This window comes from Lithobates pipiens, unplaced genomic scaffold, assembly GCF_037356315.1.
Source record: "Lithobates pipiens isolate NorthernLeopardFrog02 unplaced genomic scaffold, aLitPip1_a1.2 Scaffold_8, whole genome shotgun sequence".
Classification (NCBI taxonomy): domain Eukaryota; kingdom Metazoa; phylum Chordata; class Amphibia; order Anura; family Ranidae; genus Lithobates; species Lithobates pipiens.
This window is the reverse complement of record NW_027507903.1, coordinates 660,656,814-660,728,902: the sequence shown is the minus strand read 5'-3', so window position 1 is coordinate 660,728,902 and position 72,089 is coordinate 660,656,814. Positions and strand designations below refer to the sequence as shown.

General features: G+C 47.9%; 2 protein-coding genes across 2 annotated transcripts in view; one reads left to right on the top strand and one right to left on the bottom strand.

Moving 5' to 3' along the window:
- The window catches only part of LOC143961815 (E3 ubiquitin-protein ligase TRIM21-like), an 18,656-nt gene extending 7,782 nt beyond the window's left edge, over window positions 1-10,874 (bottom strand). The window contains exon 1 of the mRNA XM_077471147.1: window positions 10,741-10,874. The gene's annotated coding sequence lies outside the window, so the exon portion shown is untranslated. The remainder of the gene's footprint in view (window positions 1-10,740) is intronic.
- Window positions 10,875-38,448: 27,574 nt separating this feature from the next.
- LOC143961817 (E3 ubiquitin/ISG15 ligase TRIM25-like) lies at window positions 38,449-66,503 on the top strand. The gene is made up of 2 exons (XM_077471149.1): window positions 38,449-38,491; window positions 64,942-66,503. The coding sequence occupies exon 2, from the start codon at window positions 65,025-65,027 to the stop codon at window positions 66,132-66,134; it is 1,110 nt and encodes a 369-aa protein (XP_077327275.1). The 5' UTR covers window positions 38,449-38,491; window positions 64,942-65,024; the 3' UTR covers window positions 66,135-66,503.
- The last annotated feature ends 5,586 nt before the right edge of the window (window positions 66,504-72,089 follow it).

The following is a 72,089-nucleotide window of genomic DNA, read 5'->3' as shown; positions in this document are numbered from 1 at the left end:
AATTGGGCCTTAGGTGTTGGTGGTACCAGAACACTGTAAGCCCTCACAGTTACCCTAGCTGAGCGCAGGCCCTGCTGTGAAATACTATATCAAAAATTGTAATTACATGCCCCTGTTAAACAGGGGCAGACAAATTGGGCCTTGGGTGGTGGTGCCACAACACTGTAACCCCTCACAGATACTCTTGTCGGGTGCAGGAAAGGGCCCTGCTGTGAAATATTAGAGCAAAAATTGTAATTAAACAGGGGCAGAAAAATTGGTCCTTGGGTGGTGGTCGTGGTGCCACAACACTGTGACGCCTCACAGTTACTCCTGTTTGGTGCAGGAACAGGCCCTGCATTTAAATATTGTATCAAAAATTGTAATTACATGCACCTGTTAAACAGGGGCAGAAAAATTGGTCCTTGGGTGGCGGTGAAGTTGCCCTAAACCAAAAATATTGTTGGAAGCTAGCATCATCAAGATTAAGGAGGAATAGGATAGCCAGCATAGGCAGTCTTCAAGGGATCCCACATCCATAGAAAATTCAATCAGTTACATCAGCATCAGGTCCTTCATAGCGACTGATCCAAGGCTGATTCATTTTTATGAATGTGAGCCTATCGACAGAGTCTGTGGACAGGCGCACTCTATGATCCGTTACAAACCCTCCAGCGTTCAGAAAGAATGCTGGATGCAGGACAGTCCAGTAGCTCAATTGCATATTGAGAAAGTTCTGGCCAGTGGTCCATCCTCAAGACCCAGTAACCCAGTGGATGCTCTGTTGGAAAGGTCTCCAAATCTGCTCTTGCCCCTAGATATTCCAGCACAATGTAATGCAGACACTGGCGATGGTTGCTTGAACTGATCAGACGGTGACGCTGAGGACTGAAAAATTGTTTAAAGGCATTGGTCAGTCAGCCACCTTCTCCACCGCTCTTCCTATGACTGAACGAAGCCTCAGCAACACATTGTCCAGCACCAGGAAATTGTAACCTCCCAGGGTCTGGAAATGCATTGTACAAACCTTTCTTCAAGGCCTCCTGAAGATGTTTCATCCTCTGCTCCCTCTGCGAAGGCAGGATGTGTTCTGCAACCTTACCCTTGTGACATGGATCAAGAAGGGTTGCCAGCCAGTAATGATCCCTCTCCTTGATACCAAAAATCCTAGGGTCTTTTCACAGGCTTTGCAGAATAAAGGAGGCCATGCAGCATAAGAGGCATTCGATTCTGAGTCCTCTAGGTCACTAAGGATCACATGATCCATAACTACCTCCTCCCAGCCACGTACAACTCCTTGGGTTTCTGGGGACTGAAAACCATCCCTTGAAGACTGCTGCTGAGTGTTATCCTCTACATCCATGCTGACACAATCCTCCTCCTCTTCTTCCTGTGTGTTTGGCAGGCCCACAGGAATGCTATCTGGATAAAAGGGGCCTTGAGCGGTAAGGAAGTCCTCCTCTTCCTCCCACTGTTCTGCTTCAAGTGCCCTGTCCATTATTCCATGAAGCATATACTCCAACAGGAAGACTAGAGGTACAGTGTCACTGATACATGTATTGTCGCTGCTCACCATCCTTGTGACCTCCTCAAATGGTGCCAGGATAATGCATGCATCCTTGATCAGTAGGCACTGGCATGAAAGAAGCCAAGCTCCCCTGACCCTGTCCTGGTGCCATACTCACACAGGTATTCATTGATGGCCCTCTGCTGGGTGTGCAGCCACTACGCCATTGCCAATGTTGAGTTCCACCTGGTGGGCATGTCACAAATGAGGGGGTTGGTGGGCAGGTTACATTCCCTTTGAATGTCAGCCAGCCAAGCACTGGCATTGTATGACCGGCGGAATGACCACAGAGTTTTGTGGCCTGCCTCAGGAGATCCTGTAAGCCTGGGTACCCGCTCAAGAACCGCTACACCACCAAAATCAGGACGTGTGCCAAACATGGAACATAGGTCAAGTGTCCCTGCCGGAGGGCAGAGAGAAGGTTGGTGCCATTGTCACATACAACCATTCCTGGCTGAAGCTGGCGTGGCATCAGCCACTTCTGATCCTGCCCCTGCAGAGCTGACATAATCTCTGCCCCAGTGTGGCTCCTGTCCCCTAAGCAGACCAACTCAAGCACCGCATTGGCATCTTTTTGCCTGGGTATTTGCATAGCCCCTTGAACACCTATGGAGCACCATTGGTTCAGAGGACAAATCTGCAGAAGAGACCATAGAGCAAAAAGAAGAGGATGGGGTGAAGGAGAGAGGTGTGGCAGAATCACCACTAGCATTTTGGAGGCATGGTGGCGGAACAAGCTCCAACAATACTGACCCCCTGTCCGCATCCTTCCCAGCTGCCAGCAGAGTTACCCAGTAAGCCATGAAGGAAAGGTAACGTCCTTGCCCATGCCTGCTGGACCGTGAGTCAGTGATAATATGCACCTTACTGCTGACTTCCCTGTCCAACAAAGCCAGAGCATTGCCTTCCATATGCCAGTAGAGAGCCGGAATGGCCTTCCGTGAAAAGAAATGGCATTTTGGAACCTGTCACTGAGGTACAGAACACTCCACAAATTCACGAAAGGGGGCAGAATCTACCAGCTGAAAAGGCAGCAGTTGCAGTGCTAGCAATTTGGTCAAGCTAGCATTTAGACCCTAAGCATGTGGATGGCTGGGACCGAATTTCTTTTTATGGTTCAGCAGCTGGAGTGGGGAAATTTGCTTGCTAAAATCAGATGGTGATGTACTGCTAGCAGATTGGCTGCAAGTACTTGTAACACCTATTGCTATACCTTCATTCCTTTCAGTGCAGGTTTTTGAGAGGAATGGAGGTATAGTAGGGTTGGAGATCCCAGAAGAGAAGGATGGAGAAGTCCACCTTTTTCTCTGATGTGGGTCTTTCAAGTGCTGTTGCCAATGGACTGCATGGCAGGTTGTCATATGTCTGGTCAAGCATGTGGTGCCTAAGCTGTTCTGGCCACGCTTGATCCGTTTTAGACAGTTTGCAAATGGCAATGGTGCGATCTACTGCACACATGTCAAAAAAAGGCCCAAACCAAGGAACTTTTCAAAATCAGCAGGGAGTAAGCAGCACCATGCACCTGCAGAGCTCTGCTGTGTGAGGCAATAGGGTAGCTGCCCTTAAGCTGCCCCCTAGAAGACATTATGCTTTGTTGAAATTTTGCCTCCTCTTCCTCTCTCCTCTCAGGCACCCAAGTAGAGTCAGTGACCTCATCATCCCCTCATCACTGGAGCAAACTTGGTAGTATGCTGCAGCTGAGGGGACACGACTGCCAGTTTCTTGTCCTTCTTGGTCCTCCCTCTCTCTAGGCTCACGTTACTCCCTTCCTCAACCTGGGAACCAACATTGGAGCCTTCAAATCTGGGGTCGAATAATTCTGGGGACTCCTCCGTGCATGATGGTGGGGTTACAGAAGGAGTGACTGTGGACAAGGAGCTTGTGGAATAGGCAAATGCGTTGGAAGGCAAACTACTCTGAGCCTGGGTGATAGAGCATGAGGACGGCTTTCTTCCACCAACTTTTCCGCATGTTCTGGCTCAATAACACGGCCAGCAGCAGGAAAAAAGGGCAAGCGTGCTCCACGGCCACCTGCAGAGGATGCACCATATCCACAACCACCACTATTGACTGTAGACACAGAGGCTGCTTTCCCTCTTTTAGTGGCCTGTGAGCATCTGCCTCTCCTTGTTGGCCTGATGTATATTTTGTTTTGAAACACCACTCTACACTGTATTAGATACTGTGTACACCACCAGAAGTGTAGTAGAAACAGTACACTACAGAATGCACTGTAGATATAGGCTACACTGGATGCAGAGTGCATATAAATATATATATATATATATTGACAAGATTGTGTATGTGTGTTACATAGTTAGTCAGGTTGAAAAAAGACACAAGTCCATCCAGTTCAACCACAAAAAAAAAAAAAATAATAATAATAATAATAATATCATACAATCCCATATACCCAATTCTTTACCCACAGTTGATCCAGAGGAAGGCAAAAACCCCAGCAGAGTATGATCCAATTTGCTAAATCAGGGGAAAAAAAATCCTTCCTGATGCCCCAAGAGGCAATCGGATTTTCCCCGGATCAACTTTACCTATAAATGTCAGTACCCAGTTATATTATGTACACTTAGGAAATAATCCAGGCCTTTCTCAGCAGTAGAGCTGAGACCTGATGAGGGGGAGGAGACTCGATCGGGAGCGTGTCCACACCTAGACGCACGGTGTGGATCGGCTCCCCCGTCTGGCTGTGATGCAGCCGCAACGCCTGGCCTGATAGTGGCTGCAGCGTCCTCGCTGCAGCCTCCCCTCACTCTTCCTATGCTGTCCATCCCTACGCTGTCCATCCCCGCAGAGCCCTCTCACAGAGCTCCTCACCTCCGCTGCCGTTGCCTCCTGGATGTCACGTGGGGGCTCCGTGCTGCCGGGGAAACAACCTAACGGAACGGGGACGAGTGGAGCCGAGCCCTGTGTTCTGTGTGCGGTCGCGACGAGGGGGGTCGGCGGCTCGAGTAATATCCTGAGTGAGTTCGCCGTTCCTCGGATCCCAGGAGAAGAATAGTGGCTCCAGGCGCCCTCCGGTGGTGAAAGACGGGAACTGCATAATCCGGACTTTAGCCCAGGAGACACAGAGCGCTCAGACAGAGATGTGAAAGCCTCATGAGGAGGTATTAAGCTGTAACAGAAAATAGAGGAAGACCTCCAGAGAGGGATACTCCAGAGAGAGAGAGAGAGAGCGCGAAGAAACGGTATGTTGACCATATTATAAGTTATGGAAAATGCTGGAATATCCTATTGATATATTGATAAACGGTCGCTAGAAGTCCTTCTAAGTTTTTGTAAGGAGAAAAAAAATGCAGAGGCTAAAGCTGCTGATAATCTACTGTTAATATCTCGCAGCGACCGAACGGAAAATAATAAAAACGCCATTTGTTCTATACCAATATAAGAAATAAGAGAGACTCTGAGCATTTAAAGTGACTTTAAATTGGTGTTACCCAATAGACATTTTTTTTTTTTCTCTTCCTCTGTTCTCACTGGACTTTCTCTGCTTGTACCTGTAACAATGCGTTAAATACGGGAACGCTTGCAAATGAGACTAACGTAAAGAATAAGATGGCTTGTAAGGTTGGAAAAGTCTAACGAATACCGCTATTCAAGGTCTGGTACTTGTTTGCCTAGTCTTTCTAGAAGGACCCTGTGTATTGACTTTTAGAATAAAGTGAAGTATAGAAATATACACAAACAAGCCACAGTAGAGTCAATCAACAAGAAGTTGGTACACGCCTTTTTCTATTGTTGCGTAAAAGTGTCCCCTGACAAACGGGAAAAGAGTTTGGGGCTGAAATTAGATGCAAAAAACATAAACAGAACCTATAATAGAAAAGGAAAATAAAAATAATAGAGATTTTACAGTGATATAATAGTGACATTTTATTTCTTGGACTGAGTAAAGACACTTGGACAATGAAGGGAAAGACATCTAAGACAGGAGCAATCCCTAAATCACCCCGGCGGAGCCTGGTCGCTAGTCCCGGCTCTATGAATAAATTTGTTACCCAAACGGGGGAACAGAGAAACAACAATTAGAGAGGCAACTGCAAACAATAAGTTCCCAAGCAGAAAACAAAGACAAAAAGGAAAAGGAAAAGAAGGATAAAGAAAAAAGAAGGCAACAAGTCCAAAATAATTCTTTACAGAATCAAGAGCCCACGCCGGAGGGTGAGACAGACCAATCAGTAGAACCAGACTATGAAATAGAAGCTACACAGACTCACTTGACTCAGCTTGAAAACCCCTTATCTTTGCCTACAAAAAAAGAAATAACCTCTATGTTTGCAGCTTTGGAAAACTCTATGAAAAAGGAAATGGATAGAGTACACAAGAATCTTGCCCATATACTGGAACGGGTTGAAGAAATGGAAAAAAAAAGTGGAAAAAGAGGCAAACACAATAAAGAAACTAGAAGCTGAAGTAGTCTCCCTAAAAAAAGTCCAACAAGAGCAAGCACATAAAATAGAGGACCAAGAAAATAGGGATAGAAGAAAAAATTTAAGACTACGAGGTGTCATGGAAACTTCGCAGCAAGAAGATTTAATAGAAATAATAAAAAAGATATGTAACCCACTGATGAACGAAGACATAACAAATCCAATAAATATCGAAAGGGTTCATCGTTTAAGGAAACCCAAGGAATTGCCGCGGGACATCCCACGGGATATAATAGTGCGTTTCCAACACGTAGAAGACAAATATCAAGTTTGGAGAAATATAAGAGTAAAAGCACCAATCGTATACGAAGGAAAAGATATACAGATATTTCAGGACCTATCCCCAGATACCTTGAGGAGAAGAAGAGTATTAAAACCGCTACTAGCAGCTTTGACTGAGAACGGGGCACAATATAACTGGGGGTTCCCTGCTTGCCTTTTAGGCAGAAAGAACGGATGGATTGGGAGACTGAGATATATTGAAGATATAACAGAATTTTGTAAAAAACTTGATATTCCAGTCCCAAGGGTTTGGGTGTAGGGTGGGGGCGGGAGGGGGGGAGACAGCCGGGGGAAGAGGTGCCCCCTCTCTCCTGCAATGAGAGAGGGGTGGGGGTGCCCCCCCTCTCCTGTCATGGGAGGGGGAGGGGGATAAGCGATAGCGGCTGGTAGGCTAGATTGTGTATTTTTCTTCTTTTTTTTTAAATCCCCCTGGGTTCTCTCCCCTCTCATCCTCCCTCTCTCTCTCCCTCCTCCCCGTAAAGGGGGGGGGGGGCGGGGAGGGGGGGGTAGTGGGGGGGGGGTGTCGAGATCCCCCGGGCATGTCGGGTAATTGTCTCGCAAGTAATAGGCGAGATGGATGGTGACACGGCCGAACAGAACTCTACCCTAGGATATAGGGACAGAAGGAACAAGGAGGTTCTGGAAGGGGTCAAAATTACATCAAATGATGGGGCAGGGAGGGGGGAGAGAAAGTAGGGAGGGAGGGAAATTGTGTTGGCCTGAATCCAGTAAGGGAAATAGGAAAGAATATAGATGTGTCGGATGGCAGAGCTTAAGATAGTAACATATAATGTGAGAGGAATGAATTCTCCAAGCAAAAGGTTTAATATTTTCAAAGAGCTGGAGGGCTATTTTGCGGATATTGTTTTTTTACAGGAGACTCACCTAGCCCTGGACACCAATATCCGGATAGATACAGGAAAATATCCAACCTGGTATTATGCCGATTCCCCAATTAAGGGATCTAGGGGGGTAGCCATTGGGATTGCAAATGATGTTGGGTGGAATCTAGAAGAGATGAAGGTGGACCCGGAGGGGAGGTTCTTACTCTTAAATGGTAACATATTAAGGCAAAAATACAGTAAACATCTACTGCCCCAATAAGGGCCCAAAAAATACCTAAATGGGATATTGAACACTATAGAGAAACATAAACAAGGCCATGTGATTGTAGCAGGGGATTTGAATGTTACTATGAACCCCGAAATGGATAGTACGTCAGTGGTTCCCCCTCAAGAAATCAAACAACACAGAATATTAAAAAGAAAACTGCATACACAACAGCTTGTGGATGCATGGAGAGCAGGTAACCCGGGAGAAAAGGACTATACATATTACTCTTTGGTACACGATACATATGCAAGACTGGACTACATCATTTTAGATCACGAAACACTGGAAAATCTAGTAAAAGTTCAGATAGGTAACATAACTGTATCGGACCATGCCCCGGTGATAGCTAAAATCAGGCAGTGTGAAAAGAGCCTAGAAAGGGGACCTGGAGACTCAATGAGGCGCTGATTGAGGATGAGGAAGTTGAGAGTAATATACAAATAGAGATAGAGCAATATTTTAAAATAAATGACACCACAGAAGTCTCTAAAGCTACTATATAGGAGGCGCATAAAGCCCTAATTCGAGGGAAATTTATTGGTATAGGCTCTGGCAAAAAAAAAGAAAGCGAAGTAAGATATGATAACTTAAAAAAAGCACTTTACGAGTTAGAACAAAAGCATAAGAGACATTTAGATAAAATTATATATAAGGAGATCATTCAAATACGTACACAATTAAATGACTTGACAGAACAAAATCAAAGAAATGTGTATAAAAACGTAGCTAAAGAAAGATATCTGTGGGCGAATAAGACGGGGAAACATCTGGCAAGAATAGCACGGGAAAAAAAAAGCTTTAAATTATATCGAAAATATCAAAGACGAGTATGGGGAATTGAAATTCAGAACATCGGAGATAGCAAAGGCCTTTAAAACATACTATAAAGCTTTATACTCAATAAGAAGCACTGAGACAGGGGCACAAAAGGAGATTAGGAAAACTAAAATTCAGGAATACCTAAGGGAAACAGATTTACCTAAAATAACAGAAGAAATGGCTAAAAGTTTACAGGAACCAATTATGGTAGAAGAAATATATAAAGCAATAAATGAAACACCAAATGGAAAAAGTCCAGGCCCGGATGGCTTTACAATTAGGTACTATAAGAAATTTAAACACCAATTGGTCCCTGAACTATGTAAATATTGGAACAGTCTGGGTGAAGACGAGATCATGAGGAAAGAGTCTCTATTGGCAAATATAACACTAATACCAAAACCAGGTAAGGATAAATCCATCTGCTCCAATTACCGGCCTATAGCTTTGTTGAATACCGACACAAAGCTATATGTGAAGGTATTAGCAACAAGAATAAAAAATCTGATGCCGGAATTAATCGACAGGGACCAGGTAGGATTCATCCCGGGCAGGGAGGGACGAGACAACAGTCTGAGGACTCTGCTTCTTATAGGTAAAGATAGGGAAAATAAACCCCCAATGGTATTCATTTCTATCGACGCCGAAACTATTGGACTATAAAAAAAAAATAATAAAAAAAAAATTCTTCATAAATTTAGGCCAAAATGTATTTCTTTGTCTTTGGTAAAAAAAATAAAAAAAAATAAATAAATAAATCCCAATAAGTGTATATTAATTGGTTTATGTGAAAGTGAAAGCTCCTATAAACTATGGTATACATACTGGAATTTACTCAGCTATAGACATTATATTGAAAGTCCCTTGGACGACAAGAAGATCAAACCAGTCAGTTGTGAAGGAAATGAACCCTGAATATTCAATGGAAGGACAGATCCTGAAGCTGAAACACGAATACTTTGGCCACCTAATGTGAAGAGAGGACTCATTGGAAAAGACCCCAATACTGGGAAGAGGACGACAGAAAACAAGATGGATGGATACCGTCATCGCGACAATGAACATGAAGGTAAGCAAGCTCCAGGAGGCAGTGGAGGACAGAAAAGCCTGGCGTGGTATGGTCCATGAGGTCACGAAGAGTCAGACACAACTAAACGGATGAACAAAAACAGGGCTTTGTGAAAAACGACAGGGCTCTATAAACACAGGGCTCTGTGCTGTGATTGGACGCAGCCAATCAGCAGGTCACAGCCATTAATCATTGGCCCGTTGGACCTGCTGACAAAATTGTTCTGTGTCCAACCAAGCAAACCCCAAAGTCCCCCCCGCCAACGTACAGGTACATACTGTATTTATTGGTGTATAACACTCACTTTTTCACCATGAAAATCGGGTGCAAATAGCGTGTGCGTATTATACGCCAATACTTCAATTTTATCTGCCTCGGAGGGGACAGGGAGGGGGGGGCGGGGCGAGCGCCATCATATTACATACAGTTATAATCTCCTGTATACTTGGGGGCCTCTGTAATAGGAAGTCACGTCTCCTGGGCTGCCATTGGACCACTGTTCTGTCTAGCATAAGAGATTCTCACTGTATGTAATCTGTCGCTGCTCGTCCCGCCCCCATCCCTGTCCCCTCTAGGCTGCAGATGAGTATCGATCAGGCTGCACTGAAGGCAATGGTGAGGCTGCTGCACTGATGGCAATGGTGAGGCTGCTGCACTGATGACAATGGTTAGGCTGCTGCATTGAAGGCAATGGTGAGGCTGCTGCATTGAAGGCAATGGTGAGGCTGCTGCATTGAAGGCAATGGTGAGGCTGCTGCAATGATGGCAATGGTGAGGCTGATGCATTGAAGTTAATGGTGAGGCTGCTGCATTGAAGGCAATGGTGAGGCTGCTGCATTGAAGGCAATGATGAGGTTGCTGCATTGAAGGCAATGGGGAGGCTGCTGCATTGAAGGCAATGATGAGGCTGCTGCATTGAAGGCAATGGTGAGGCTGCGGCAATGATGGCAATGGTGAGGCTACTGCAATGCTGGCAATGGTGAGGCTTCTGCAATGAAGGCAATGGTGAGGCTGCTGCAGTGAAGGCAATGGTGAGGCTGCTGCAATGAAGGCAATGGTGAGGCTGCTGCATTGAAGGCAATGGTGAGGCTGCTGCGTTGAAGGCAATGGTGAGGCTGCTGCATTGAAGGCAATGGTGAGGCTGCTGCAATGATGGCAATGGTGAGGCTACTGCAATGATGGCAATGGTGAGGCTGCTGCAATGATGGCAATATTGAGGCTGCTGCATTGATGGCAATGGTGAGGCTGCTGCATTGATGGCATTTGTGAGGCTGCATTGATGTGGGGATGTCAATTGTCAGTAAAATCACAGCTCTGAAAATGGTGAAAAGGCCTAGTAATAAAGGGGTGTATACGGGCCGGTACAGAAGTGATTAATGTGATGTGATTGGAGGATTATTATTATTTTTTTTTTTAGGTGAGAACATGGAAAAAGTAAGTACACAATACATTATCATCCTTCATACCTGATGCCGCGTCCTCTGTGCTCGGTGACGTCCCGCTGTATAAATGTCGGTTATAATGTGTCTTTATTGTTTCGTTTCTTTTTCCAGCTCTGCCACCTGATCCCTCCCCTCCTCCTCCTGTTTTCTTTATTGTGTACCAAGCTCAGACTTGGCACGCTGGCTTTATAACATGCCCAACACGCACCAACACGTACGGTTACAATTCACTAAAACAGGACTGTTCACTTCGGAAATGTTATTAAATAAGGCGAAGCTTTCCGCCTGGACATGGATTAAACTCAGATTTACACTATATTGTCAAAAGTATGGGGACGCCTACCTTTACACACACATGAACTTTTTTTATTTTATTTTATTTTTATTTATTTTTTTCAAAATGTTTTTATTGAAGAATAACCAAAAGACATTTGAACAGGTTATCATCAGTCATTTTCCAGGCAGTACTGCATTGGAATAAATGAGACATAGGAAGGAATAACAGATATCATCTAAACAAAGCACATGATAACAACTAGCATGACAAGTATACAAGCAGGGGGCGGACTTACAACTCATGGGGCCCCCGGGCAATAGGAGATTATGGGGCCTCCGGGCAATAGAAGATTATGGGGACCCCGGGCAATAGGAGATTATGGGGCCACACAGTATACACACACACATACAGTATACACACACAGACACACAGAATACACATACACACACTGAAAAGGTAATGGAGAGGCGGGGCAACCATAATCTTGGGATTTAAAAAAAAACACAGATTTTTACATACCGTCCCTGGTTTTATTGAGGCTGGCAACCCTGATGGGGCCCCCTAGTGGCATGGGGCCCTCGGGCAGTGCCCGAGTGCCCCAATGGTCAGTCCGCCCCTGTATATAAGCCAAAACAACTGACATTGTGGGAAAATTAACAGCCTGTGTAGCACAAGAAGTCTCATTTAGTGAGACTATGGTAGTTTTCTTGTGAAAAACCAGATACTAGAGTACAGTAGCTAGACAAATTAATTAGACAAGGAAACTGGATGGAACTGCGTACTAACCACTGAAAAGAGGGAAATGGTTGATATGATGGAAGAGGTTATAACTGGGGAGACAGGGAAGGAAGGGGGGGGTTGCGGGCTGCCAGGTGAATGAAACCTGATGAGGTAGTCCCGAGGATGTGTAATGGGTAGTGAAACAACCAGAGATGATGATGGGTAGAGGGTGAGATGTAGGGTTGCTATTCCTCAGGGATCGGCTCATCAAAGGAGAAGGAGAGAGTATGTATAGCCCGTTGGTCATCCGAAGAGAGGGCTGAGGAAATGAAAGCTTGCCATCTGGGAAAAAAGCGAGATCTAGATTTGGGAACCTTGAAGTCCGTGAGGAGACGTTCTCTGAAAAGGAGGGTAAGATTTTCTTGCTTGAGGTGGGAGATGGATGGGCATTGAGGAGAAATCCAGTTCCTGAGGATAAGGCGTCTAGCGATGAGTAGGCAAATAAAGATCCAGTCTCTGGAGGGAGGATGGAAGGCCGGTCTTGTAGGGGTAGAGGCCTTGGAAGATAGAGACCAGGGTAACAGTATGGGGTCCCAATAGCCAAAAAGCAGAAGGAGGGGGTCCTTGGGCAATTTCAGTAAGGTGATCTCCAAAATGAAGGATATAACCTGGTCCCAGAATGAGGAGATGAAGGAGCATACCCAAAAACGGTGTGATAAAGAGGGTCTGGGGCCGAGTATAGAGGGCAGAGGGCTCCATCTTTGTTGGACTTGGGGGAGAGGAAAGGGATATATGCCCGATGAGCTATTTTTTGCTGAGTTTCTCTCCAGGTTTCATTTGGGGTTAGGCGGAGAACCTCCCGGAGGCCATGGAGGAGTTTTTCGACTAGGTCGGAGTCTGGGAAATCTTTATGCCAGTTGGCCACAGACGATAACAAGAGCGGTGAAGAGAAGTCCCTTAGGAGAGGTTTGTATATATCCGATATTGAGTATTGGCCCATGTGGAGCAGGCAGTCCAGGAAGCTTGGTTTGAATCTCAGAGATTCCGCTTTACATGTGCTGGAGAGAAAGCTGATGCATTGTTTATAGTAGGAAGCGTGAGAGGTAGGTAGGGAGAACAAGGATGATACGGTCGAGAAGGGTAGCGGTTTCCCAGATGAGGAATTACATAGTGTGGAAAATTTTGAGCGGCCACGTTGCTCCCATATTTCATAGGATTTGTAGTGAAGACCAGGAAGGAATGCAGGGTTTCCTTGGATGGGCAGGTGAGACGAGATGAAAGGCGGGAGCTTGAGGATTTTTCTGACCTCTCTCCAGGCCAATGCCGTGTCCTGCAGCAGAAGATTGTGTTGATGCGGGGGAGGGACAGCTTTCCATTTGCAGTGGAGGAGGGCTACTAAGGAAAAAGGGTGGGCCATGGCAGATTCTATAGCAAAGTTCGAATGACGTGATTGTTGAGTTATCCAATCTAGACTGGTGCGTAGCAGACAAGCAAGGTTATACATTCTAATATGAGGTAAACTAATACCCCCTTCACTCCTGGGAAGGTGCAGTTTCTTGAATGCTATGCGGGCCTTTTTGCCTTGCCAGAGGAATTTGGAGATTTGCGAGTTAAGGGCCGAGACATCTTTATGTTTTAGCAACAAAGGAATAGTTTGCAGAGGATACAGCAGTCTGGCAAAGCTAATCATTTTAACAAGGTGACACCTTCCCATGAGTGACAGATCCATCCAGTTTGACAACTCCTGATTAAGTTTAATGAAAAGAGGGGGGAAGTTAAGGTGGTAAAGTGAGGAGGGCAGTTTCCCTATCTTTATACCTAGGTAGGTGATGTGTGCCGGAGCCACCTGGAAGAGAGAGTGATGCGACCAAGGGGGTGAGGAGAGGGTGCCAATAGGGAGGATTTTGCTTTTAGAATAATTGATGCAGAGTCCCGAACATACCCTGAAGTCATCAAATATATTTTTTATGTGTAAAATGTCAGTAGCGGGACTTTATGTGAAAATGAGGACGTCGTCTGCGAAGAGGCACGTACGAAGTTCCAAAGATCCTATAGTGATGCCTCGTAAGGGAGCGGTCTGGGAAAGATATCTAGAGAGAGGTTCCAGGGCAATATTAAATAGTAAGGGGGACAGGGGGCCACCTTGTCTGGTACCCTTGTGGAGGCGGAATTCCTCAGAGAGGAGACCCGTTGCCACCACCCTAGCTGAGGGGGCCGTGTACATGTAATTGATGAGATGACAGAAAGGGCCCGAAAAACCCATTTTGGCGAGTGACAATGAGAGCCAGTCGAAGCTGACATTATCGAAAACTTTCTCTGCATCTAGGGTAATGATGGCATAATCTCCCTTAGGGTCCCGTTTAGCTTGTTCGAGGGCTAAGAGCACCTTACGTATGTTCAAGGTGGGTGTGCGTCCTTTTACAAAGCCGGATTGGGCAGGGTGTATGAGATCAGGGAGGATGTCCGCAAGCCTGGAGGCTGCGATTTTTGATAGGATTTTAACATTCAGGTTAAGCAAAGAAATAGGCCTGTAGGAACCTGGTTCCAGGGGGTCTTTTCCCTTCTTGGCGAGGAGCTTTATGATAGCTTGGTTACCCATGGGCAGATATGGGCCACCTGCCCAGATGCCAGAGAAAACTGAATGCAGTATGGATACCGTGATATTAAGGAGAGTTTTATAGAACTCGCCATTAACCCATCAGGGCCAGGAGCTTTGGAAGGGTGAAGGCTTCTAATGGTGCATTCTATTTCGTCGACTATGATAGGAGAGTTCAGGGAATCCAGCTGGGTGGGAGAAATGCGAGGTATAAGCACTTTGTCTAGGAAAGAGCGGGCAGCAGTTTCATCAATCGAGTCTGGGCCATAAAGGGCTGAGAAAAAAAATCCAGCATAGTCTTATTTATGTCAGGGGGGTGGAGTGAATGGTCCCTGTCAGGGAGGTGATGTGAGTTGGCTGGGAGGGGCCTTTACAAAGCCTGGAAAGAAGCTTGCCAGACTTGTTACCAAACTTATGTAGGGTGGTGTCAAAGTGTGCTTTTTTAGTGCGTTCAAGAGTAGAGGCCCAGGAGTCAAAGGAGGATTTAGCGGCAGACCATTCATCCCTATCCGCCGAGGAGGTGGAGGTGGCAATAGAGATTTGAGCTCTGTGCAGTCGGGTACTAGCTAATTTTAACTTGACCATGGCATTTCTTTTGAAAGTAGAGGCATAGGATATGATCCGACCCCTCAGGAACGCTTTGCCAGCATCCCAAAGGAGGTTCGGGTCACTTAGATGGGGGGAGTTGGCCGAGGAGAACTCCTCCCAGGAGCGCTCCATATATACCCTGAAGTCAGTATTGTCGTGGAGGAAAGAGGGGAAGCGCCAAATGTTAGGGTGAGGCGGGAGATCTAAACGATCCAACGTGAGAGTTATGGGAGCGTGATCAGATATAGCTATGTCCCCCATCCCAGATTCAGAGATCAGGGGGAGAAGATTTTCGGATCCAAAAAAGTAATCTATCCTGGTCAGGACCTTGTGGGGGTTAGAGTAAAAAGTTAATTCCCTATCTATCGGATGGGATAACCGCCAAATGTCTGTAAGGCGAAGGGATTCCATAGTGGAGGCAAAAAGGGAAGGGGCGGCTTGGAAAGGGATTAATCGAAAGGGTTTTCGGGGAGGATCTATCGACCGCTGGGTCCAGAATATTGTTAAAATCTCCTCCGATTAGATGAGGAATATGTGAGGTGTTGAGGAGCCAAGTGGATAACTGACAGTAAAAGGATTTGGAGGGACTGTTGGGGGCATAGATATTGGAGATCATAAATTCTTTAGACCCTACTTTTACTCGTGTCGATATAAACCGCCCCTGGTCGTCTGTGTGAGTGGAGATAACGGAGCAAGGGAGGTTCCTATGAATCAGGAGGAGAACACCAGCTTTGCGCCCCAACCGATTCTGAGCCCAAAACCGAGCCCACCCACAGTTTCTGCATACGATGGAAATCAGAAGCTGGGAGGTGGGTTTCTTGCAATAAGGCTATGTCAGTCTTTAACCGTTTAAGGTGGCGAAGGATCTTCATTCTCTTATGAGGAGAACGGAGACCCTTCACATTCCATGAAACTACCCTAAGAGATGGAGGGAATAAGCAGGAAGGCCATGGGTACAGTATTCCATCAATGGGATAGTGTAGAGTAGACTTAGGATCGGGACTAAAGTAAAATAGAGGCGTCTAGCCCACCGGTGGAGGACACAAGGGAAGGGGTGGGGGGGAGGGGATAGGGGGAGGAAGAGCGGAGAGGTCAGGGCAGGAAGGAGCACTAAAACAACTACATCAACGATTAGTGCAAGCTTCACTTTTTTCCGCATAAGAACACTGTGCATAGCGGCTCTCCACACAGGACCCTGTATGGAAAGGGATAGCTACGGTGCCGGAGTGTCCGAGAGCCACTGGGAGGACATAAGGGCAGACCGGGGCGGGTCTTCTAAAGGAGGATATAGCCAGAAGCGGTGCACAGTGGACTCCTGAAGAAAACAAGGCACAAGTCTAAAGTACAAAAATAGACAAAAACTGTAAGACATAACATAAATAGAGAGAACCTTGAGATAAGAAACTCTAAAGCCCCGTACACACGAGAGGACTTATGTCCGACAGACTTCCGAAGGAGTTCCGTCGGAGTTCTGCTGGAATTCCGACGGAGTTCTGACAGACTTTTCGGCTGAGCGGACTTGGCCACACACGATCACACTAAACTCCGACGGATTCGAACGTGATGACGTACGACTCGGCTCGAATAAGGAAGTTCATAGCCAGTAGCCAATAGCTGCCCTAGCGTCGGTTTTAGTCCGTCGGAGTAGCATACACACGAGCGGATTTTTCGAAGGGGACCGGGTCCGGCGGAGTTCCTTCGGAAAAATTTGAAGCATGTTCCATATTCTAAAGTCCTTCGGACTTTGGCGAGTCAAAAGTCCGTTGCAGCCCACACACGATCGGATAGTCTGACGGACTCAGTCCTTCGGACTTTGGATGTTGAAAAGTCCGCTCGTGTGTACGCGGCATTACAACATGGTAGAGGCAGTGGCCAAAAGGCCTTTTGGTTGCGTCTAGAAATACTAACTGAGTTGGAGACCGTGTGAGGTTAGTGTCCATACCCGGGGAGGCCCAGACAAGGGTAGCTCAGGCCCCATTAGTCCAAGCAGGGAGCAGAGACCAAATGTTGGCTCTGGGCTGCAGCAGGAGGGCCCCTGTTTCAGAGTAGGGCATTACAGCTGCTCTGAAAAAAAAAGAAAAAAAAAGAAAAAAAAAAGGGGGGCGTGGTCTGGACCCGGAGGAAGATGGCTGCTTGAACTCTCTCCTCTGCTACTCCGAGGTCTATACACTTCATTAGCGGGACACACACTCACCCATCATGGGGAAAACAGATAAGGATCACTCCGCCACTCGTTCGCGCTCTCCGCGGCGTCACGAAGCACAGCTGACCGGCAGCATTCCGGAGATTTTTAGGTCCCGATCGCGAGAGCCCGCTCCGACATCTCAGGCCTCCAGAGAGGTAAGCTGCAGCCCCACGAGGCACACAGGTGCTCAAACAAGTGAAACACCGCCCTCACCTAGAAGCAGCCTGAGCTTAGAAGATCTCAGAGCAGTGGCTGCTGATATTAAAAACACCTTGTCTGCAGCAATCTCTGAGCTTAGATTGGACTTGCATGCTGTGGCTGGTCGCCTTGAGGAAGTAGAGGATATTACTGACCGTCATGAAGCGGCCATTACTGCTGCACAGAGCTCTCTGAACACACAATATGTCCAAATGCAAAATATGCAAAGGCACATCGAAGATTTGGACAACAGGGGCCGTCGACACAACATCAGAATCAGAGGTCTTCCTGAAGCGATCGATTCTGAACACCTGCCCCAAGCCGTTTTAAGCATTTTCAATGACCTCCTGGGTCGCCCCCTTGATTTTCCTATAGATATGGAACGGCTTCATAGGGCTCTGCGTCCCAGAGGCAGGGACACGGACCCTCCAAGAGATGTCATCGGCTGTCTCACTAACTTCAGATTGAAGGAAGACATCATGCGACAAGCTAGGCTCAGAAGACATATTCTGTTTCAAGGGGCAGAAATCAACTTATATCAAGACCTATCTCAAATTACCTTGCAGAAGAGAAGAGCCTTACGCCCGATCTTAGACGCCCTGAGGGAGAGAAATGTCCCCTATAGGTGGAAGTTCCCCTTTTGCATACAGGCGGGTTCTGGAGGACGATTTGCGTCCATAAGACACCCCGGAGACGCTACCACATTCTGCGAAAGTCTGGGTATTCCGCCAATCGTCATCCCAGATTGGCACTACGAAACACGCTCTGATGCTCCGCAACATGAAGAAATAATGGAGATACAACACCGTGACAACCCTTCAGCGTCCAGACGTCGAATACTCTCCAATCGCGCATCGCCTGCACCAGCGAACCGACGCTCTCCGAGAGAAGGTAGTGTCCCGGCCTCCCCGGTACACAGAAAGGCTAGGAAAGACTGAAACTCGTTACCTCTTGCATTCAGCTGAGTTTACCCCAAACTTAAGGTATGTCAAGCTCTATTTTGACACACGTGCTATAACAGTATCCCCTTAAACTGGAGAAATCCTACACTCTCTACGTCTACACATTCAGAGATGGCTTCTTTATTGTTGGACACGAAATACACTTCTTCCAAAGCCTCTACCACTAAACAGGCCAGGGGAGTGCCAAATCTCTCCTTGTCTTGTCTACTTCATTAGAGTACCCTAATAATGAGACTTGGACCAGATTGAAACGGCTTTCCCCGCAGAAATGGAACTCTTACACTCGTTACTACAGGTCAAGAAGGTGCAGCCTATTGAAAGGGGGTAAAGACTATTTAGTTGGAGTACAAAGACAAACTGCTGAACCCCCCCTTTTTTTTTTTCGCACCCTACACACACAGGGAAATAACGCATCCCTTCGTAGCGGTACAAAAGAGTTCCGGAACACCGAGTATGGCCTTCAAATTTAGTCAGCCGGTTACCTCTACCAATTACATGTTCCATTTCTGAGGCTTCCTAAAGAACATATGTCTCTAGAGGTATGTCCTGTCACCCAGACACCTAGTAGGACAAAATCTATACCTATCCATTTCCCGTTCACGAGGCGGTAATATTTTCAGTTGTCCTCCCGTTTGAGTAGTCACTACACGTTGTTGGAGGATGGGGTGACAGGGTCTACCATTCAAGATGTTTTACTATTCTGTTTAATACTTCTGAATGTGGACTTTGAATTTCTTTGAATTTCTTGGTTTTTCTGGTTGTGTTCCTTCTCCTTAATAAGTAGTGATTGTTCATTATAAAAGTTATACGTATACTCCTCTTTTTCAAGACGATACTGTATTTCATATAGTTCCATTCAGTTGATAATATCTCTTTGTTCCTGATCTTAATCTTGCATCGGTATAGGGGTATCCTTTTAGAGTCCATAAAAATTTGGACCTAGGCGCTATTTTCTTTCCTGAATGCTAGCCTTACACCATATACTAAATCAAGCGCAATTTAGACATATTGAAAACCTACGACCTATAAAGTGCCTTAATATCCCCCATGTATGTATCCCCCTTTAATGATTATGTTAGTCCTCCCAAATTTTTTACTGCATGTAATGACCCTCTGAGTAGCTACGGATTGCTAATTCTACATCTAACACATATATCCTAAACCCATCTTCACTAGTCCTACCGCTCCCAACAACAGTACAGTCCTCAAAGCTGTACTGACTCCCCCCGACAGAAGAAAACTCCTTCAAGGCTGGATAGCGGGACTATCCTTGCAGTCGGACTTATCCACATTCCCCCTTAAAGCGGGATTCCACCCTAAAGTGGAACCTCCGCTGATCGGAACCCCCCCCCCTCCGGTGTCACAATTGACACCTTTCAGGGGGGAGGGGGGTGGAGATACCTGTCAAAGACAGGTATTTTCACCCACTTCCGGGCATAGACTCCCACGGGAGTCTACGCCATTTCCTGCCCTGCCGCGCTGTCTGCTGGGACACACACGGGTCCCAGTGACAGCGCGGACCATCCCCATTGCGCGGCGCGGCTCGCGCATGCGCAGTAGGGAACTGGGAAGTGAAGCCGATTCGCTTTACTTCCTGATTCCCTCACCTTGAATGGCAGCGGCAGCAGCCAAGGCCGATCGACCGCTCGGGCCTCGGCTGCTGCCGCCGCCATTCGAGGTGAGGGAATCAGGAAGTAAAGCGAATCGGCTTCACTTCCCGGTTCCCTACTGCGCATGCGCGAGTCGCTGGAACCCGGGACAGGTGAGTGTCCATTTATTAAAAGTCAGCAGCTGTAGTATTTATAGCTGCTGGCCTTTAATAAAAAAATTTTGGGCGGAATCCCTCTTTAATATCTATACCGCAAATTACTAGCCCTTTTTATACCTACCCACACCCGCCCTCCCCCATCCCCTCTCGTTTTTCTCTCTTTAAACCAGCCAGACGAAACACTCATAGATTACTTGCCACACTATAAGCATTTTGTAACACGCGACAGAATGCCTATGACAAAAACAACCTCCATAAAGAACAAGCTGAAAATAATATCTCTTAATGCAAAAGGGTTAAACATCCCAGAAAAAAGAACACAACTCCTGACATATATGAAAAAACTTAAAGCTGATGTCATCCTTCTCCAGGAGACACATTTCAAATCTGAACAAGTACCCAAATTTTCAAATAAAGCGTTCCGGACATCCTACTATGCAACAAATCCAGTCGCGAAAACCAAAGGGGTCTCTATTCTAATTTCAGAACGCATACCCTTAGACATCACTGATTCACTAATTGACGAAAATGGCCGCTACGCCTTTATCAAAGGTACCATTTGGAATAATCCTATTACGATAGCTAATATATATAGTCCGAATTCAAAGCAGGTTAGCTTTTTTCGCGAGATTGCTATGTCCCTAGCTTCTTTCAAGTCAGGCATCCTCCTGCTTGGCGGCGACTTTAACGTAGCTCTAAACCCGCTGGAGGATGCCTCATCTGGATCGTCCTCAATCCCGTTCAGAGCCCTTAAACAAATTAAAACCCAACTTCAGGATCTCCTCCTCCATGATTCCTGGCGTACACTTCACCCCAGAGACAGAGATTTCACCTTCTATTCTATACCCCACAACCGTCATTCCAGAATTGATTATCTCTTTTTAACACAAAGGGACCTGCCACTGCTATCAGATGCTACAATTGAACCGGCTTTCCTATCTGATCACAATCCAATCACCGTTACTCTGGAGACTAGACGCATCTCTCTTAACAAACAAGCTATACCTGAACACGGTCATGAAGACCATACAGGATTTCTTTGTAACAAACGATACTCCGGATACGTCACATCTGATGCAGTGGGAGGCCCACAAATGTGTGGTCAGGGGAGAGCTAATAAAACTTGCATCTCATCGCAAACGTGTACAACAGGATATCACGAATGCATTGCTAGACCGCATTCGCAAATTAGAACGCATACACAAACTCACCTTAGCCCAAGATTCCCTACAAGAACTGGAACAAGCCCGAAATCTTCTCAAAGAAGAATTAGGGAGAAAAACCAGGAAAAATGTTATCCTTTCCCAAAAATTATTTTATGAGCACAGCAATAAAAGTGGCAAACTACTGGCTAAAGCTATACAAACAAAAAAAGCAAACAACACAGTCCATTAACTCAGATCGTCTGCGACAACATCTATTACTAGTAGTGAGGAAATAGCAAGCCACTTTGCTCGATATTACGAGGACCTTTATAACCTCCCCCCTCAACTCAAACCACACAAAGACAGCAGAAACCGTGGAGATATAATTACTGATTTCCTCCAACACAATTGCCCTACTCCTATTTCCCCTGAGCAAGCTAAATTAATAGACGGCCCAATAACAGAAAGTGAATATCTCATGGCCCTTAAAAATATGAAAACAGGCAAAAGCCCCGGCCCAGACGGATTCTGTCTGACATATTACAAATCCTTCTCAAACCTTCTAACATCGCCATTCCTGAAAGCTTTTAACCTACTAGCAAAACACAATCTCTAACTCCCTATTAGACGCACACATTTGTGTTGTCCCAAAGCCGGGTAAAGACAAAGAATTGGCCTCTAGCTATCGCCCAATTTCCCTACTAAATACCGATTTGAAACTTTTCGCAAAAATTATTGCCAATAGGATACTCCCCTTAATCCCTATGCTCATATCAACAGACCAGGTGGGATTTATCCCTGGAAGAGAAGCCAGAGATAACACCCTTAAGGCTATCAATATCCATCACTGGCTCTCTTCCACTAAAACCCCGGGATTCTTACTATCTTTGGACGCGGAGAAGGCCTTTGACAGGCTAGCCTGGGACTATCTTGAAGCGGTTTTAAGAACTTTTGGCTTTGGGGAGCGCATTATAAGCCTTATTTTATCCCTATACATAAACCCCAAGGCAAGAGTCCGAGTAAATGGCACCCTGTCAGAGGCCTTCAACATTAACCACGGTACGCGTCAAGGCTGTCCCCTATCCCCCATCCTATTTATTCTTACACTTGAACCCCTCTTACGTAGACTGAGAGACAATCCCGATATACACGGAATATCCATAGCACAGAAAAGTTACAAAGTGGCTGCTTTTGCGGACGATATCCTCCTTTTTTTGTCCAACCCACTGATAATGATCCCCAACCTCTTAAAAGACTTTGCTATATTCCAATACATAGCCCACCTTAAAATTAACTTCGCTAAATCGCATGCCCTTAATATTTCACTACCAGACCCACAAGTAACCCTCAGTAAGCAAAACTTCCCATTCATCTGGAAATCAGACGCTCTGACTTACCTGGGGATCCAATTACCCGCTAATTTATCTGATATCTTCCAAAAAAATTATCTCCCATTACTAAAAACCTTCAAAGAAGATCTTACAAAATGGAACAAGGCCCACTTCTCATGGTTCGGAAGAACGGCAATAGTAAAAATGAACATCCTACCGCGCATCCTTTACCTCTTACAAACAATCCCCATCCAACTCCCTAAGCCCTTTCTAAATAACATCTCCAAAATATGTAGAGAATTCATTTGGAATCTCAAACGGCCCAGAATCAGATATACACAGCTGATTAAACCAAAAACCAAAGGAGGAATTGGATTACCAGACATACAACACTACTACTGGGCTTGTCAGTTACAACGTGTTATAGACTGGCACACGAATCAAAAATCAAAGGACTGGATAGCTTTAGAAAATGCATTCTCCGACCACCCCATAGCCGGGTTCCCTGGACCAAGTACGAACTTCTACCAGAAAACATTAAGAATCACCCAACAATAAGCGCCACACTGAAATGCTTTAAACAAACCAATCGTTTATTTCATCTCTCAAAAAACCCAGGCCCCCTCTCGCCAGTCCTCTCTAATCCACACTTCCCACCTGGAATGGATCGCCACCCGTTTACACATTCTCAACCAACTATAGGTCTAAGATTGCATCACATAGTTAGGAGAGGTCAGCTACTACCCCGGGAACAGCTAGTTGAGACGTGGCAAGCACACAAACTTAATCCTCTATCCTATTGGCAACTCAAACACTTTACTGATAGTGTCAACACTGAATCTGATCTCTCTGACGAGTTGACTGAGTTCGAAAATATGTGTCTAAGTAGTGAATCACAACGTCATATTATATCCAAAATACAGAATATGTTCTGGTGGAACGTCCACTCCGACGAAGGCAGGGCCTATGAAAACTGGGCAAGAGATCTGAATTTGGAGTTAACAAAAGACTCATGGGACATAATATACCGAAACACTCATAGAGGATCTATAAACGTCTCCACTCAAGAGACAAACTTTAAAATAATTTCACGATGGTACCGCACCCCTTAACTTTTAAGCAGATTCAACACATCCCAGTCAGACAAATGTTGGAGATGCCAAGGGGAACGGGGGACACTCCTCCATATCTGGTGGTCATGCCCATACATACAATCATTCTGGATTCCACAAGTCCACAAACTGATTTCAAAAATTACCACATATGAACTCGAATTCTCTCCTGCCCAATTCCTACTCCATCTCCATACCTCCAGTAACATACCCTACTTTAAATCATTGGCCATGATGCTTGTTAATGCTGCAAAATTGTGTATACCCCCTCTCTGGGGTTCCCCAAGAGTTCCTTCCATAAGGGATTGGTTTATGAGAGTTAACAAGATTGCAGAAATGGAAGAACTCATAGCACTCTCACACAACTCACCTCAAAAATTCACTACACTATGGGCTTGCTGGATACACTTTAAATTAACTGAAGAATACAAACGAAGATTTCACACTTGAGATTAATATCGGCCATTTACTAGACCCCCCCAAGATACAATCCAGTATTTGTAATGCGGCCACCTGCCCGACTCAGATGAATGACCGATCGGCATAATCCCTTTGACCTCTATACCTTCTATAGGTTACGATGTTGAGACATATCCTCAGTTGGGCTATTCCTTTCACTCTTTTTATAATATACACCTACTATGGAACCTGGCATTTACCCATCCCCACTCTAATTTTTCCCCTTTCTTTATACCCCTCACCTCTCCCCCCCCCCCTCTTTAAAAATGTTGGTGGTGTGCTGGACACACGCACCAGTTATAGCCTCGGATAACAACCTATGTAAAACATATTAATTACGGTTTCCTAAGCTTAGACGGACAAATTACTATACTATACCAGTTTCCTTAGGTAACTGCTTCAACAACGGTAACAACTCATAGTTTTTCATCAGTTACTCTTGGGTTGTCCAACTGACCCGCTGCTCTATCAGGTATTCAGTCACTACACAACAAAACCCACTTATCCCCCACTAGCTTTATAGTAGCCAACAGGATGATTAGTAACAAGGGTTTGATTGTTACTCCTCCCAAGGTTGTTCAAAATGTTGTAATTGCTATTATAACCAGTCATGTGTACCATATACAACTTATTCCATGGTATATGTAATGTCTTGTTATGTTCTATTCTTTATTCAATAAAAATATATATAAAAAAAAAAAAAAAAGAAAACACAAGAAAAGACCAAGTCATACGACCTGAGGTAGAGAAGTGGAAGTCCATGGGTGAACTGGAAGATTTCAGCGCAGGGTGTTGCGATTACGATGGTCAGGAGCAGAAGGCCTGAAACGTTTGGGAGAGTCCTTGCGTGGGCTACGCTGTTCCAGAGAGCGGAGGCTGGTTGCAGATTTCGAAGGCGTGTGGGGGTGCAAGTCCGGCCTAAGCGAGTGAAGATAGGATTCTGCTTCCGATGGGTCTTGGAAAGAAAGCTGGTCTCCTTTAGGCGACTTTATCCGTAAGGTTGCCGGGAAGGCCAGAGTAAACTTAATTTGCAGCTTGAACAGTTCGGAGCAAATCGGTTGGAAGGCTTTCCTCTTCTTGGAGACATCAATAGAATAATCGGCAAAAAGAAGGATTTTTACCCAATCAATGTAAAGGTCAGGGGACTGACGAAATTTCTGGAGGAGGATTGACTTGTCGGCATAGTTGAGATATTTGGCAATGATGGGTCGCGGGGATTTACGTTCAGCATTGAAGGATCCCATACGGTGAGCACGTTCTACCATAAAAGGGCCTACCAGGCCCATGGCTTCTGGAATGCGTTTTGAGCAAAATTCTGTTAAGGCAGCTGCAGGGAGCGACTCAGGGATGCCTACAAAATGCAGGTTGCTCCGTCTGGACCTATTTTCCAGGTCTTCCAATTTTTGGAGGATGTATTGGTTAGTTTTATCATGGGATTGTTCCGCGGCTTGGGCTTGGTAGAGTTCATCTTCTACCTCTGATACACGGTGTTCCAGTTCGTTTAGTCTGGTGGTGTGTTCAGTAAGTTGTGCTTTTAGCTTCTGCATGCCAGCATTAACCGCCTTCTCCACAGAGGCTGCTATCATGGGGGTAAGGAGAGCCGCCACTGCCTGTGCAATGCGGTACGTGTGTCCATCATCCCCAGAGGGGCTGTGGGAGAGACTGACCGCTGGCGGGGTCTGCTGCTGGGATAGTGAAGGAGCTGGTCCCTGGGGTGGAGCGGTGTGCGAGGAGGGGAGAGCCGGGCAGCACAGCCACTAACCTCCATGTCTGACATCTGTGCGTTCGTTGCAGCGTGCGTATAGGCCGAAGCCGGGGGCTCAATTTGCGGCCTGTCCGACGGAGCTACTGCGGCCGCGTATGAACGGGCACCTTTTTTTCCACAAAGCGGTCCATCTGTGCCCGGAGGGTGAGGAGGAGCACCCGGTGGTGATGGCCTGGGACACTCTGATGTAATGGGGTGCTGATGGGACACTCTGATGTAAGGGGCTGCAGATGGGACACTCTGATGTAAGGGGCTGCTGATGGGACACTCTGATGTAAGGGGGCTGGTAATGGGACACTATGATGTAAGGGGGTGCTGATGGGACACTCTGATGTAAGGGGCTGCAGATGGGACACTCTGATGTAATGGGGTGCTGATGGGACACTCTGATGTAAGGGGGTGCTGATGGGACACTCTGATGTAAGGGGTGCTGATGGGACACTCTGATGTAAGGGGGTGCTGATGGGACACTCTGATGTAAGCGGCGCTGATGGGACACTCTGGGCAAGACCCCCGAAGTCGGAAGAAGAGGCGGCGGCGGCAACAGAAGACCAGGCCACCGTTAGTAAAAGAGCTATATGAAGATAGCGGAGGCCCGGCAAGAAGAACCGAAGAGGGGGACAAGACCCCCGAAGAGAGGGACAAGACCCCCAAAGTCAGAAGAAGACCCCCGGATTCTGACAAGCCCCCCACCCGCAGACCCCGACAGGGTTGTTGAGAAGAGGCCCCCCACGTTGAGGGCACGCAGCCTGGTACAGCTCAGGAGGGGGCACTCGCTCATCCCCCCCTTTCCTGACCAGCCAGGCTGCGTGCTCAGATAAGGGTCTGATGTGGACTTTGAGGGGGACCCCCGCGCCGTCTTTTCGGCGTAGGGCTTCCCCTTTAAGTCCATACCAGGTGACGGGGCCAGCGAGGTGTCAATCGCGACATTGACCTCCTTTGCTAGTCCCGTCTACCTGGAGCCGCGTTCAAAATTAACAGACTTTTCTCCATGTGTGTGGGCAAGCCCGTTCATTTCAAAAGTCCAGCGGACTCCCGCCATAGTCCGGCGGTTTGTCCGCCGCAAAAGTCCGGTCGTGTGTGGGCAGGTTCTGATGGGACACTCTGATGTAAGGGGTGCTGATTGGACACTCTGATGTAAGGGGGTGCTGATGGGACACTCTGATGTAAGGGGGTGCTGATGGGACACTCTGATGTAAGGGGGTGCTGATGGGACACTCTGATGTAAGGGGGTGCTGATGGGACACTCTGATGTAAGGGGGTGCTGATGGGACACTCTGATGTAAGGAGGCTGCTGATGGGACACTCTGATGTAAGGGGGTGCTGATGGGACACTCTGATTTAAAGGGGCTGGTAATGGGACACTCTGATGTAAGGGGTGCTGATGGGACACTCTGATGTAAGGGGGCTGGTGATGGGACACTCTGATGTAAGGGGGTGCTGATGGGATGCTCAAAATGTAAGTGGGCCCGGTCTGGATGAAGTCCAGGGCCAAATTTCTGTCCCAGTCCAGCCCTGCCCGGATCCCTTCACCTGGAGAAATTATCTCTGAGTTTCCAGGACCTGCCTTTGAGCGGTGGTGTATATCAGCTCTTCAAGAATGGTCTTTTGTTCTCCAGCTCAAGGAGGATCTGCTAATGTCAGGGCTGGGCTCTAAGCAGCTCTCTTCTCTGTGCTCAGGCTGCTCAGCTGTCGGATAATTGTCAGCACTCATTGATTCCTTAGTAGCTCACCTGGTCATCATTGTCTGCTCATCAGTTCTGTCTGCAGTCAGCCCCTTCTGACTATTTGAACTGCCTTGTTCATTCCTTTCCTGCCTTCGCCTTGGTCAACATAATTGGAGTTTCTCTGCTGTGTTCCTGTGAAGGACTTAGCCCGGCTGACGTCCCTTCTGGTTCCTGATCCTGTTCTTCTACCTCTGACCACACTGATCTCTGGTTTCCTGATTACTGGCTTGTCTGACTACCCACTTTGCTTACTGATCCCTGTCTGTTTTAACTACGTTTGCTGATCTGTAAGATTTTTACCATTACATTAAAAGGTGTGATTTTTACTGCATTTTCTATCTCAGTCTGATTCATGGTTTCTGACAGCTAACTAATATCTGGGAACAATGCCTTGCAGCAATACCAAAGTTCCAGTGACAATGTATTGTATGAAACATTCATCCTTGAATATAAGAGACTATAAACCCTCTAGAACGGATGATCTTCCTTGTAATCCCTCATTAGATACTCTGGGCTCCAGTCACAAAAGCAGATTGCATGCGATAATTAGGGGTTTTCCAAATACCGGATTGCGATCCTGAAAATGTCTATTCACTATTGCTTTATGTGGTATTTACTGCATAAAAAAAACGCTCGGTACATGCCGAATAAAACAGCCTTAAAGTGAATTTATGAAAATATATCAAATAAATAGTGTTACTGCTCATAAAAAGTATACGTATCTAAAATGACCAGGAAAATTATAATTGAATAGAGAAAGAGAATAAGGAGTTAATAAGGGCTGATTAGAGTAGACTAATGCCGCGTACACACGACCGGACTTTTTGTTGGACTAGGTTCGACGGTCTTCCCGGCGGACTTTCGGCGGAGGTCCGACTGACTTTCTGAACAAGCCACACAAGACCAGACTAAGTCCGTTTAAAAAGTCCGTTCCTCTTCAACGTGATGGCGTAAGCGGGACTAAATAAGGAAGTTCAATAGCCAGTAGCCAATAGCTGCCCTGGTATGGAAAAGAAGAAAAGTAACAGCGCTCGCTGCAGGGACAACTCAATCCATACACCAGGTCCGCTCACAGGTGCCAAGGCTCAATGTGTCCCAACACACTCCAATGCAATGGTAGTTAGAAGAGCCGGCAATGCTGTAATCCTTGAAGTGTCGTTTATTGGTACATCAGAGTGACAGTAAGGCTAAGGCTATTGCCGAAACGCGTCAGGTTTATTGTTTTACTGTCACTCTGATGTACCATAAAACGACACTTCAAGAATTACAGCGTTGTCGGCTCTTCTTACTACAATAGCTGCCCTTGTGTTGTATTTGGTCCGTCGGACCAGCACACAGACAAACGGCTTTCCTGATTTTTAGTCCATCGGACTTGAGTCCGTCAGATAGATTTAAAACATTTTCTATTTCTAGGTCCGTCAGATTTTTTTTTTTTATAGCCCACACACGATCGGATTGTCCGACGGACAAAAAAATGGTTAACAATTAAACACGATAAAACACTGCAGAATAGAATACAGTAAAAAAGAGCAGAACAATAGAGAGAGAATAGAGAGATAGAGAACAATAAACTATTTTTTTTTTGTTTTCCTTTTTTTTTTCACACTTTTATTTGTAACTGTAACTGTAATGGTTCAATTCCAGGTTCGGGTCTCTCAAAATGCGATGGCATCTTGGGAGACCCTGTGAAAGTGTGCCTAGTCTGTGCAGTGCTGCACCCTACGCTAAAACTCAATTAGTGTATAGTAGTGTTCAAAACATTCACCAATGCAAAGTCCAGGATTGTCAGGACAGGAGGGACAGTAATAGCGGGTCATACTTATATCCACGCTTTCTATAGACACGGCATCTTCTTTGGGGGGCTCGTTAAGTAAGGGTACCAGGGAGGACATACAGAAAATGCCTCCCATGCAGCCGGCTTACTGCATTTGGATTGGGAAGTTGGGCCACAGCACCGTCTGGAAACAGAAGGGCTCTGATGATCTCTTCCTGGAATTTAAGGAAGGATCCAGTTCATCCTGAAGCTCTGTGTAGCACATAAGCGTTCAGCAGAGGCAATTGAAATAAATAAACAGACACTTTTTTGTACCAGCCTCTGGCCTTATGGGCAACTAGGTACGGCGCCAACAACTGGTCGTTGAGGTCCACCCCTCCCATATTAAGGTTATATTCGTGGACACAGTGGAGTTTCTCCACAACACCAGTCGCCGTAGGAATTTGGACCATCGTGTCTGCATGAAGGGAGGTAAGAACTAAAACATTCTTATCATCCCGCCACTTCACAGCGAGCAAATTATTACACTTGAAGCAGGCTCTCTCCCCAGCCTAAGATGGGAAACTACAAGCTGCTGGGGAAAGCCCCGGCGATTAGGTCGCACGGTGCTACATGCTCCAATCTGCTGATCAAACAAGTGACTAAACAGTGGCACGCTCGTGTAATAATTATCCACGTACAAGTGGTACCCCCTTCCGAATAAGGGTGACACCAAGTCCCACACAATCTTGCCAGCGCTCCCTATGTAGTCAGGGCAGTTTTTCAACTCTATGTAACTATCTCTTCCCTCGTAAACCATAAAACTATATGTATAGCCTGTGGTCCTGTCACAGAGCTTATACATTTTGAACCCCATATCTGGCACGCTTGCTGGGAAGGTACTGTTTGAATGACAAGCGGCCATAAAAATTAATCAGGGACTCATCAGCGCAGACAACTTGATGGGGAGTATACAAGGCTGCAAAACATTGCTTGAAGCAATTTATGAGGGGCCAAATTTTGTAGAGCCGGTCGTATCCAGGGTCTCCACAAGAACGACGGAGTTCATTATCATTAATGTGCATGAACAGCAAAATCTGCTCGTATCGTGCCCTGGCCATGGAAGCAGAGAACACGGGAATATGGGGAATTGGGTTAGTGGACCAATATGACCGCAACTCACTCTTTTTGGTTATGCCCATGAGACGGGATCGGCCCAGAAATGTAATTAATTTAATTCGGAAACTGTAATTGGTTTCCAATCTCTGGAAAGGGAGGACTGGAGAATAGTGGTGATGTGTTGATCAGCATACAAATTGCTTTGGTCCACAATAGATCTATAGAGATCTTCGGTGAAAAACAGCGAATAAAAATCAAGTGACGTAAAATCAACTGTTTCCACCTGAATTCCGGGTTGGCCAGTGAATGGGGGAAGTACGGGTGCTGCAGAAGTGGTGGGCTCCCAATTAGGATTGGCTAATGCAGCAGGAAGGGCACTATGGGCTCGATGGGCCTGTGTTTGTCTTCTTCTTGGTGGCTGCAGGACACTACTTGTGCTTGCCACCTCACCAGCTTGAACTGCACTTATGGGGCTCACCACGTCACCACGTGATACTGCAGTGCTGGATGTACGACCAGGGTGTACTAGGCCGCTGGTGCTTGCCAGTTCACCAGAAGGATGAGCGGCACTAGTACTTCTCTGCTCCATACGAGGGACCTGCGGTTCTTGCACCTCAGCAGCCGAAGAAGAATGGGGACGGGTACGCTTGACCTTGGCGGGGACCACAACTCCGTCGTCAGAGCTATCTGTCATGGAGCTGCTGCTGTCTACAGGATCGTATTCTGAGCCTGAATCTGACAGATGGGTGACTTCCTCTTCACTATCTGTCATGCTCAGAAACGCGTAGGCCTCTTCACTAGTGTACCTTCGCTTTGCCATTTTGGGCTCTAAATTTAGTGGTACAACTAGTGAGATTCACAGGTAAAAAAGCTCCTAGACTGTCAGCGACTGTATCAAAACGCTAACAAAAAACCTGTTACCAATCGCAGGGATCAGGCTTGACTCTGTGAACACTGCAGTTATGTGTCTTTAGTGTTTTGTAAGTGACAGTGATCAAGCGATACTGCACTTAGGTGGGCTGGGCTGAGGGGCAAAATGCAGGTGCTAGCAGGTATCTGGGCTGATCCCGCTAACAATGCGTTTTTGGGAACCCTAAACTGCTGGGGACGCTAGTATAGATCTGATCAGATAAGATATTGATCTGTTCAGATGCTATACCACTAAGGGAGTTGTATGCTGCATGCGTGGGTGTTAGCGGTACTGGCACTAACCCGACGCTGCCTGGGGTGAAGCAGACCCTATCTGACCCTAATACCTAACTGGGCGATCAGAGCAGTGACTCCTTCTCTTCTAGAGCAATGACTCCTCACTCTCTATTTATAGCAGTGACTCCTCCCCCTACCTACTCTGTTCAGGCTCTGTAGGAAGTTTTCAGTCAGAGAGAGACAGTCTGAAAGGAAGCAGATTCTGCTGTGCGCACCATCTGTAGATAACCCACAGTGCTCTGGGAAGTCCGTGTTAGAAGTATGTCTGTTAAATGTTATATTGTTACACGAATATCGTGTCTTGGGGGGAGTTTTGGGTTTCCCAAAATAAGAAAGAGTGGGGATTTAAAGAAGTAAAAAAAAAAAAAATCAGGGAGTAAACCCAGCGTGTGGGGCCTATAGTTGGATGAGGCTGGCAAGGCTGCGTAACACCACAGTGCCCTATTCAGAGGAATGGCACTGTACTGCTGGACATCCAAAGCTTAAGATCTCCTCGTCTTAACCAGTCAATCACCCTCCCTAAATGAGTGGCATGATAGTATTTAGATGCATCCGGGACTGCCACATTGCCGTGGAGTTTAGGCAATGACAACAGGCATCTGCGAAGCCTGGGTCGTTTATGAGCCCATATGAACTTAGTGAAGAGGGTGTTAACTTGACCAAAGAAGGCGGAAGGAATGTAGATAGGTAAAGTCTGGAAAACAATACAGAAACCTTGGCACGAATATGCGCATAAGGGCTCACTAAATGTTGCTATCCAAGAGAACGGATTCAAAGTGATCACAAGGTATAGGACCCCATCACGCCTCCATAAATTCTCGCCTGCCAGCCCCGATACCTGCTGGCGATGTGGGTCGGGGATGGGCACTCTGCTTCATGTGTGGTGGGATTGTGAGAACCTCCAACCTTTTTGGAGGGAGGTCCATGGTCTCATCACGCATATCACTACATTCACCTTGGATTTCTCCCCAGCCCAATTCCTCCTTCATCATACATCCTTATCTAAAAAGAACTACTACAAATCTCTGGCCATGCACATGGTCAATGCAGCGAGGCTCTGTGACCCCCAAGCACTGGTGGTCCTCATGCGCTCCAACGATCAGGGAATGGTTTGCGAGAATCTCCAAGATTAGGGATATGGAGGAGTTGATCCATATCTCGCAAGATAGAATACACAAATTCCCAACTACATGGGCTTGTTGGAATCATTTTATTACTACTGACAAATACCGTCAGTATCTCTAATTCTGCGTACACACGATCAGATTGTCCGGCGTACTTAGTCCGCCGAAACGCATTTCAGTGGACAATTCGATCGTGTGTGGGCTTCAGCTGACTTTTCCAGCGTGAAGTCCGGCGGACTAAGAAAGTATTTTTGCACTCCAATCTTCCCGTCGGACTTGGGTTTCAGCGGACAATACGTTTGTCAGTATGCTAGTCCGGCAGACTAAGAATGACCCATGCTCAGAAGCAAGTACGAAAAAGGAAGCTATTGGCTACTGGCTATTGAACTTCCTTTTTCTAGTCCCGTTGTATGTGCTGTACGTCATCGCGCTAGCAAACGCCGGACTTTCTGTGTGTCCGTGTGTGGCCAAGTCCGTTCGGTAGAAAGTCCGCCGGACTATCCGCCGGATTGTTTGCCGGACTAAGTACGCCGGACAATTCGCTCGTGTGTACACGGCATAAGAAGGTCACTCTGCGAAGTCCGCGTCAGGCTACAGGCTACCCTGGGTGGGAGGGTGGGGCATAGGAGCGGACCCATGGCTCCTTTCCCTGAACACTCTCCCCGGTTACCCCAACCCCCCCATCTTTCCTCCCTTCCTTTGTACCATCACCTCTGCTTCTTCCTCCCCTCTCCCTACTACAGAGCTTAACGTCCCCCTTGCCCCGTTCCTATCTCTAATTTCGCTCTCTTACCCTCCTCTTCTTTCTCCCCCCCCCCCCCTTTTCCTTCTCTGTCTGTCTATCTCACTTTCTTCTGGTACTGTACCTTCATCTCCCGATATTGACCAGTCGAGCCCGGACTTTTCAACTCAAGTTATGACACCGCATGCCTGGCACCAAATATGCCTTAGCCCTTGTACACACGGTCGGAGATTCCATCGGAATGTGTCTGATCGGAGCGTTTTGTCAGATATTCCGACTGTCTGTGGTCTGCATCGGACTGTTTCCATCGAAATATCCATCGGAGCAACTTTTCCAACTTGCCGGAAATATTTTCCGACAAAATGCTCCGATCGGACATACTCCGATCATGTGTAGAGATTTCCGATCGGACAAAGTGCCACGCATGCTCAGATCAAATTTCTACACCAAAGCTATTGGCTACTAGCCTGAAAGTAGTCCCGTCGTAACGAAATAACGTCATCACGTCGGATTTTCCAACAACTTTGTCCAACCGTGTGTGTACAACAGTTTCGGACAAAATCCGTTGGACAAAATCCGGCGGATTTGGTTGTCGGAATCTCCGATCGTGTGTACAAGGTCTTAGGGGGGTTACAATACACCCTGGTCTTTGTTCGGGAACGGCTCCATGTTCCCTTCTCTGCACCTGAGTTGTCAGGGATGGACATTGGCGGGAGGCGCAAAGTGAACATTTTTGCCCTTTGCCCTCCGACGCCCTCTTTGAATGTCCTAACTTGTTCCCGTTACTGTACTTTGATTTACACCCCCATGTTGTACACTTTTAAATGATGGCAGTATATTGTCCTGAATGTTGGCTGGTTTGTGATTACTCTTCTTGTCTTGTATGCTTACCTTGCTATTTTGAATAAAATCTTTATGGAAAAAAAAAATACAAAAACTTTGGTAAGATACTCATCTTAACCACTTGCTGGCCGGTCGGCGTCATTATATTGCGGCAGGTCGGCACGATCCCGCAAGCTATCGTAGCTGTACGTCGGCTCCTTTAACCTCTTGAGATCCGCGCTATAGCCGAATGACGGCTAAAGCGCGGACCTGCTTTGCCGGGACTACGTCTATTGACGTCGTCCCGTGCACGAGCGGCCTGCGCGCCCCTTGAGGGGCGCGCGCGGAGCGCTCTGTGATCGGCGAGTCTATGAGACTCGCCTGATCACGGATCCGAGCAAGGGGTCGATCCCGACCCCTAACCACGTGATCAGCTGTCAGCCAATGACAGCTGATCATGTGACAAAACAGAGCCGGTAATCGGCTATTTTTCCTCCTCGCGCTGAGGAGAGAAAAAAAAAGCAGATCACCGGCGGCCGTGATCGGAACATCAGTCCCGATCACGGCCAGCTTATCAGTGCCCACCTGCCTCCTGCCAGTAACCCCCAGATAATTAAAAAATTGCCACCCAGCAGTGCCACCCATCAGTGCCCATAGTGCCACCCAGCAGTGCCATACATCAGTGCCCACAGTGCCATACATCAGTGCCCACAGTGCCACCTATCAGTGCCCACAATCTGCCTCAAAAACATTGCTGCACCTCAGTGCTACATATCCGTGCCCATCAGTGTCATCTACCAGTGCCCATCAGTGCCGCCCATCAGTGCCCAGCAGTGCCACCTATCAGAGCCACCTATCAGTGCCACCTATCAGTGCCCATCAGTCCCATCTATCAGTGGTACCTATCAGTGCCCCTTAGTGCCACCCATCCATGCCACCCATCAGTGCCACCTATCAGTGCCCATCTTTGCCCATCAGTGCCGCCTTATCTGTGCCCATCAGTACTGTCTTATCTGTGCCTATCGGTGCCACCTTATCTGTGCCTATTAGTGTCACCTTAACTGTTCCTAACAGTGCCCACCAGTGCCGCCTATAAGTGCCCACCAGTGCCGCCTATCAGTGCCCACCAGTGCCGCCTCATCAGCGCATTTCAATGAAGGAGAAAAATGACCTGTTTTTTTTGCATCTTTTTTTGTTTGTTTAGCAAAAAATAAAACTCCGAGCTGTAATTAAATACCACCAAAAGAAAGCTCTATTTGTGGGAAAAAAATTATAAAAATTTCATTTGGGTACAGTGTAGTATGGCCGCGCAATTGTCATTCAAAGTGCATCAGCGCTGAAAGCTGAAAATTGGTCTGGGCAGGAGGGGGGTTTAAGTGCCCAGTAAGCAAGTGGTTAAGCGGGATGGGTCTCGATGCTCGTGCCTGGCGAGGAGAGAGAGATTGTGAGTTCCTACGAGCTAGGAACCACGATCTGTCATCTTCTATAGTCAGTCCCATCCCCCACAGGTAGAACACACACATAGGGAACACAGTAAACCCCCTTGATCGCCCCCTATTGTTAACCCCTTCCCTACCAGTGAAATTTACACAGTAATCAGTACATTTTTATAGAACTGATCGGCCTAAACTGCGGAAAAATGTTACTTAAAAAAAAAAAATTGGGGCTATTTTTTACAGCAAAAAGTACAAAATATTGTGTTTTTTTTTTTTAATTGGCGCAATTTTTTTGTTTATAGCGCAAAAAATAAATACAGCAGAGATGATCAAATAGCACCAAAAGAAAGCTCTATTTGTGGGAAAAAGAGCACGTCAATTTTGTTTGGGTACAGCGTCGCACGACCGCGCAATTTTCAATTAAAGTGATCGCAAAAAATGGCCTGGTCATCGAGCAGCCAATTCTTCCGAGGCTGAAGTGGTTAAATGATGTTACACGAGCATAGGCCCTGATGCCACTTATCTAAAAGAGCTTATGCTTTGTAAGTAAGTAAAGGTGAGCACTGATTCCTAGCATGCGTGTTTGTACTTTGGACTTTTGTGTGACGGACTTGTGTACACGCAATACGAAAAAGAACGCTGTCCGCCAAAAAGTTGGACAACAATTGTCTGATGGAGCGTACTAATGGGCAGATTTTAGGCAAACAGTCTGTCATCACACAATCCGATCGTGTGTACGAGGCCTTCGGCATGGGGATTTTCTCTTGACAGACTGTTGTCCTAAAATCTGACCGTTAGTACGCTCCTTTTGACAATTGTTGTCCAACTTTCGGTCAACAAATGTTGGATGACATACTTAGTAAATTTCCGGCGGAAAATGTTCTGTTGTCAGATTTTCATATGGTCAGCACACAAGTCCGTCACACAAAAGTTGAAAGACGCATGCTCGGAATCGATGCTCAACAAACATGAAATTAGCAGAAGAGTCCCAAAGGGTGGCGCTCAAGAGCTGAAATTCCTCGTAGTACATCATTACATTTGTGTTTGTTGGCCGACAATTGTGTACTGTTAGTATGCAGCAAGACAAGATCCAGGCACACGCCCTTTTGACAAAAATAAGACGCTCGGTTGGCCAACAATCTGATTGTTTGTACCAGGCTTTAAGGCCCGTACATGCGGTCAGAATATCTGAAGTTACATTTTGTCCGATGAACGATCTGCTGATTTTCTGATCGTTAGTATGCCGATTTTGACAGCCGATTGGATTTTCTTTAGACAAAAGCTGGATGTGCAGGCTCCAAAATTTTTGTCTGATGTGCCGAAAAAAAAAATCTGAAGAGCAAGACTAGGCATGCTCAGAAATGAAAGAACGCAGACAAAACAATTCAACACATGACGTCACGTCTGACGTTGAATTCTGTCGTCCGACAAATTTCCCGATGGTGAGTACCCTCTTCGCCTTCAAGTTGAGACTAGCATCCAACAAAAAACTGATGGAAATTCGTCCAATAATCTGATTGTGTGTACCAGGTTTTAGTGCATGGGTGTTCAACCTGTGGCCCTCCAGCTGTTGCAAAACTACAAATCACATCATGCCATGGGTGCTCAACCTGTGGCCCTCCAACATCTGGAGGGCCACAGCTTGAGCACCCATGCTTTAGAGTGTGGAACAGGAGGAGGGGCAGGGCAATGCCCATATAGGGTTGTCACCTCATCCCTTTAAACCTGAACGCATATGAATAAAACGGGTTATGAGGCTAATGCAATGCAGATAAGGCACCAACTGAGTTTAATTTTCTATTGAAAAAGTCTATGGCGTGCAAGACACACCCAAAAACTGACACCCGATGCCAAAAAAAAGTGCACACACATCAAGAGTGAACACAAAAACGTGCCACGGGTGTCTACTGTCCTCCACTAGGAAGGACCTTACCCTGATCCCCGGGGCGTTAGGCTCCAGACGGGGACTGAGATACCAATACATGGCCCATCTGGCCGAAACCAGACGACCGCCTTTCTCTGGAAGGTCTACCGAAGACAGACCCACCCAGGTACTAGGGTAGGGGCTCCCCCGAAGGAAGACCCCCCCAAAGAGAGGGTGAACCAAGCCAGGAGGCCTATGTCCACCCTCCCACAAGACTTTCAGGGTTGGCCCCGAGGACCGACACCCTACTCATCAAACATGCAGGTGACAACACAAAACGTGACAAACACACAAAAATAATATAAATACCGGTAAATAAAGTGGGGAAGGGATAGGGAAGAGGAGAGTGAAAAGGTGGCCATTGTGTAAAACAATGACCAGGCCCGTTTAATTACCAACTTAATCAGCCTCAGAACCCGTGTAATTCATATGTGTTCGGGTTTAAAGGGATGAGGTGGCAACCCTACGCCCATAGAGTTCAGATTTGGAGACATTTATTTTCAGATTAGATGGAGCCCCATAGCATTCAAATTCCTCCAAGAGGTTGGCCGGTAAAATGTGCAGATTGGTCAGAGAAAAAAGAAGATCATCTGATGTCCTGATCTCTGTAGTAGAGGGTCTGGCAGGGAGCCTGGAAAAGTCCTGTTCGGGATTTAGACATCTCCCAGGCTCCTTTCTTCCCCCTTCCCAGCCCTCTGATCCTCTGTACACTCCGGGTTTTGCTCTCTCCATTTTGGACAGGTTAGGGTCACCTGGGACACCCGGGTGGAGTTCTGTAGTCTGGAGAGCAGACAGGAGGGATCTGCTGGAGCTGAGGTTGGTGATCCCGGGAAGAGTTTGTATTGTGAAGATGACAAGTGTTAGGACTGTGCAGCTGGTGAACTAGGACTGCTATTGTGTAGTTAGTGATGGGACACGGCTAGGGGGTTTGGTTGTAAGGTTGGAACTGGTTATATCTGGAGATCTGTACACCATCTGTATATATAACCTGGAAATATCTCCAATAGATGGACCACTGCTGGTCAGGAGATGGTGGAACTGGTTATTTCTGGAGCTCTGTACACCATCTGTATGTAACCTGGAAATATCTACAATAGATGGACCACTGCTGGTCAGGAGATTACTGGACTGGTGTGTGTATGTATATGATTTTGTATTATCTAGTGCCAATATAATACGTTTTTATAGGTAAATAATACCTTTTTTATAGAAGCCTACACTCCATACCAACAAGAGGGTCAACTGAGAAGGAGATGGGATCAGAGGGACTTGGTTCCATAGAGGGACCATCTCTCAAAATGAAGGACAGTTGGGAACTATGCATAAAGTGTGTGTCCAGATAAAACTCAATTTTTTTCTTAGTTCTGGATGGCGTGGGGAAGAATTAGATCCTCAGTCAGGTTTTACAGCCATCTGTGACTCCGTTAGAGATTTCCTCTCTCACTTCCTGTCTTGATGACAACCTTTTACCAGACAGGAAGTGAGAGGAACTCTCTGGCAGCAACACCGACAGAAATAAAAAAAAATGTTTTCTATTGTAGAGTAAGAGACCGTGTCCCTGTTGGAGATTTTTACTTCACTTCCTGTGTGGAGAAACTGTTGTCAGTAAGGATGAGCTCGGGCGTGTTCGCATGGTCCACGTCCTGAGCCCACCAGGACCTCGGCGCAGCGCTGCGCTAATCACAGGCAGTGAGACATTGCCCCGATGTGCGGCTGCCAGGGGCGGACTGACCACTCGGGCACTGCCTGAGGGTCCCATGCCACTAGGGGGCCCCATCAGGGTTGCCAGCCTCAATAAAACCAGGGACAGTATGTAAAAATCTGTGGGTGTGTTTTGTTTTGTTTTTAATCCCAAGATTATAGCTGCCCCGCCTCTCCAGTACGTTTTCAGTGTGTGTGTTTATTATGTGTTTGTGTATGCTGTTTGGCCCCATAATCTCCCATTGCCTGGGGGGGCCCCATAATCTCCCATTGCCTGGGGGGGCCCCATAATCTCCCATTGCCTGGGGGGCCCCATGAGTTGTCAGTCCGCCCCTGGCGGCTGCAGAGATCAGGCAATGTCTCACTGCCTATGATCAGCGCAGCGCCAGCTTCCTGGCGGGCTCAGCACGTGGACCGCGCAAACACGCCCGAGCTCATCCCTAGTTGTCGGCAGGACAGGAAGTGAGGGGAGATCTTACTAAGGGAGCCTCAGATAGCAGTAAAAATTGACCGGGGTCTGAAACTTTTTCCCACTTCACCCACAACACAAACAAAAAAAAACATTGGCTTGGTGGACCACTTAAAGATTCACTCAACATGGCTGCAAACGTGGCAGAGTCAGAACGGTAGAAGAGGGATCTGGGGGGGAAGACTGGACTATGCTACTAAGAAATGATTTCAGACTGACACATTGCCCAATGGAGAGTGTTCAATAGGGTGGTGTAAAATCCAATATGAAAGGCGCGGCAACCAATCAATATTCAGGTGAATGTAGATGAGCACTGATTGGTTGACTTGGGTTACTACAATTCGGAGTATTCAACGACGAGAGTAGAGTACAGTGGCATAACTAGAACCTTCAGGGCCCCGATGCAAGAAACCATGGAGCCCCACCCCCCCCGACCTCCGGACAGGGCTCTTTTCTCCGAGCCCGATGGTAGAACACCAGGGCCCGGTCCCAAGTGGGTGGCTATAAGGAACCGATTTCTCCATTTCCCCCTGCTTCTCCTCCTCTCCCACCCACAGGCATTCAGCGGCTGCAGGAGGAAAATTCACATATGCACACACATATAAACCAGTGGCGGCTGGTGCTCAAAATTTTTCAGGGGGGCACAAGCAAACTGAAAAATTCAGAAAAAAACATAAATTGCAGCCGCTGTGCCCATCAAGCCCTGCCGCTGTGCCCATCAAGCCCTGCCGCTGTGCCCATCAAGCCCTGCCGCTGTGCCCATCAAGCCCTGCCGCTGTGCCCATCAAGCTCTGCCGCTGTGCCCATCAAGCTCTGCCGCTGTGGCCATCAAATGGCACCACTGTGCACATCAAATGCTGTTGGTGTGTCCATCAAATGCTGCCACTGTGAATCCCCACCGCTCGCTCGCTCGCTGTCTGCCTGCCACTTACCCTGTCTTGGTGGGGCAGTGGGTAACGGCCATGAGCGGGGTCCTCCATGCATCTCCTGCCATCCTCCTCTCCCGTCCTCTCCTCCTGATTGGCTGAAATGATAGGCGCAGCTATTGGAAGCCTATCAGTTGACGGGTAACAGACCCGCACACCTGATTGGTGGAGAGGCGGTTCAGTGTTAGGAAAGTGAATATTAATTCACTTTTCTAACACACCTGGGTGGACTGTGAGCATCAAGCATGGCGCTCGCAGTTCACCTATTTTGAAGCCTATTAGAGCCTATGGCTCTAATCAGGTGCTGCAAAAACACCCCCCCCCCCCGCCACTGTAATTCAGCGTCCGGCACCCCAAAAGGGACCAGACACCTAAATATGGGGTCGGCAGCGGTGGCATGCATGCTCACACATACAAGCATGCACACACACACACACACAAGCATACACACACACATACATGCACACGCATACACGCATGCTCACACACACACACACATGCTCACACACACACAAGCATGCTCACAGATACAAGCATACACACACATACACGCACGCTCACACACTCACACCCACACACATACATACAAGCATGCTCACACACACGCATGCTCACGCACACATACATGCATGCTCACACACACACAAGCATGCTCACTAGGGTTGCCACTTTTTCTTCAAGCCAAACCCGAACACTTTAGCGACACGGGGCACATTTTTATTCGTAGTATACACTATAGGATTATAAAAGACCTGAGACACCTTTGGGTGCCCCAAGCAGAGTGGTAATGCAGCATGCTGCGGTAAACAGTGGGTGTGACCAAACTGTTTTTGCTGACATCATGCCCCCCCCCCAGTGATGCCAAACCTGCCCCCAGACAGCATCCCGCAGCTCACGAATGGCAACAAGTTTTTGTGTGACTATCTCAGTTACTTGAGGAGCCACAGCTCAGTCTAAATAATGTGTCCGGGTTTCAGGCAGACTGAAACCTGGACACAAGATTCCAAACCCGAACTGTCCGGATGAATTCTGGACAGGTGGCAACCCTAATGCTCACACGCGCACGCACACACACATACAAGCATGCTCACATGCACACACACATACAAGCATGCTCACATGCGCGCGCGCACACACATACAAGCATGCTCACGTGCGCGCGCGCGCACACACACATACAAGCATGCTCACATGCGCGCGCGCGCACACACATACAAGCATGCTCACATGCGCGCGCGCACACATACAAGCATGCTCACATGCGCGCACACACACATACAAGCATGCTCACATGCGCGCACACACATACATGCTCACACACACACACATATAAAGACAAATACAGTACCCTTTTTTTTATTTATTTTTTTATATAAGACTCACATTTACTTTGGCTTTTCCTGCCGGGTACTGCACTCTAGGGGGAGACAAAGAGCACACACTGCTTTCACCAAGCCTAATGTGAGGAGCTCTTGCACAGTGCCGATTTCAGTTCGGCTGATGATCGAGGAGCTCCTCTCAGCCTCCCCTCCTATCAAAGAGTACAGGGGCCCCCCTGCAGCAAGGTGCCCAGTCGCCATGGCGATTTTGGCGACCCCTATAATTCCGCCACTGGTAGAGTAGCTGTGAGCCCGGGGCAATATGGGTGCATTGCTCTGGATGGTTGTCTGTGTGGCGTTGACGAATTCCCCCTCTCCAGCGCCCTCTAACACCAAGTACAGGAGTAGCAGCAGGAGGAGCGATCGCAGTCATCGCACATCGAACCCTGAAATGAGATTGATGGAAAAGTGACATCGAATGAGAGGTTATGGGAAAGGATTTGTAACATTCTATCCATTTTATGTACAGCCAGGTATGTGTGTCTGCAGCCATAACGTTATACCCACCCACCTAATACTGAATAATTCCCCATTTTGCCACCAGAACTTCTCTGACCCATGGTGGCATGGACACTGCTAAACCTCCGAAGGTATGCTGTGGTATCTGGTACCAAACCGTCAGTAGAAGATCCTATAAGTCCTCTAAGTTGAGGTGGGTCCTCCATGGATTGGACTTGTTTTTTCCAGCACATCCCACAGATGTTCGATTGGATTGAGATCTGGAGAATTTGGAGGCCATGTCAACCCCTCCAACTAGATGTTGTGCTCCTTTTTTCAGTGTGGCAGAGCGCATTATCATGCTGAAAGAGGCCACTGCCGTCAGGGAATGCCGTTTCCATGAAGGGGTGTACTTGGTCACTAACAATGTTCAGGTAGGCAGAACGTGTCAAAGTAACCTCCACATGAATGGTGGGACCCAAGGTTTTCCAAAAGAACATTGTTCACATCACACTGCCTCCGCCGGCTTGCCTTCTTCCCATACTACATTCTGGTGCCATCTCTTCCCCGGGTACGTGACGCACTCGCCCCTCCACATGATGTAAAAGAAAACGTCATTCATCAGACCAGGCCACTTTTTTCCATCGCTTTGTGGTCCAGTTCTGATACTCGCGTGCCCATTGTAGGCGCTTTTGGCTGGGGACAGAGGTCAGCATGGACACCCTGACTGGTCTGCAGCTACGTAGCCCCATACATGGCAAACTGTAATGTCCATCAACTTCAGGGACAACATGTTCACGTGCTGCCTAGTATATCCTATGCACTTTTCAGATAATCAATGTTATTCACTTAACATGTCGGTAGTCATCAAGTTACAGCTGATTGGTATGTATCAGGATTATTTACAGCATCTCACAAAAGTCAGTACACCCCTCGCATTTTTTGTATATCTTTTCTTCTATCTTTTCATGTGACAACACTGAAGAAATGACACTTGTCTACAATGTAAAGTAGTGAATGTACAGCTTGTATAACAGTGTAAATTTCCTGTCCCCTCAAAATAACTCAACACACAGCCATTAATGTCTAAACCGCTGGCAACAAAGTTAAAATGTCCAAATTGGGCCCAAAGTGTCAATATTTTGTGTGGCCGCCATTATTTCCCAGCACTGCCTTAACCCTCTTGGGCATGGAGGTCACAAGAGCTTCACAGGTTGACACTGGAGTCATCTTCCCCTCCTCCATGATGACATCATGGATCTGGTGGATGTTGGAGATCTTGCGCTCCTCCACCTTCCATTTTGAGGATGCCCCACAGATGGTCAATAGGGTTTAGGTCTGGAGACATGCTTGGCCAGTCCATCACCTTTACCCTCAGCTTCTTTAGCAAGGCAGTGGAGGTGTGTTTTGGGTCATTATCATGTTGGAATACTGCCCTGTGGCCCAGTCTCTGAAGGGAGGGGATCATGCTCTCCCTATGTATGTCACAGTACATGTTGGCATTCATGGTCCCCTCAATGATCTGTAGCCCCCCAGTACCGGCAGCACTCATGCAGCCCCAGACCATGACACTCCCACCACCATGCCTGACTGTAGACAAGACACACTTGTCTTTGTCCTCCTCACCTGGTTGCCCCCACACACGCTTGTCACCATCTGACACCAAATACCTTTATCTTGGTCTCATCAGACCACAGGACATGGTTCCAGTAATCCATCTCCTTAGTCTGCTTGTCTTCAGCAAACTGTTTGCAGGCTTTCTTGTGCTTCATCTTTAGAAGAGGCTTCCTTCTGGGATGACAGCCATGTAGACCAATTTTATGCAGTGTGCGGCGTATGGTCTGAGCACTGACAGGCTGACCCCCCCCCCCCCCCCACCCCTACAACCTCTGCAGCAATGCTGGCAGCACTCATACGTCTATTTCCCAAAGACAACCTCTGGATATGACGCTGATAACGTGACCTCAACTTCTTTGGTGGACCATTGAGAGGCCTGTTCTGTGTGGAACCTGTCCTGTTATACCGCCGTATGGTCTTGGCCACCGTGCTGCAGCTCAGTTTCAGGGTCTTGGCAATCTTCTTATAGCCTAGGCCATCTTTATGTAGAGCAACAATTCTTTTTTTTTTTCAGATCCTCAGAGAGTTCTTTGCCATGAGGTGCCATGTTGAACTTCCAGTGACCAGTATGAGAGAGTGAGAGTGATAACACCAAATTTAACACACCTGCTCCCCATTCACACCTGAGACCTTGTAACACTAACGAGTCACATGACACCGGGGGGAGGGAAAATGACTAATTGGGCCCAATTTGATTTTCAAGATTTTCACTTAGGGGTGTACTCACTTTTGTTGCCAGCGGTTTAGACATTAATAGCTGTGTGTTGAGTTATTTTGAGGGGGCGGCAAATGTACACTGTTATACAAGCTGTACACTCACTACTTTACATTGTAGACAAGTGTCATTTCTTCAGTGTTGTCACATGAAAAGATAGAAGAAAAGATTTGCAAGAATGTGAGGGGTGTACTTAATTTTGTGGGATATTGTAGGTGTAAGGTGGATATTTTTGGTACATGTGCAGATCAAAACAACGTTTTCTTTATTAAATCAATTTATTGGAAATGTAGAATCGGCTCAGATGTATCTGACACAGGCTGAGAGCCCCTGAAACCATACAGACCCTACATCCTCCCATTGTATTTGTAGGTTGTACAGAATCCTCAACCTCCCGCTCCCCCCCCTCGTGATCCTCCTGCGCTCTCCCCCCCCCCCTGTGATCCTCCCACGCTCTTCCCCCCCCCCCCTGTGATCCTCCCACGCTCTCCCCCCCCCTGTGATCCTCCCACGCGCTCTCCCCCCCTGTGATCCTCCCACGCGCTCTCCCCCCCTGTGATCCTCCCACGCGCTCTCCCCCCCTGTGATCCTCCCACGCGCTCTCCCCCCCTGTGATCCTCCCACGCGCTCTCCCCCCCTGTGATCCTCCCACGCGCTCTCCCCCCCTGTGATCCTCCCACGCTCTCCCCCCCTGTGATCCTCCCACGCTCTCCCCCCCTGTGATCCTCCCACGCTCTCCCCCCCCCTGTGCTCCTCCCACGCTCTCCCCCCCCTGTGCTCCTCCCACGCTCTCCCCCCCCCCTGTGCTCCTCCCACGCTCTCCCCCCCCTGTGATCCACCCACGCTCTCCCCCCCCCCCTGCGATCCTCCCACGCTCTCCCCCCCTGCGATCCTCCCACGCTCTCCCCCCCCCCCCCTGTGATCCTCCCACGCTCTCTCTCCCCCCCCCCCCCCCCTGTGATCCTCCCACGCTCTCCCCCCCCCCCCCCTGTGATCCTCCCACGCTCTCTCTCCCCCCCCCCCTGTGATCCTCCCACGCTCTCTCTCTCCCCCCCCCTGTGATCCTCCCGCTCTTCCCCCCCCCCCCCCCCCCCTGTGCTCCTCCCACGCTCTCCCCCCCCCCCTGTGCTCCTCCCACGCTCCCCCCCCCCCTGTGATCCACCCACGCTCTCCCCCCCCCCCCCTGCGATCCTCCCACGCTCTCCCCCCCCCCCCCTGTGATCCTCCCACGCTCTCCCCCCCCTGTGATCCTCCCACGCTCTCTCCCCCCCCTGTGATCCTCCCACGCTCTCTCCCCCCCCCCCCCCCCTCGTGATCCTCCCGCTCTTCCCCCCCCCCCACCCTGTGATCCTCCCGCTCTCCCCCCCCACCCTGTGATAATCCCGCTCTCCCCCCCCCTCGTGATCCTCCCGCTCTCCCCCCCTCTGCGATCCTCCCGCTCTTTCTCCCCCCGCTCTTTCTCCCCCCCCTCGTGATCCTCCCGCTCTTTCTCCCCCCCCTCGTGATCCTCCCGCTCTTTCTCCCCCCCCCCCCTCGTGATCCTCCCGCTCTCCCCCCCCCCCCCTCGTGATCCTCCCGCTCTCCCCCCCCCTGTGATCCTCCCACGCTCTCTCCCCCCCCCCTGTGATCCTCCCACGCTCTCTGCCCCCCCCCTGTGATCCTCCCACGCTCTCTGCCCCCCCCTGTGATCCTCCCACGCTCTCTGCCCCCCCCTGTGATCCTCCCACGCTCTCTCCCCCCCCCCCGTGATCCTCCCACGCTCCCCCCCCCCTGTGATCCTCCCACGCTCTCCCCCCCCCCCCCTGTGATCCTCCCACGCCCCCCCCCTGTGATCCTCCCACGCCCCCCCCCCTCCCTGTGATCCTCCCGCTCTTCCCCCCCCCCCTCGTGATCCTCCCGCTCTTCCCCCCCCCCACCCTGTGATCATCCCGCTCTCCCCCCCCTCGTGATCCTCCCGCTCTCCCCCCCTCTGTGATCCTCCCGCTCTTTCTCCCCCCCGCTCTTTCTCCCCCCCCTCGTGATCCTCCCGCTCTTTCTCCCCCCCCCCCTCGTGATCCTCCCGCTCTTTCTCCCCCCCCCCTCGTGATCCTCCCGCTCTTTCTCCCCCCCCCTCGTGATCCTCCCGCTCTTTCTCCCCCCCCCTCGTGATCCTCCCGCTCTTTCTCCCCCCCCCTCGTGATCCTCCCGCTCTTTCTCCCCCCCTCGTGATCCTCCCGCTCTTTCTCCCCCCCCTCGTGATCCTCCCGCTCTTTCTCCCCCCCCCTCGTGATCCTCCCGCTCTTTCTCCCCCCCCTCGTGATCCTCCCACGCTCTCTCCCCCCCCCTGTGATCCTCCCACGCTCTCTCCCCCCCCCCTGTGATCCTCCCACGCTCTCTCCCCCCCCCCCCTGTGATCCTCCCACGCTCTCCCCCCCCCCCCTGTGATCCTCCCACGCTCTCCCCCCCCCCCCTGTGATCCTCCCACGCTCTCTCCCCCCCCCCCCCTGTGATCCTCCCACGCTCTCTCCCCCCCCCCCCCCTGTGATCCTCCCACGCTCTCTCCCCCCCCCCCCCTCGTGATCCTCCCGCTCTTCCCCCCCCTTGTGATCCTCCCGCTCTCCCCCCCCCCCCACCCTGTGATCCTCCCGCTCTCCCCCCCCCCCACCCTGTGATAATCCCGCTCTCCCCCCCCACCCTGTGATAATCCCGCTCTCCCCCCCCCCTCGTGATCCCCCGCTCTCCCCCCCTCTGCGATCCTCCCGCTCTTTCTCCCCCCCGCTCTTTCTCCCCCCCCTCGTGATCCTCCCGCTCTTTCTCCCCCCCCCCCCTCGTGATCCTCCCGCTCTTTCTCCCCCCCCCCCCCCCCCTCGTGATCCTCCCGCTCTTTCTCCCCCCCCCCCCCCCCCTCGTGATCCTCCCGCTCTTTCTCCCCCCCCCCCCTCGTGATCCTCCCGCTCTTTCTCCCCCCCCCTCGTGATCCTCCCGCTCTTTCTCCCCCCCCTCGTGATCCTCCCGCTCTTTCTCCCCCCCCTCGTGATCCTCCCGCTCTTTCTCCCCCCCCTCGTGATCCTCCCGCTCTTTCTCCCCCCCCTCGTGATCCTCCCGCTCTTTCTCCCCCCCCCCCTCGTGATCCTCCCGCCTTTTCTCCCCCCCCTCGTGATCCTCCCGCTTTTTCTCCCCCCCCCTCGTGATCCTCCCGCTCTTTCTCCCCCCCCCCCCCCTTGTGATCCTCCCGCTTTTTCTCCCCCCCCCTCGTGATCCTCCCGCTTTTTCTCCCCCCCCCCCCTCGTGATCCTCCCGCTTTTTCTCCCCCCCCCCCCCTCGTGATCCTCCCGCTTTTTCTCCCCCCCCCCCTCGTGATCCTCCCGCTTTCCCCCCCCCCTCGTGATCCTCCCGCTCTTTCTCCCCCCCCCCCCCTCGTGATCCTCCCGCTCTTCCCCCCCCCCCGTGATCCTCCCGCTTTTTCTCCCCCCCCTCGTGATCCTCCCGCTCTTTCCCCCCCCCCCTCGTGATCCTCCCGCTCTTTCCCCCCCCCCCCCCCTCGTGATCCTCCCGCTCTTTCCCCCCCCCCTCGTGATCCTCCCGCTCTTTCCCCCCCCCCTCGTGATCCTCCCGCTCTTCCCCCCCCCCCCCCCTCGTGATCCTCCCGCTCTTTCCCCCCCCCCCCCCTCGTGATCCTCCCGCTCTTTCCCCCCCCCCCCCCCCTCGTGATCCTCCCGCTCTTTCCCCCCCCCCCCCCTCGTGATCCTCCCGCTCTTTCCCCCCCACCCACCCTGTGATCCTCCCGCTCTTTCCCCCCCACCCACCCTGTGATCCTCCCGCTCTTTCCCCCCCACCCACCCTGTGATCCTCCCGCTCTTTCCCCCCCACCCACCCTGTGATCCTCCCGCTCTTCCCCTCCCACCCACCCTGTGATCCTCCCGCTCCCCCTGTGATCCTCCCGCTCCCCCGGTTCTATGTGGCTGTAATGCTCTCCATACAAGTCACATTACTGCAGAAAATTGTCATTTCTTTTGTAAAACTGGTCAACTGTCAAGGTGACCCACTACAAACCACGTTGGATCGTTCCATGGTTGTAACAAAAAAATATTTGGGGAGCTTGCATTGATTAATTTTGTCGTGGTGTGTGTTTTTTTTTTTTTTTTTTTTTTCCGTCAAAACTGCTTGACAAAAATTGCTGTGTGTTTGGCCAGCAGAAGAGTTACTGAGATACATTGGCACTTCTAATATTTCTATAGGACATCCTGAAGTCTCAGGTCTGAGTCCTACATAAATACATAGAACTTTACCACCACTTCATCCCATAACACATGAACAAGCTGTAATTCTCCTTTTCTGCCACTAGATGGCGCTCTGTATAGAGTACACATACCATCTGTAGAACAAATATTACCACTGATGGGGTTTGTGTATGCCAGGATTGTGTAATGTACAAAATAATTCCTGTATTTTATTCACATACAATAAAATCTCAATAGAAATAAGTTTGTTAAAATATAATAAATCCAAGACAGCAGTGTTCTTAGTGCCTATGACAGTTGTTCTATGTGCTGATTTTCACCCAAAACTTTCCTTGTAGCAAAGTCTTTTTTTCTCTTTCGCTTTTTTTCTCTTTCGCTTTTTTTCTCTTTCGCTTTTTTTCTCTTTCGCTTTTTTTCTCTTTCGCTTTTTTTCTCTTTCGCTTTTTTTCTCTTTCGCTTTTTTTCTCTTTCGCTTTTTTTCTCTTTCGCTTTTTTTCTCTTTCCTTTGAATTGTTGGCTCCCATAATACAGAGAACACTCAATGAGTGTTCTCTGTATTAGCCGACAATTCATTAATTGATTAAAAATTTTTAAAAATAAATTCAATTACCAGGCCCTTCAGGTCTGGTATGGATATTAAGGGGAACCCCGTGTCAAAAAAATTGACGTGGGGGTCCCCCTAAATATCCATCCCAGATCCTTTATCCGAGCACGCAACCTGGCAGGCCGCAGGAAAAGAGGGGGGGGGGGGGACGAGAGAGCGCCCCCCTCCTGAACCGTACCAGGCCACATGCCTTCAACATTGGGAGGATGCTTTGGGGGTCTGTGACCCCCTCAAAGCACCATGTCCCCATGTTGATGGGGACAAGGGCCTCATCCCCACAACCCTGGCCGGTGGTTGTGGGGGTCTGTGGGTGGGGGGCTTGTCAGAATCTGGAAGCTCCCTTTAACAAGGGGACCCCCAGATCCTGCCCCCCCCCCTGTTTGAAATGGTAAGGGGGTACAAAAGTACCCCTACCATTTCACAAAAAAAAAATTAAAAATGGTTAAATAAGACAAACACACTTTTGAAAAATTCCTTTATTAAAAATAAAAAAAAGATTCCAGCGGTGGTAATCCACTCTTGCTATCCAGCGATGGATGATCATCTCTCCGGGGTCCAGCGATGGATGATCATATCCAGCGAGACGGGTGATTTTCAGTCCAGCGCTGTCCATACATCCGTCTTCTGTCTCCACTGAGGAGACACTGCGGGGATCCCAGCGCTGACGTTTCTTATATTAGGAGGGCGGGGCCACCCGTCACCTGACCCCGCCCGCTCTGACGCTGGTGAGGGAAGCCATGGGGTTCCCCAGTGACGTATGGGTGACCCCGCCCCCTCTGATGTAACACAGCTTTCTGTTACATTGAATTTACGGGGAACCTCGTGCCTTTTTTTTTTTTTTTTTTTTTTTTTTTTGTCAATGAATGAATTGTCGGCTCCGTAATACAGAGACCACTCATTGAGGAGCCGACAATTGAAAGTGATTTTAGAACACTTTTTTTTCCTTGCGAAATGACACTTTGTGCAGGGACAGTTCTAAGCACAGGAAACATGCGCCCCTTCACAGGCATACTATAGACACCCCCCAGGTACGAAATTTAAAGGAATATTACACTTTTATTGTTTCACTTTAATCATTATTAAAATCACTGCTCCTGAAAAAACTGCAGTTTTTAAAACTTATTTTTGCATTGACCCATGTCCCCTGGGGCAGGACCCGGGTCCCCAAACACTTTTTAGGACAATAACTTGCATATTAGCCTTTAAAATGAGCACTTTAGATTGTGAATGTTCAAGTCCCATAGACTTTAATAGGGTTCTAAAGTTCACAGGAAGTTTAGGTCTGTTCACAGGTTCTGGTGCGAACCGAACCAGGGGGTGTTCGGCTCATCCCTACTGGAGAGGCTCAATTCCTTTAACAACAAGTTCCAAGGCATATTGCAAATACAGGCATACCCCACTTTTAAGTACACAATGGGGTTTATTTACTAAAGCTGGAAAGTGCAAAATCAGGCTCGCTTCTGCATAGAAACCAATGAGATTCCAGGTTTTATTACCGAAGCTTAAAGTTGGTTGTATAGTCATTTTTATGACTTTTTTTTTACCTACAGGAAAGCCTATAGGTAAACATGTGGGCCACGGCTCCATGTTTGAATGGACACATGGAGCTGTGGTTCAGTTTGGGAGCTGTCAGGAAGGCACTTTCCAGCTTTTAGGATATAAACCCCCATTGTGTACTTAAAAGTGGAGTATGCCTGTAAATACAAAATCATTATGGGATGGAAAATGCTGGAAGTTTCAGGCGCCCTCTAGTGGAATCTTTGCATAATCCTGGAAATTGAGTGAAGCCTTCTTCAGGGTGTTGGGCAATAAGTTACGTACAGCTGGCACAGTCCTCCACAGCAATCGCACATATCGCTCCTCCATCCCGACTCCTGGTTGGCAGTCATTGTCTGTGGTGACCGTCTACACCTCTTTATCCTGTACAGAGCACGAAGGAAAGAGAGATAAGATACATTTTAAAGGCGCGCACAATGATTAGATTGGCGTTGGATTATCATTTTTACTGAAGGTTATGAGGCCAGAAAATTAGAAACCTCAAGTCACTACCAATTTACATTACATGTGGCCCTATACGGTCACTGGTAAGGGTAAGCCCACTTTTGCTGTGTTGGATTCTGATGCTGTCAGTCAAATCCTGCGAGCCAGGAGTGGGAGGCAGGGCTGAGCCGCACTGTGTGCGCCTATGGATGAGCACAGCCTGGCTCGGGGGCGCAAACCTCGCTCCCCTACTTCAAAAGGCATGCTACGATGGTGCATGCAGAAGAGGAGGAGCCTAGAGCACCAGTGAGGAACCCTAGAGGAGGAGGTTTGGGTCTGCTCTGTGCAAAACCATTACACAAAGCAGGTAAGTATAACTTTGGGATTTTTATTTTCTAGGAAAAAAAAAAAAGTTAGACTGTGGTGTTTCTGGGAATTTTCCAAGGTGGCCCATCAAGGGATGGCTGGCTCCGCTGTGACGGGAAACGCAATTAAAAACAAGGTTAAATACCCAAGCCCCCCCCCCCCCCCCGTCGTACACCTCTATACCAGTGCAAGAGAGGCGGGGGGGAATCCCAACGTCAACACGGGTGGGAAGTAAACCTGCTACCCTGGAAGATTTGCAGAAGCCCTATTAAAGGGATATGCAATTAGCGGACCTCCAGCTGTTGCAGAACTACAATTCCCATGAGGCATAGCAAGACTCTTAGAGCCACAAGCATGACAGCCAGAGGCAGAAGCATGATGGGACTTGTAGTTTAGAAACAGCTGGAGGTCCGCTAATTGCATATCCCTGCCCTATTACATGCAAGTCGAACTGGGGATTTTCTCACGTCCTTGTTACCGGCCTCAAAATGTGAATTAAGAGAGCCGATGATTGTAGACACGATGAGATAAGGTGATCAGCTTGGCGTGGACTGCAAAGAATCACACAAACAACATGAGATATGACCACTGACTTTATGGCTGGAAGTAGTTTAATTTTTACATAACAATACATCTTTTACATTTTTATAGTCACATGTTTATAACCATTAACAATATATATAATACCGATTTTAACTAAAGTATTTTAAAACGTAGTTACAACAATGAACATTACTAAATTTAATAACATATATATCCCTGTTATTCAGTGTTATAGATAATTATCTTTATCTCTCTGGTACACTTTAAGTGTGCAATAATCATACTGGCAATGTATGGCTTTAATACAAATATTTTCATGGTGGTACTCTTTTTTTAACCACTAGATGGTGCACATTGCATGTCTGTATGATGCAATACATAAGCTTTACATACAATAGGTTTTTTTCTATATTAAATAACAGAAAACGTGCTTCTATAAATCTATGCAATTTCCAATAAATCAGGTTTAAATATACCTATTTAGAAAGGTTTAGTGTTTATCATAGACATTTGTTCTGACTAATGCAGTATTTTCATGTTCTTATGCACTTTTCACTTGTTTCTCCCACATGCTGTTCTAAACTTCTAATTACAGCAAAACTATAGCATAAAATCTGCTGAGACTTTTTCTGCATCTGCTCAAGAGGTTTAGGAATCTTTCTATCACAGGTTAATACAGATTAGGAACAATTTAGAGTACATACCTGCAAAGAATCACACAAACAGCATGAGATATGACCACTGACTTTATGGCTGGAAGTAGTTTAATTTCCAGTCACATGGTGTGTGGCCTTATATAGACTCTGTTTGTGTACCTTCTCTGCCATCTACTGGTTATTAATAGAATAGAAGGGATATGTTTAGAAATATAAAAAAAAATGAATATGTACTTTGCTTTGGGGTGTCTGTTTTGTGACCATATAAACCCCAGTCCGTCACATCCTCTTTCATTATGGCGCACCTGAGAGAAGAAACAAGTATACCAGGCCTACCTCAAGGCAGGACCGGTGCTTGGAAAACCCTTTCTGCCTAACCCCAGGTCCTGCTCGGGCAATACCTCCACATTGTAATGTTCTAAAAAGTATCCTGGTTTGCCCATGTGGCTTTAAGGCCAATCTGTTCCAACAACGCTCCAGCCTCTTCTGCCCAGCAGGCCACCGATAATCTTGTGGAATGAGCCTTTCAAGTGTGTGGGAACTGAGGAACCGGACCACGCATAGGCTAGTGCATTGGCCTGCCTAATCTATCTTGATACTGTTGCTGTAGAGGCTTGTAAACCTTTCCTGTGCCCCCTGAGTAGAATTCTCAAATGATTAGACCAACTGAATTCTTTGACTCAATCTAGATTTGCTAACAGACCTCTCCTAACATCTAAACGGTGAAAACCCTGCTCCCCTTATTCTTTGAATTGCTGCAGATCGAGGGGAGAACTATGCCCCGTGAAGTGGCGTAATTAGAACCTTCAGGGCCCCGGTGCAAGAAACCATGAAGGGCGCCACTGACCCTCAGCTGGGGCCCTTTCCTCTGGGCCCAAGGCCCTTTACTCCTTTTTTTTTTTTTTTGAGGTCCCGTAGTGGAAACCTTTCACATGTTCTGCAGTGGGTCCCCTTCCTGCTGTCTTGGGGCCGCCCTCATGGTGGGAGAACGCCAGGGCCCAGTCGCAAGGGTAACCTTTCCCACCCTGGCAGTTCACTGGTGCCAGTAGTTTTTACTTTTTGTTATTTTATCTAGGGGCAGCAGGAACTAGGTCAGTCATAGATGGTCGGGTGTAATTAATACTTTGCTGACCCTCATGGGCTCCTCTGCCCCTACCCCCTCTTCTGGGACTTGCAGTTTGGCCTTCTCTGGATCCCCTTCCCCATGACAGGTCCTCTCCCCTTCCCACTGACTGGTGTATGGCTCAGGAACAGGAAGGTGGATCAGACTCAGTGACGCGGGCATGGTTACCAGTCTCTAATCCCCTCCTTAAGACAGGTCTTCTTTACCCCTCCCACTGATTGGTATAAGGCTCAGGGACAGGAGAGAGAGTGGGTTCAGGAACGGGGGATAGGGTTTCCAATCTCTCTTAATCCTGTCCCCCCCCATGACAGCTTCTCTTGGCTCAGGGACAGAAGGACAAAACAAGCTCAGGGACATGGTACAGGGTTACAATTAACATACTAGTCTGGCTCTTGCATGCTCCCGCCATGCTGCCACTGTCCATGGGGACAGGGGGGCTGCTGTCTGCTCCTTTTCCACACTACCACACCATCATATCTCACTTTTCACCTCTCGCCCCACCCCCTTAGATGTTTGCTCGCACCATGCTGGATACTATGGATTTCGGCACAGGGGAGCCACATGGGCCCCCTGAAGCATGGGGCCAGGTCACAATTGAGACCTCTGAGACCCCTATAGCTACGCCCCTGGTCCGTGACCTATGGAAATGTGTGGCCAGTTTTGGTATGTACAGGTAATCCTGCTTTAGTATAACCTTTTCTTCTAATGCTGCGTACACACGACCGGACTTTTCAAAGGACTTGGTCCGGCAGACTGGATTCCGTCTGACAATTTGATCGTGTGTGGGCTCCAGTGGACTTTTCCTTCCCCTAAAGTCCGGCGGACCTAGAAATAGAACATGTTTTAAATCTTCCCGCCAAAAGTCCGCCGGATCCAGTTCCTGTTGGGAAGTCCGCTCATCTGTATGCTGGTCCGACGGACCAACTACGACGCAATGGCAACTACAGCACCTGCCCGTGAGAAAGTATTGTGCTGGAAACAATCACGCTGGTTCTTGGGTGCAGGGTACTGTACATCTCATGCTGGCTGCAATAGGAAAAACAAATTTTTCTATGTCCCTTAGGCCCCCCGCCCGCAGCCCCACGATAACCAATGGCCAGGGTTGTCGGAAAAGGCCCTTGTCCTCATCAACATGGGGAAAAGGTGATTTGGGGTGTGCCCCCCTTCCCCAAAGCACCCCCCCATGTTGAGGGCATGTGGCCTGGTACCTTTTAGGAGCTCGCTCATCCCCCACCTCCTTTCCTGACCGGCCGGGCTGCATGCTCGGATAAGAGTCTGGTATGGACTTTGGGAGGACCCCCAAGACGGTTTTTTTTCGGCGTAGGGGGGTTACCCTTAAAATCCATACCAGGTGACGGGGCGCGCAAGGTGTCAATCTCGCAGATGAAAGCGGCGAGATTGACTTCCTTCTCTAGTCCCATCATACCTAGAGTCACGTTCAAAATGAATGGACTTTAGTCCATGAATGGGCAAGTCCGTTCATTTGGAAAGTCTCCACCAAAAGTCAGACGGGAAGTCCGTTGGACCAAGTACGCCAGGAAAGTCCGTGTGTGTGTGTGTGTGTGTGTGTGTGTGTGTGTGTGTGTGTGTGTTCGGAAAGTCCGGCGGACCTACGCTGCAAAGTCCGGCGGACTGTCCGCAGGACCAAGTCTACCGGAAAGTCCGATCGTGTGTACGCAGCCTAAAACAAACCAAAAAGATTCCTTAATGGACAGACCTTGAAAATCACCTACCCTTATGGCTGCAGCAATGGCCAACAAAAAGGCTAAATTCAGAGACAACAAAAAGTTAAGGAAATTTGCTCAATTGGCTCAAAAGGGTGCTTAATCATAGCTTCTAGCACCTTAGAAAAATCCCAAGGAGGGAATCTGTTCATTTCTAATGGGAGACACCTTCTCCTTTGCTGCCAAAAATCTTTTTAACTAATGGGTCCCTTGTGAGCCGTGACCTGAACCCTGAGGTGTTCAACGCCATACACATTTAGCAAGGTCCCCGGCTTCTTTCGGTCTAATGAGAGCCTCCAGGGCCAGAGATAGCTGACATTCTCCTGAATATGGTGGATTGTGAGGCATAATTGGTGCAAGGAAGTTAGCCATTGGGTGCCAGACACTTTTTGAATGCAAAAGAGATTTTATTTCTCTTAACGGAACTTTGGGAAAGGAGGGTTAAGGCCCAGACATCCTTAGGTAGTTGCAAAATTAATTGGCAGACTCGGACTTCAATAGGAGGACAGCCATGCAGGGAAAGGCATCCAGCAAGACACCACATCTGCATGTGTAGAAAACACTGTCTCCTATAGCAACAGTCTTTAATAGTTGCTAACACAAAGCGTAAGAGTTCTTTTGCCACTACAATCACTCCTTGTAGTTCTTTGGCCCACTGAGCTCCCAGTCTTTCTCACTAGACCTGCTGATTTGCTGCCACTAAATCCCTTGAGCTCCTCCAATCTTCACGGTGGTATCTTCCTCAAGCGTCACCCCCCGCCTCTCTGCTGGGTCCCTAGCTTGGTTCTCAAGATACTTCTCAAGCTTCACCCCATTGGCATGCTCAGTCCCTGGTTTGACACACAAGACTGCTCTGCAAGCGTCACCTCTGCTGGCTTGATACCCACTGAAGATTCCTAATTCTTCACCATTGCCAGGTTTCTCCGCCCGGCAGAACTGTCACTTCTGGCTAGACTGCAAACCAATCCTGCGCTGCTCTCTTGCTTCTGGATAGGCATTCAGACAGCCTAGCAGCCAGATGTGCCTGGGATAGGCCCAAACTCCGGTCTAGCAGCCCGGGCAATACAACGCACGTCCACCCAGACAGCCGTCCAGGTGGCACAGAATGCCAATCACCTGACTCCACCCAAATAAATAGACTCTTCCAGCAGGCCAAGAGATTAAAGAAAACTCCTGCCCATTGCCTGAGACCCCCCCATATACCCATAATCTGGCCTTGCATTGCCCTTCTCATATCTAATGCCACCAGGTACCCGGCCACCTAGCGAGCAATGCAGCAAGGCCAGACTTGGGGAGAAATAAATTGATCTCTAACAATTTAGTCAAGATGGCTATTCCTGGCAGGTTAATTTGTGAGCAACAGTTCTGACAGAGTTCTGGCAGACTTTCCGAATGAATGGACTTGGCCACACACAATCACACCAAAGTCCGACGGATTCGAACGTGATGACGTACGACCGGACTAGAATAAGGAAGTTCATAGCCAGTAGCCAATAGCTGCCCTAGCGTCAGTTTTTGTCCGTCGGACTAGCATACACACGAGCGGATTTCTCGGTAGGAACTGGGTCCAGCGGAGTTCTGCCGGAAAAATTTGAAACATGTTCCGTTTCTAAAGTCTGTCAGACTTTTGCAAATCAAAAGTCCGCTGCAGCCCACACACGATTGAATGGTCTGCCGGAATCATTCTGTCTGACTTTTGATGTTGAAAAGTCCAGTCGTGTGTACGCGGCATTACCCGTTTTTTTTCAGAAAAAAAACTGTCATGCTTTAAAATAGAAAAAAAACACAGTGAAGTTAGCCCAATTTTTTTTTTGAAAAAAATTGCACGAAGCTTTACATTTTTTTTTTTTTTTTTTTTAACGGGTTACAGAGGAGATCTAGGGCTAGAATTATTGCTCTCGCTCTAACGTTCGCTGCGATACCTCACATGTGTGGTTTGAACACCATTTTCATATGTGGGCGGGACTTGCGTATGCGTTCGCTTCTGCGTACGAGCTCACGGGGACAGGGGCGCTTAAATTTTTATTTTTATTTTTGTTAATTTTACTTTTATTTTTTTAGTTTGACATTTTAAAAAAATAAATAAAAAATTTGACTACTTTTATTCCTATTACAAGGAATGTAAACATCCCTTGTAATAGGAATATGGCATGATCGGACCTATTTACAGTGAGATATGGGGGGTCAATAAGACCCCACATCTCACATCTAGGCTGGGAAGCCTAAAATAAAAAAACAAAACAAAAAAAAAACGATCACGGCTTCCCAGCTGAGGTGGCGCCGTTATTTGAATGCAGAGATCGGGCGTGACGTCCTAACATCGCGCCCGGTCTCCGAACGATCATAGAGACTCCAGCGACCATCTGGTACACCGGAAATCTCTGATCGCCATCCGGGGGCCGGCGGATCCTGTGTCCGACTCACGGATAGAAGCGGTGAGTCGGTAGAAGCCCCCCCGTAAGAATGATCAAGCGGTGGAACAGCCGCTATGATCATTCTTATGGTGCAGGGAATCGCCGGCTGAAAATGCAGACATCTGAATGATGTCTGTAGCCTCAGGCATCATTCAGATATAACCCCGGAAAGTCGAGGCCGTCATATGAAGTACCTTAGGCGCCAAGTGGTTAAAGTGCATAGCTGTGCAAAACGGTGTTTTTTTTTTCTTTGTGCAAAAAATGCTGTTGTGCTCCGTGTCCCATCGGTGTCAGTGCATCCACCTCATGGGAGTAGTAGTAATCCGCACTCGCCAGATATGTTGGACTCCTTTACCTTATGGCAAGAGAAGTCTACTGTGCTTGTAGGTCATTAATGGGGACCAATCCCAATGCGATATCCTCAAGTTGTTCCCTCCTATAATGGGTTGCCTCCAATGATGTCTCTGGGGGTCCAGGGACAAAAAATACGCAGCAGGCAGTATATAGGGGGGGGGGGGGGGGTAGGAAACTCCCACATAGAGTAAAATCTTCAGATGCTTTATTTGGAAATGGAAGCATACATAATAAACTTAAAAAAACAAAACCTGCCTATATGACAGAACCGGACGTTGCCAATGAAACATCAGCCCTGCTTGTGTGTGAGATGTGGTTGCTGTTCAAATTTGGTCCCCAATAATGACCTACAAACATGGTAAAGGGGTCCAACATATCTGAGTGCAGATTATTACTACTTGTCAGAAGCCATGAATCAGACTGAGACAGATGTACAGTTAAATCACACTTGTTTAATAAGTATAATAAAAAAAGGTAAACTTAGTCAAAACATAGCCAGAGTTCAGGAACCGGAACAGATAGTCAGACAAGCCAAAATGTCAGGGAGCCAGAGATGAGCGTAGTAGAACAAGCAGGATCTGGAGCCAGAAGGAATTTCAGCCAAGCAAGTCTTTAATGGGAACACAGGAGAGCGTCTCTAGAGATGTGACCAAGGCGAAGGCAGAGATCGACTGGACGGCTTGAGTAGGCAGGATTGATGAGCAGGATATCAACAGGTGAGTCACTGTGGAGAGAGAGGACCTGGAAATTAGCCGACAGCTGAGTGGCCAGCTCAGAGAAGGGAGGGCTGAGCTCAGCCCTGACGGTACCCCCTCCTCAATGACCCCTCCCCCTCAGAGGACCATCAGGCTTGAGGGGAAAACATCTATGGAAATCACGGAGGACAGGGGCATGAACGTCCGAGGATGAGACCCAAGAGCATTCCTCCAGACCATACCCTTTCCAAATCACCAGGCACTTATGCGTCCATGGAAATTACGGGAGTCAACAATGGACTGTACTTCATACTCCTCATGGTTCTCAACCTGTACAGGGTGAGGACGGCGCACTAAGGTGGTAAATTGGTTCCAGACCAAAGGTTTTAATAAGGAGACGTGAAATACAGTTGAGATACGCATATTTAGACGGAAGGTCTAATGCGTAAGCCACTGAGTTAATCCTGGGAAGAATACGGAAAGGCCCAAGAAACCGAGGTGCGAACTTCAGAGAGGGAACACGAAGTCTGAGATTGTGAGATGACAGCCAGACCCTGTCCCCAACCTGGTAGGAAGGCGCAGGCAGGCGTCTGCGGTCAGCATGAAGTCTATACCTATCATTAGCTTCTCACAAAGCCTCCTGGACTTGTGCCCAAGTGGAATCAAGAGCACGGATATGCTCCTCTAAAGCAGCAATACTCTGCGGAACAAATGAGTCGGGCAACATGGAAGGTTGGAAACCATAGTTCGCCATAAATGGGGACAATCGAGAAGCAGAATTCAAGGCACTATTGTGAGCGAACTCTGCCCACGGTAAGGTCTGACCAGTTGTTATCATGGTCAGAAATATAGCAATGTAGGAATTGTTCCAAGGACTGATTGGCTCATTCTGCAGCCCCATTAGACTGTGGGTGATGCACAGAGGAGAAAGCAAGCTGAATTTCCAACTGCATAAAAGGCTCGCCAGAACCGGGACACAAATTGACGAACCCTGTCCGAAACAATGACTTTGGGTAGCCCATGTAAGCGAAAGATCTCCCTAGCAAAAATAGAAGCTAGTTCCTTAGAAGTGGGCAACTTCTTAAGTGGAATACAATGAGACATTTTTGAGAACCGGTCAACCACCATAAGGATAGCTGTGTTGCCCTGGGAGTTGGGTAACCCAACAATGAAATCCATAGACAGGTGGATCCATGGCCTCTCCATTGGGTATGGGTTGTAGGAGGCCCACTGGAAGGTGTCATGGAGTCTTACTCTGAGCACACAGGGAACAGGCATCTACAAAGGTGGTTACATCAGCATGTAGACTAGGCCACAAGAATTGTTGGGAAATGAGCCAAAAGAATTGATTCTTAAGACTTTCAAAGGCCTTAATGTACTGTGGAGATCAACTCTGTGGGTTACTGTCCTTTTTCTGGTCATATCAGTCAGGGGCTTGACCAGAGATGAGAAGTTATGAATAAACTTCCGATAATAGATGGCAAAGCCAAGAAAACGCTGCAGAGGATGTAAACCCACGGGTCGGGGCCACTGTAGGACTGCTGAAAGTTTCTCTGGGTCCATTGAAAAACCAGGAGTGGAAATGATATAACCCAGGAATTTAACCTGTTCACAATGGAATTCACACTTCTCCAATTTACAATAGAGATTGTTCTCTCTTAGTTTCTGAAGCATACGACAGACATCTGTGTGGTGGCTCTCCAGGGACTTGGATAATATGAGGATATCATTGAGATAAACCACCAACCGTAACTGCAACAAATCTCGGAGGACATTAATTCCTGGAAAACTGCCGGGACGTTACAGGCCAAAGGGCATTACGAGATACTCATAATGGCCTGTTCTGGTATTAAACGCAGTTTTCCATTTGTCATCCTCCTTAATCCTCACTAGATTATATACTCTTCTCAAATCAAGCTTCATGAAAACCGTTGCTCCCTTGAGGCGGTCAAATAACTCCGTAATCAATGGAATCAGATAAGCATTCTTAATCGTGAACCGATTGAGACCCCTATAATCAATACAAGGTCTTAGTTTACCACTTTTCTTCACAAAGAAGAAACCAGCACCAGTAGGAGACGAGTATTTGCAGATGAAAACTCAAGAGTGTGTCTGCAACATACTGCTCCTGTGGCCTTATCCTCCAATACCGACAAAGGGTAAACCCGGCCACGGGGGGGTTATGGCACCAGGTTGAAGGTAAATTGCAAAATCCTATGACCGGTGTGGAGGCAAACTGCCGGCTTGACCTTTTGTCAAAGACGTTGCTAAAACTGCATCCGGCAGGGAGGAGAGTTAGGAGGTGCACAGGACCTTGGCTACCTTCTGGAAGCATGTCTTTCTGCATTGTGGTGACCAGGAGAGAATCTCGGCATGGAGCCAATCAAAAGAGGGGTTGTGCCTCTGTAACCAAGGATAACCAATAACCAGTGGAAACTTGGGTGAGGAAATCACTTGGAATGGGATTATCTCATGGTGAAGAGCCCATATGACCATGGACAACTGAACAGCCTCATGAGTCACATGGGCAGGCTGTAGAGGTCTCCTGTCAAGAGCCTCAATGGCAAGTGGAGTGTCATGCAGCTGCAGTGGAATCGAGTGCTTCGATACAAAGGCAGCATCAATGAACAGGCCTGCAGCCCCAGAGTGGATTAGAGCCTGTATCTCGACATATGACTCAGCCCAAGAAAGGGTAACCCAAACCAGGGGCTTATCCTTCAGGATAACTGGGGATGAAAAAACACCACCTAAGGTCTGTCTGTGACAGGACCTCGAGGTTCTGGGCGTCCCTGGACGGGTAGGACAAGACTTCAAAAAGTGACCTGCTTGGCCACAATAAAGCACACTCTCTCCCTCCTCCTAAGGGTTCTCTCATCTGTAGAGAGATGCGTGAAGCCCAAGTGCATGGGTTCATCCTCAGTGACCGACTCACCAGGAGGTGAGGGAGGCAAGGATGGGACTGCAAAGCTTGGAGACAAATGTACAGGACGCAAGCACTCCTTAAAATTTGCTATCCTCATTGACTCAAGACTCAGAGAGACTCTTTTATCAACTTCTCCAGCTCAGTGGGTATATCTTGGGCTGCTATTTCATCCTTTGTTATCAGAGCCCATGAGGGCCTCATTGTTCCACGCAACCTCTGCTGCCACAATACAGAATTCAATGACGTAATCAGCAACAGTTCTCATTCTGTTTGATGGACATGAGGCACAGAAGGAGAGCGTGCAGGCACTTCAAATACCCTTTTAAAAGAAGCCACAAACTTAGGGTAACTCAAGACAACAAGTTTTTGCATCTCCCATAGAGGGTTTGTCCAGGCCAAGGCTCTCTCAGAAAGCAAAGATATCACGAAACCTACTTTGCTTATATTTGTGGGAAAGACCTGGGGCAGCATTGGACTGGATCACCCTGAATCGCTGGGGAAGCAGAGAGGAACCAGACATACCCCCTTTATAGAGGTAATACTCAAGGCGGGTGCCTACAGAGACTGGAGCAGCAGCAGGGATGGCCTGCAACACGGGTTGTACCGGAGCAGCCACAGTGGGAGATTCCAGATGAGTCGTGAGACTCTGGAGCATTTGTAACACCATGGCAAACTGATCCATGCAATGATCCTGCTCATTCAATTTGGAAAAAAATATTACCAACAAGTGGATTGACTGCATCTTCTGAATTCATGGCCTTTGCCTACTGTCAGAAACCATGAATCAGACTGAGACAGAAGTACAGTTAAATCACTCGTTTAATAATAGTAATTAAAAACAAAAAAAAGTAAACAGAGTAAACGTAGTTAAAACATAGCCAGAGTTCAGGAACGGATAGTCGGACAAGCCAAACTTCAGGGAGCCAGAGAACAGAGTAGAAGAACAGCAAGTAGGATCTGGAGCCAGAAGGAATGTCAGCCAAGCAAGTCTGTAACAGGAACACAGGAGAGCGTCTCTAGAGATGGGACCAAGGCAAAGGCAGAGATCATCTGGTCTGGACGGCTTAAGTAGGCAGGATTGACGAGCAGGATATCAACAGGTGAGTCACTGTGGAGAGATGGGAGATGCCAATTAGCTGACAGCTGAGCGGCCAGCACGGAGAAGGAAGGGCTGAGCCCAGCCCTGTGTCAGGGTTGGCTTAGCCCTTCCTTCTCTGGGCTGGCTGCTCAGCTGTCAGCCAATTGCCAGCTCTCATCTCTCTCCACAGTTACCAGCTGTTCCTGATCATGCTCGTCTGACCTGACTACATAAAGCTGTCCAGCTCACTTCACCTCTGCCTTCGCCTTTGTCACATCACAAGAAACCATCTCCTGCGGTTCTGTTTAAAGACTGGCTTGCTGACATCCATTCTGGCTCCTTATCCTGCTTGCTGTTGCTCTACTTGGATCTCTGACTTCTGGCCTGGCTGATTACCCAATCTGGTTATTGAACTCTGGCCTGGCTGACTACTCTATCCGGTTACTGGACTCTGGATATGCTTTGACTATGCTTTTTCTATTTACATTTTTATTTAATAAACAAGTGTGATTTAATTGTACTTCTGTCTCAGTCTGATTCATGGTTTCTGACACTAGTCCCATGAGGTGGATGCACTGACACCGATGGGACAAGGAACACTTTTTGCACAAAGAAAAAAGACTGTTTTACACAGCTATCACTATATGCACTTTAAACTGTCGCTTTAAAGATTTATTGATGACATTGAGTTTGGTTCACATAGTCAGTCATTTTATTTATGCACTTTATATGCTAGTTTGTTTCATTGTTGTAGTATTTATATGGTACATTCACTAGAAGTCACCATAGGATATAGATATTCATATGACATTAACGAGGTATAGTCACTAATATGGATTATCATATTGGGATTTAGTACACTAATAAGGTGGAGCAGGTGCTGTCTATCATGTATCTAGTTCCATCTTGCCCCATAGTGGGCAATACTTGACAGCAGTGGCTCAATTACATTGCCATTTACCACCAAGGCACGAGTGTTTCATATTACCAAGTAAATGTCTTTATTATTCTTTTTGGGCACTAAATTGCTGCACCACATCCAAGAGTCTGAAAGGTTAAGCAGAGTAATCTGTTATCAACCAAATCCGTAAAAAAAAGATGAACCCAATATTACAATTTGATACTGGGGAGGGTGGAAGTGAGGTTTACCAGTTGATTGATCCGAATGGCCAAGGGACAGGCTCCCTGACCAGGCAGCTACATAGTACGGTGATGTGACCGTAAAAAATGGGTGACAAAATGTATGATCAACGGAACCCTATACCATAGAGATGTCATATTTTGTTATTTATGTCTTGTAAAAACAGCCAACGATAAACTTTTTTTTCTTTTAATTTACAGCAATGCTCAATTGTCCATAAAACCACTTGGAGAAAATCTGAGAGAATATCAGAAACTTTCACGCCTATCTTCTGCTGTCAGTGATGGCGTCTGCCAATCTGAGAGCTGAGCTGAAATGTTCCGTCTGTCTGAACTTTTATACCGATCCTGTAAACCTGAAATGTGGACACAACTTCTGCCGGGTCTGTATTGATTGTGTGCTGGATACACAGGAGGGGTCTGGAGGATATTCCTGTCCTGAATGCAGAGAGAAGTTTCCGGATCGGCCTGCACAGCACAGGAACATAACACTGCGTAACATAGTGGAGAATGTCCTGTCTGCTCAGCCAGATCAGGAGGAGTCCGGGGTCTTCTGCACTCACTGTGTGGACTCTCCTGTACCTGCTGTTAGATCCTGTCTACACTGTGAGGTTTCTCTGTGTGATAAACACCTGAGTGTCCACAAAATGTCCCCAGAACACATCTTAACTGACCCAACCTCATCCATGGGGAGAAGGAAATGCCCCGTCCATAAGAAGTTCCTGGAGTATTACTGCACTGAGGATGATGCCTGTGTCTGTGTGTCCTGCAGTTTGGCTGGAGAACATCGGGGACACCAGGTGGAGATGTTGGATGAGGCTTCCGAAAAAAAGAAGGAAAAACTGAGGAACATTTTGCAGAAACTTCTGACAAAGAGAGAGAAGACAGAGGAAAGGGTCCAGGTTCTGCAGGAACACAGGAGGAAAGTAGGAGAAAAAGCGGCTGGTGACATCGAGAGAGTGCCTGTCCTGTTTAGAGATCTCAGGAGGCGTTTGGAAGACCTGGAGAGGAGAGTCCTGAGGGACATCTCTGAGAAGGCAGTGCGGGTCTCCATCTCCATGTTGGATTTCATCCGGGACTTAGAAATAAAAAAGGATGAACTTCACAGCAAGATGCGTCACATTGAGGAGCTGTGTAACGTGACGGATCCACTGACTGTCTTACAGGAATCAGACACAGGTGACTTGTGTGATACTGAGGATGGAGATAACGAGGACAGAGAGAGACATGAGAAACTCCTCCATGATGGAGGGGGTCTGGATGTGGCGGGGGTCTTACACACAGGTTTATCTGATATAATAACAGAGGTAGAGTGCCTTGCAAAAGTATTCACCCCCCTTGGCAATTTTCATGTTTTGTTGCCTCACAACCTGGAATTAACATGGATTGTTTGAGGATTTGCATCATTTAATTTACAGAACATGCCCACAACTTTGAAGGTGTGTGTGTGTGTGTGTGTGTTGTGTTGTGTTTTTTTGTTAAGTAAACACTTCATTCTTTTTCCTGTTTGGTTCTGCTGTTATTTCTCAGCTCCCTTTTTAACAGACCAATCTATCCAGCAAAAGTGTCAATTAAAAAAAAGGCAGCCACCAGATCTAAGGATTGGTATTGGTCATGTTCTAATTGTTATCACTGGAGTCATGTGATCAGTTCTGTCGATCATTTTCTGTCCCAATCATGTCTAGTAATTGGAAGTGATTGTAAGGAATCGTATTGTATCGGAAGTTATTGCTTGATAATAAAAGATGAAGCATTAACTCGGATTGGGTTGTGCTGTGCTCATTATTATAAGATAAAAATATCATTCGCTGGGGAGAGGATCTATTCAGGTGATTTAAAGAGCAACATTAAAATTGACTAAATTCCTATACATTACTCATTTGGGGGATGCCTCAAAGCTGTAAATGTTTTTTTTCAGAACATTACAAATCTCAGGTACAGCATCCGTGACACCGTACCGTGACATCACATAAACTGCATGTGTATTCATTTTAGTTTAGTTTGCGGCAGGGGCGTACTAAGTGGGGGGGCGGGGGGGCGTGCCAGCGCCCCCCCCCCCTCTCCGCAACTGAAGTGTCAGACAGCGCCGTGCCTCGGGTTCGCAGCCCACACAGAGGAGCCCGAGGCACTGGCAGTGGGCGGCATTGCGGGGGGGGGGGGGGTGCGAGTAGCACCCGAGTGGAGTGACATCTGCCGGCTCAGTGATCCGGGACCCGGCTCCCCTTCTCTCTGTGGTCACGTTGCGCTGCCATTCTGATCAGTCTCGGGCAGCTGCTGTCACTCGCAGCTGAGCAGAGTGAAGCCGCCTCCCCCTCCTCCATGCACAGCACTGTGTAGACAAGGAGGGGGAGGCGGCTTCACTCTGCTCGGCTGTGAGTGACAGCCGCTGCCCGAGACTGATCAGAACGGCGCGACGTGAGTCACGTGACCACAGAGAAGGGGATTATTGCGCCGGGTCCCGGATCACTGAGCCGACAGGTGACACTCCACTTGGGTGCTGCCCACACCTCCACCCTGCAATGCCGCTGCCTTGGGCTCCAGGTACACTATGGGTCCTTGGGGGGGGTCCTGCACTGTGGGGGGGTCCTGCACTGTAGGGGGATTCTTTACTGTGGTGGGTCCTGCACTGCAGAAGGGGTCCTTTACTGTGGTGGGTCCTGCACTGTAGGGGGGGGTCCTGCACTGTAGGGGGGGTCCTGCACTGTAGGGGGGGGGGTCCTGCCCTGAAGGGGGGGGGGTCCTGCACTGTAGGGGAAGATTCTGCACTGTAGGTGAGGATTCTGTACTGTAGGGGAGTCTGCGCTGTAGGGGGGTGGGTCTGTACTGTAGGAGGGTCTGCACTGTAGGGGGGGGGGGTCTGTACTGTAGGGGAGGATTCTGTACTGTAGGGGGGTCTACACTGTAGATGGGGGTCTGTATGGTAGGGAGGGGGGTCTGCACTGTAGGGGATCTGTGTAACATGCAGAGGGTCCAGAGCTGTGAGGGGCTGTGTAATGTAAAGGGGTGCAGGGTGCTGTGTAATGTAAAGGGATCCATGGACACAAGGGCTGTGTAATGTAAAGGGGTCAGGAGTTTCAGGGTGCTATGTTATGTAAAGGGGTCCAGAGGTACAAGAGCTGTGTAATGTAAAGGGGTCCAGAGGTGCAGGCTGCTGTGTAATGTAAAGGGGTCCTTAGGTGCAAGGTCCTGTGTAATGTAAAGGGGTCCAGAGGTGCAGTTGTGGAGAGGGGGGGGTACACAGTAGTGACAAAAAGATATTGAAGGATGCAGAGGTATGCAGGGGACACGGTGGGTGTTTTTACATTTTATGGTGGGGGGGGTGCCAGATATAGGATCCGCCCCGGGTGCCAAATGCTCTAGGTACGCCCCTGGTTTACGGTATTCATTGGATTTCATTCAGCAACCTAATGATTGATTTCTGTTTGCAAACACTCTCTAGAGATATAGCAATTGTTATGCTGAAGTAAAAAAATACAGTGTCTTGTTTTAAAGACAACAGCCAAACCTATGGCACAGTGACTGTAAAGCGTATTTGCATATTGATTGGGGCAACAGCAAAGTAAAAGGGAGATGCAAATCAATGATTTTTCAATAAATAATGTGTTATTTCAAAGACAGCAGTCATAAATATCATAAAAACTCTGCACGTTATGTAAGCATTTCTACTTGGCCACTTTGTTAGAGATGAGGCCTATTTTATTGTGAACAAAAATTTGTTTATTAGGTCACAGTCGAGAACAAAACATATTTCAGACATGCTGCACACCATGTAAGAATTCTTATTAGGCTGCAATGACGATGACCAGTTTTATCATGAAATAAAAATGGTTTGCTTTTTCAGAGCACCAAGCGAGGAAAAACGTAGTTTATTTTCTGGACAGCACATACTCCTATTTTGCTAAGCTGCAATGTCAGAGGGAGAGAGCAGGCAGATTACATCTGGAGTCTTTTTTGATAGTCCATTTTTTTTTTTTTTTTTCAAAGTGAGAAAGCTGGCAGATTTTATATATAGAAGGAAAAAAAAAAGTGAAAAATGTTGTCCTATTTTCTAATAAGGACGGAAAAGTTGTACAGATTTGAAAAACAAATTTTAATCCTTTTTTATTGGATAGGCCACAATTTCTGAGGGGGAGAGAAAATGGAAAATTGTATACTCACCTTTCCGTAATTTTCCTTTCCTGACGCATCTTCATGGCAGCACACACTGGGTTGTGACTCCGCCCCCACAACCTGACAGGATTGGATTAACTATAAATTTGAAGGGGAGACACCCTGCTGCATTCTCTGTAAATATCATCACAAAAGAAACAGGGAGGGCAACTGTGTGCTGCCATGAAGATGCGTCAGGAAAGGAAAATTACGGAAAGGTGAGTATACAATTTTCCATTTTCCTGACGCCTTCATGGCAGCACACACTGGGAAATAACTCGCCAGTTGGGTGGGTGCAAGTAAAATAATATTTATTCCTTATAATGCTGAAGAATTGGCTCTAATGACGGATCTGCCGAAGTCGGCCATGGATAAATGAGCAGAATCCACCTTGTAGTGGGAAATAAAGGGATTCCTGGAGGACCACGTTGCTGCCCTGCATATTGTCTCTGGTGAGACCCTGCAATACGCTGCCCAAGAGGTAGCCACTGCTCTAGTTGAATGAGCCCTGATGTCTTCAAGAATCGCCGTATGCTGGGTGGAGTAAGCTTTTTTAATGGTTCTGACTAACCAGGATGCAATAGTGCATGAGGAGGCGGCTTGCCCACGCCTGGTTCCATGGGGAATGATCAAAAGAGAGTTAGTTTTCCTAAAAGAGGTGGTAGCAGTTAAGTAGTTCATGATGGTTGTTTCCTCATCTAGTGAATGAGGATTACCCTGATCATCCGTGAAGGATGGAAGGATGATGGTTGTAATGGAAGGAAGTTGCCACTTTGGGTATGAAGTGTTCGGAAGGTCTGAGGACTACTTTGTCAGGAAAGAGAACTAACTTAATGCTTGGATCTCCGACACTCTCCTAGCTGAAGTAATCACAATGAGAAAAGACAGTTCTAAAGTCAAGTCCCATAAAGAGATAGTTTCAAATGGAACAAACGGAGGAGAAGCGAAAGCATGGAGAACTATTGAAAGATCCCATAATGGAAAGCCTGGCCTCCTGGGGGGTTTAATGTTTAGATAAGCTCTGTAAATTGGATTACCAATGGGTGGAATGCCCACTTAGTATCTGTTTTAGCTGACAGAGCTGATACCTGAACCTTTAGGGTTCTTAAGCTTAGACCCTTGTTGACCCCCGACTGGAGGAATTCCAGGACCTGAGAGGGTTGCGGAGAAAGGGAATTCCATCCTTTCTGTTGTGTCATGAAGCAGAATCTTCCCCAAACCTTTGAATAGATGGTATTGGTAGTGGCTTTCCTGGCTTGCATCAGGGTTGACTTCATGAGAACAGCCTTGCGCTCTTAGTCTAGCCCTCTCAATCTCCAGGCCATCAGGTGCAATTTCTCTGATGCAGGATGTAAAAATTGACCTTGAGACAGAAGATCCGGAGTTATTGGGAGAGGAACTGGAGGTTGAAGGCTGAGCTGTAAGAGTCGTGAACCACGGCCTCCTCGGCCACAGTGGAATAATCGTAAATACCGTCACCGAGGATCTGCTAAGCCTGGATAGGAACCTCACAATTAACGGAGTTGGAGGGAATATATACCCCAACTTGAAGTTCCATGGGTGAACTAGACAGTCCACTCCCTCCCCCGATGGGAATGAACCTCTTGACAGGAATCTGTGGCACTTGGTATTCGTCGGAGTGGCTGCTAAATCTACTTCCGGCGTTCCCCAGATTTCCGTAAGGAGGGAGAAAGTCCGAGGGTTCAACCACCACTCGTTGTTGGATAGCGTTTCTTGACTCAGGCAGTCGGGTAGTATGTTCTGTGCCGCTGGGACATACACTGCTTTTAAACTTGTTAGATGTATCTGAGTCCATTCCAAGATGGGCCGAACTTCTTTCATCAAGGTGGCACTCCTGGTACCCCCTTGCTTCTGAACATAAGACACTGCTACTTGGTTGTCCATTTGAATGAGCACATTCTTGTCCGTCAGAAATGGTGCAAATGCCCTTAAGGCATAAACGGCTTACCTGAGCTCTAAAATGTTCGAGACCAAACCTTGAGCCTGAATATGCCACTGGCCCTGGGCTGCCTGGTCTTGATAGTGGGCCCCCCAACCGCTCTGGCAGGCATCCGAAGTGACTACTTCCGGGTCTGGAGGGACTATCGGTTTGTATTTCCTGAGATTGCTCGGGCGCGTCCACCACCATATCGATTGCTTCACCGATCTGGAGATGAAGATGGGCTGACGCATTGAGACTCCATCCCACTGCCTGAAGAATGAGTTCTGTAAGGTTCTCATGTGTCACTGTGCCCATCGCACCATGGGTATGGTTGCGGACATGGACTCTAGTACACTCAGACAGGCTCTGGCTGGTAAATGATTCCTTGATAGCAGCTTCTGCATTTTCTGTATCAGAGGCCGGATCTTCTCTTGTGGGAGCTGTATCTTGTTTGTTTTGGTGTTTAGATCTGCCCCTAAAAATATCATATTTTGTGTGGGTCGCAGACAGCTCTTTTCCCAATTGATTATCCACCCACTTCTGGAGGGTTGTAAGGAGGATCTCTCGGTGATGAATCAACGTCTCTTGATCCTTTGCTAAAAGTAGGATGTCGTCCAGATAATGGTGGACGCGTAATCCCTTTTCTCTGAGGAAAGCCACCAACGGTAACAATACTTTTGTAAATGTCCTGGGTGCCGAAGAGATGCCGAATGGGAGGCACTGGAATTGGAAATGATGTTGGTTTATGGCTAACCGGAGAAACTTTTGAAAGGCCGGATGAATTGGTATATGCAGATAAGCGTCCGATAAATCTATTGAAAGCATCCAATCGCCCAGATTTATTGCTAGAAGTATGGATTGAAGGTTTTCCATTTTGAAAGCCTCCACTTTGATATCCTTGTTGAGCATCTTGAGGTCTAATACAGGACGCAAATCCCCTGTCTTTTAGCAGAAACAAGGAAGAGTAGAACCCTCTTCCCTTTTGGCATGATGGGACCTCCAGGATCGCTCCCTTTTGTTTCAATTCTGCTACGTACTTTACTAGCAGAATCCTTTGGGGTACTGCGGATGGTACTCTGGTTGCCTGGAAATGATTTGGTGGGAGTCTGTTTTTGAATTTCCACCTGTGTCCGAATCGGATTGTGGACAATGTCCATAAATCCTTTATATGGTCTGACCAGATCTTGGTGAAGTTCCTTCTGTTCCCCTGCCGGGGTGGCCTTAGATTTCTGTATCCTTAGAAAAGAAGGTTTTGTGT

Coding starts and splice junctions, on each gene's coding strand:
- LOC143961817 (XM_077471149.1), top strand. CDS start 65,025: ATGGCGTCTGCCAATCTGAGAGCTGAGCTGAAATGTTCCGTCTGTCTG.